Source organism: Ictidomys tridecemlineatus, chromosome 7 (assembly GCF_052094955.1).
Source record: "Ictidomys tridecemlineatus isolate mIctTri1 chromosome 7, mIctTri1.hap1, whole genome shotgun sequence".
Taxonomy (NCBI): domain Eukaryota; kingdom Metazoa; phylum Chordata; class Mammalia; order Rodentia; family Sciuridae; genus Ictidomys; species Ictidomys tridecemlineatus.
Window position 1 is genome coordinate 17,507,560 of NC_135483.1, and position 72,089 is coordinate 17,579,648.

Here is a 72,089-nt window from a genome sequence, read left to right on the forward strand (position 1 = left end):
GACCGCTGGCCTAGCACCTAGCACATCAATAGTACCAAAACCGAAGCTCAGGCCAGGCCATAAGTGGCTTGTGCCAGTGGTATATTTGGGAACACCTGTAAGGAGCTGGTTTTGCAGACATGTAGAATCCAAGAGTTATGCTTCCACTAAGGTTTCAGAAAAAAGCGTGAGAGGCTAGACAGAAATTTTGCCAGAGGGTTGAAACCCCTGTAGAGAGACTCCAGTGGTTTGGTGCCCAGTGGAATCGTAGGAGGATAACCGTAGCAAGGAATTCCCAAAAGTACAGCCACCAACAATATGAAATTCACACCCAGGAAAGCCACTGACTTCATGTGCAGCCCAAGAGAAGAGTTATGTGAATGGTGACCCGAAAGACATAAGGGCAGAGCTTCTTGAGACCCTGGGGCCCATCTGTTGCCATAGTGCACACAGGATGCTAGACTTGGAACTTCAGATTTTAATATCTGCCTTGCTGGATCTTGGTCTTGCTTTGGGCAAATTATCTCTTTTCATTTGCCTATGCCTTCCTCTTGGAATAGTAATGTTTACCCTGAGCCTGTCCCACCATTGTCAATTGGAAGCATGTAACCTGATTTTTTATTTCAAAGGGGCTCACAGCTGAAAGTGTTTGCCTTGAGTCTCTGATGAGACTTTATACTTTTGAGTGACGCTGGAATGGACTTTGGCATGGCAGGGATAGAATAAATGCGTTTTATATTGTGAGACACACATAACTTTGGAGGCCATGGGCAGAATGCCATTGTTTGGATGTGGTTTGTCTCCCCAGGGTTTATTTGTGGAAGGCTTGGTCCTCGGGGTTGCTACAACAAGGACGAAAAGCTGCTCCTAATAAATCAGCCTCTTTACTTGTGTCTGTAGATGTCAGATTGTTAGGTAGTAGGTAGGTCGGAGCAATGGGTCATGGGGTTTAAGAGCAAATCAGTCTATCAAAAGCCCTACCTCAGTGACACCACAGTGTCTGACAAGATACTTGCCTGATCTCAGCCCTACAAACTATCCCTCTTACAACAGGAGGAAGACAGCTAAATTCAGAGGAGGAGAAGTAAATGTTTGTTCAGAAGGGCCTAATTGCTAAGACCCTACACAAACAACAAGTTCTGAGATTCCCAGACCTAGGAAAACAGATTAAGGCCAGAGCCCACCATCCATAAACTCCATAAAACTGGTTCCAATTAGGACCTGTCAGCCAGGTGAAGATGACCAGGAGTTGACCTTACACTGCTAACCAACATAGTCCATGAATCCAGAGCTAAGAGAGGTGCTCTTTGGTAGGAACTTCTAATAATCTCCCTTCTACCCTAGTAAAAACTGGGACACAAAGAAGTGAGTCATTGCTTTCCTCTCCACTCTCCTCTCAGAGGAGCCCTCCCTCCCTCTTGAGAGTGCCTTCTAACCTTGCTATATTTTTACTACATTTCATGTCGTGCTTGAAATCTTCTCAGGTGAGAACACAGAGGTGAGAAACACAAGGCACCCAGACAGTTGTAACAACTAAAAGCAGACAGAAAACTTGGCATGTCTGCCTTCATTTGGTGTCTGTCTCCCTTTTACCTTAATCCCTGGGTCAGATTCCTGTTCAAGTTTGCATGTAGTCACGTTAATCATTTAGTGTATTAAGTCCCAACATTTCAGTTTTGAAAACACAATAAATATCCAACTATTGCTTCAAAGTCACCATAATTGGTATATTTATTTCTTAATGTAGGTTTTTATAAGTGTTTCACATATGGACAATGGGAGAAAATGAGTTTAGGAGGCATCCATTGAAAGCTTGTAATTTTCCCCCTTCAAGGCCAAAGATGCCAAGGTAGGAGTAGCTAAGGTATTTTCAAGATATTCAAGGGTATAATAATTGACAGATTTTCAACGGCCAGCTTTTCAAACATTTTGTTCCAGAACCTACAGTGTTATCTGGAATTCTCTAGCCATTGATGAAAATCTTTCGGGAAGAAAGAATCCTTGCAAATAGACTCATGATTGAGGCTCCTCCCAACAAATAGAATAAGTCATTTCACGGGAATTAAATTGTCTCCACAATCAATTAGACTTCTCTGAAGATATATTTCAGAACCAGAAATGAGTTAAAGATCAACCAGACCACAGTTTGACCAACTTTGCTGAATTATGCATTCCTCTTCACCTGTGTCCAATTCACTTTAATCCAACAGCTATATCAGTGCCCTGAAGACAGGTCCAAGGACACTGGATCCTCCTTGTCTTCCCAATATAACTATATTGAATATATTCTGCCTTGTATCATTACTCTTTCCATTTGGTTTTTTTGGTTTTTTTTTGGGGGGGGGGTGGGAGGGATACGTGTACTGGACTGGTTTGTTGGGACTCTGCAGTGTCAGATTTGCCCCTGGTCTGGGCATCTGGTGAGATAGTGATGTAAGAGATGCAGGTACCTTTGAGAGGTGGGGACTAATGGGAGGTTCTTATTTCAAAGGTAACACATTCTTGGAAAGGATGTGAAGGAAATCCTCATGGGACTCTGAGTTAGTCTTCATGGGAACAAGTTGTAAGTATGACCTTACTCTTGAATTGCTCTCTTGTCTGGCAATAAGATCTCTTGCTTCTGCACACCCTTTTGCCATTGTGATGTTTGTGATGTCATCTGCTCTGGGATCTTTACCAGAGCTGAGCCAATGCCAGTGCCATGCCCTTAAACCTACAGAACTATAAGCTAAATAAACTTTTTTTTTTTTTAAAAAAATCTAACCAGGTGTTTTATTATAGCAGTGTAAAACTAACTACTAGAGCTAGTTGAAACCACTAAATCCACCACTAAATCCACTAAATTAATCACTTCTTTGGGAGAAGAGAAATCCCTCACAGTATTCCATTAATATTTAAAAAGACTAAACATGGGGTTAAATCATTTAAATGGAAGTGAAGATTTATAAGCTAAAGTTAAATTTAGAAGAAAAGATAACAGAATTTTATTTACATTTAATAAATTAGTGTTAAATTGATTATTTGAATGGATTAAATACATCACCTGTCTCTATATTGTTTGCTCTATAACTTTTTCATTTGTCTTACTGAAGATGCACAGATTATATCCTTGCTTTTGAGCCTCACCGTGACACTCTGGTCAACAGAACCTTAGTAATGTGATCCCTACACAGATGGGGAAAAGTCTTGTTTACTTCTGCTGCTGCTCTCCCTACTCATCTCCATGGTCACGAGTTCATGCCTGAGCTACCTGGCTGGAGTATGATACCCTACTTTCTCCTAATGTTCACAGAATGAAAATGTTAATTTTTTTCCAACTTGAATATTGATCTAACATTAAATCAATTAAACAGTTTTTTCAGTATAATTGTGTAATTATGTAATTTCTGGTTGAGTGGTAACCGAATGCCAACTTTTCTAAAGCTTCATTATGTTGGACAAATGTTCTATTAAAAATTATAGTGTTTTTAGGTACAGTTGATAAAGCCTGGGTGATGGCAGCAGGGATGACAGACAAGTTTACGGTATGAGCTCTGTGTACATAGAAACACAGAAAATGAGCAAGGAAGCACTTGAGTTTGTTCTATTTCCCATTCCTTAGTGTTAGCTTCAAGCAGATAATAATAACTAGCCCTGTGAAATGAAACTCAGTTTCAGCAATTTGAACTTTTCTGTGAATGTACTCCGAGGCAAGAGGTAAAGTATTAACTTCTCATAACTTGTACTGGGCATTTATTGTTCAGCTCAGACTTAGGATGTTTCTCTGTGTGCTTCTGTGTTCAACAGAGACCACATGCAGGTAGGCACCTTCTTCTCTCTTATCATATCAGCATAAGGGTTGATGGTTACCATGAGAATATTGAGTCGAGTCCTCCAAGCAAAAAGAAGAGTTTAATATAGAGAAATATAGGAGGAGGTTGGATGTGACGCTTGGGTCCCTGGTATTTAATAAGAAGTAGTTAATGGGAATATGAAAACACTGGTTTAAGTACCTCATATTGTTAGCTTTCAGGCTGTTTGACCACATTCTGGTTGAATGTCAATGTCTTTTTTTTTTTTTGCATATCTGGATTTTTAAAATTTATTTTTAAAATTATAACACAACAAATTATAAATGTATATATTTATGGGGAACAAACATAATTTATGAAGATAATATGGAATAATTAAATCAATGTGATTAACATATCAGTCATCTCAAATACTTAGAAGTTTCAGCTACCTCAGTAGTCTGCATATATTCATATGGTACAGAAGAGAGAAAAATGCATATTTTAAGATCATCTGTTTTAGTCCTTGACAGCCTTTTAGGACTATCCCATTAGTCCCAGTACATGATCTTCAAGGTTCTTCTCAGCCACGATCCTGTTAAAGGTGGCCCTTGGCAGTGCTGTTAGGCTTCTCTCAGCCCAGTAGCTTCAAACCTGATGACTTCTTCATTAGAGTCCTGTCTTCCTACCTCATCACCAGTCAACCCTCTGCAACTCTGCAACGAAGGTTTACAAAGATAACTCCCCTGAGCAGGTGAACTAATTAGGCCCTCACTCTTCAGGAAACACTTTTGTTTCAGACATCAAATCAGAGCATGTACCTGTGTTTTTGTTTGCAAAATATGACTTTCTGTCATATGTATTTGCTTATCATTTGTGCCAGAGCAGGCAAGAGTAAACATTTTTCATCAAAATTATTTCCTGAGTAGTATTTCCTGCTCAGTAGTTCCATATCTTGACTATTTTGACTCATTCTGCAATGAACATGGGAGAACAGGTGTCTCTTTGACTTGCTGTTTCCTTTCCTTTGGATTTATTCTCAGGAGTGGGACTGCTGGATTGTATGGTGGTTCCATCTGTACCCTTTTGAGGAAACTCCATATTATTTTTTTTTTTTTTAGTAACTATAGTACTTTGAATGCCTGTCAACAGTGTTTGAGGGCTCTTCACCAATACTTTTGTCTTTTTATCAATAACCACCTTAAGAGGTGTGAAGTGATATACCATGTAGTTTTCATTTTAATTTCTCTGATGATTGGCAATATTAAACATTCTAAAATATACCTGTATGTATAAGTAAAGAATATGATACACACACATACACACACACACATACACAAGTATTATTCTTCAATACAATACAAATACCATCATTTAATATTATTATTGTATTTGATAATTCAAATGAAACTAAAGGACATTATTCTGTGTGAAATAAACCAGACATGGAAAGGTAAGTCCTGTATGATGTGACTTATATTTGCAAACTGTTTTAGTCAGCTTTTTTACTGTTGTGACTAAGAGACCTTAGAAGAGGAAAAGTTTATTTGGGGGCACACGGTTTCAGAGGTCTCAGTTGTTGGACAGCCAGCTTTATTCTTTGGGGCTTGAGGTAAGGCAGATCATCATGACAAAAGAGTGTGGTGGATGGAAGCAGCTCACCTGGTAATAAACAGCAGAAAGAGATTTCAGATATAGATACAAAATATATACCCCCAAAGCATGCCCCCAATAACTTCCTCCAGCCACACCCTACCTGTCATCAGTTATCACTCAATTAATCTCTACCAAAGGATTAATTCACTAACTGGGTTAAGATTTTTATAACCCAATCATCCCACCTGTGAATGTTCTTGTGTTGCCTCACATATGAGCTTTTTAGGGATACCACATACCTAAACCATAACAAACTAAACATGTTGAACTTATTGAACCAAAATGGAGCATAGAGTTCACCAAGTGCTGGGGTGTGGTGGGTAAATGGGAAGATATTGAAAGGATACAAATGCAGTTTTATGCTGAACAAATTCTGGAAATTTGAGGCTAGGCATTATATGCTGATGGATGTGTTAATTAATTTGGCCATGATAGTTGTTATGCAATCATTACATTGTGTACCCTGAATTTGTACAATCTTTGCCAATTAATATCTTTGTGTCCTGAGAGCTGTGCGGAATTCAATTCATTGTATTGTATGTTAACTATATATTCTAAAAATGGTATAAATTCAATGGAATTGCCCATTTAGGGGAATTTCTTCTTTGGAATCTCTGTCATTATGAAATAAAACATGTTGTTCTCAGTGCAGTGAAAATAGTACACCTTGTTCATGATACTTTTTTAAGGAGATAGGGAAAATAATCTGGTTGAAAATTAATTTCTGAATGCTTCAATTTTCTAATTTAGGAAAACATTCTCTTAATCATTTAACTCAAGATTTTTAAAAATTATCATTTCTAACCTGAAAAATTTATTATTCTTCAGCTAATACTCACAGGTTTAAAACATGGCCTTTGAGGAACTTCTACAACATGTAGGCGACAATGGGAAGTTTCAGGTTTTGACAATTATCTTTTTCATGCTTTCAAGTATCCTGACAAGTCCTCATGATTACATTGAGAACTTTACAGCAGCCATACCCGCTCACCACTGCCATATCCACCTCCTTGGCAATCCCAGATTTGAAGCTAATGTCACCATAAACCTGACAGCTGAAGCCCTTCTGAGGGTCTCCGTCCCTGTGGGCCCAAACCAGAAGCCTGAGCAATGTCATCGCTTTCGCCAGACCCAGTGGCAACTCTTAGATCCCAATGTGTCAGCTGTCAATTATACTGATCCTGAGACAGAGCCATGCCTGGATGGGTGGATATATGACCAAAGTGTTTTCACCTCTACCATCGTTACGGAGGTAATACATTAATAATGGGTGATAGGGAGTGAATTGAGTGTGGAGGAATGACAGTTTTCAATTTGCATAAATTATCCAAAGATAGGAAAGGGGATGAGAAGCTTACACAAAGGGGTGTGCATGTGCGCATGTGCATATGCATGTTCATATACACATGTGTATTTTCCCCAGACGGATGTGGTTTCAAAGTCAAGCGCAGTAGTGTTATGCCTTTGATATATGCCTTATTGATATCCATTTTTATATTTCTAAAAGCAACTTGGACCACCATTTTCGTATATTTAAAAGAGTGAATCTCAGAACTCAGATGGTCTAGGTAAAAATCTGAAATCTGTCACATACAGCTGCTTTCTGTGTTATTTCACTAATATTTAATAGAAGATGATTTTACCGCTTATTTTTTATTTTATTTTTTTAGAGAAATCCCAAGTTATTAGTGTTATCTTAGCATAATTATTAAAACACAGTTTTCTACATAATATGTTGACTATTTCACACTAGGAAGGATGATAGGAACAATATGTATAAAATACTTGAAGCCGGGCATGGTAGCACACACCTATAACCCTGCCAGCTCTGTCCGGAGGCTGAGGCAGGAGGATCTGAAGTTCAAAAGTGAGGTGCAAAGCAACTCAGTGAGATCTTGTCTCTAAATAAAATATAAAATAGGGCTGGTTGAGTGCCCCTGAGTTCAATCCCTGGTACCCTGCTCCTCTCCCCAAATATTTGAAATCTGGTGCATAGACAACTTCAACAAATTTAACTCTCAGTGTTCTAAATTGTTGTTTTATATATTTGAAATGGGCGTCTGAAACATGACAAATACTGTACATTATATGCAAAGCATAACCAAAGCCCTCTTCAATGAAAGCAGAAATGAGAGAAAATATGTTAAGAGAGGCTGTGTTCCCCTGCTATCATCACATGCCTGATTAATGATACATAAGGAAACCATTCATTTCTGGATCACTTCAAGCCTTGGCTTATTTCACCTACATAGCAAGATCCTTCTAGTGTGAACTCAATTATTATTAAATGCTAACTCAGAAAAATGTGAAGTTCCTAATGAGTCGAGTAGAAATGTTTAGTTAGGTACTTTGCAATTAAAGGAAATGTACTGAATTCATAACCCATTTTATCAGAAGAATAGTACTCTGTATGACTGGGGAACTTAATGAAAATCAGGAATACAAACTTCAGATATTTGTGCTTTGTTCATCTGGTTTTCATGGTCATCTACTATTCTTGGTCTGGCTTCTCCTTTTAGATATTGAGATGCTGAATTAAGGATAAGTCTCAAGTCTTAACTTAAACAATCTTGTATATTTTATACACTTTGAAACTATCAATTAGTAGGATAGCCATATATTTGACATATTCTATTAAAATGTTTACTCCCATTATGTTTTTAAGTAACAATTTAAAAATAAAACCATCTTCTTCTTTATGTTAATATGTTTTTTAATAAAAGTCTTGCATTGATTTATAGAAAGCTTAAAAATGTGATATTCTGGTAGACGATTATCATGGATAGAATAACTGCAGGTTTGGTATTCATCCATCAACATATTCTATGTTAGCTTTATATTTTTATGTAATATTATATTCACTTCAAAAATTTAGCTTGATGCTGTTTCCCATAATTAGTTTAATATTTCAGTAGAAAATGAACAAATAATGTTTCAATATAACTCCTGTAAGCAATTTATTCTGTAAAGAGATGAACTGTTGAGAAAGGTCAGTTATCCAAGGTTACAGAGTGAACCAGGGGACTGTGGTTCCAGTACTTTCTCTATCTCTGGTCTGTGCTTAGGTTTATTCACTCTCATAAGGTATGAGTTTGCATTTAATGAAAGCCTGAAGATCCTGGTTTAACCTTGGGATATTATTGATTAACTTAACAAACATTAAGTATTCTGGTGTGACAGGACTTTTGCACTGTTTTTTTTTTTAAATTTTTATTGTTGGTTGTTCAAAACATTACATAGTTCTTGATATATCATATTTCACATTTTGATTCAAGTGGGTTATGAACTCCCATTTTTACCCTGTATACAGATTGCAGAATCACATCGGTTACACATCCACTGATTTACATATTACCATACTAGTGTCTGTTGTATTCTGCTGCCTTTCCTATCTTCTACTATCCCCCCTTCCCTCCCCTCCCCTCCCCTCTTCTCTCTCTACCCCCTCTACTGTAATTCATTTCTCCCCCTTGTATTTTTTCCCTTTCCCCTCACTTCCTCTTGTATGTAATTTTGTATACCCCTGAGAGTCTCCTTCCATTTCCATGAAATTTCCCTTCTCTCTCCCTTTCCCTCCCACCTCTCATCCCTGTTTAATGTTAATCTTCTTCTCATGCTCTTCGGTCCTACTCTGTTCTTAGTTACTCTCCTTATATCAAAGAAGACATTTGGCATTTGTTTTATAGGGATTGGCTAGCTTCACTTAGCATAATCTGCTCTAATGCCATCCATTTCCCTGCAAATTCTATGATTTTGTCATTTTTTAATGCAGAGTAATACTCCATTGTGTATAAATGCCACATTTTTTTTTATCCATTCGTCTATTGAAGGGCATCTAGGTTGGTTCCACAGTCTTGCTATTGTGAATTGTGCTGCTATGAACATGGATGTAGCAGTGTCCCTGTAGTATGCTCTTTTTAGGTCTTTAGGGAATAGACTGAGAAGGGGAATAGCTGGGTCAAATGGTGGTTCCATTCCCAGCTTTCCAAGAAATCTTCATACTGCTTTCCAAATTGGCTGCACCAATTTGCAGTCCCACCAGCAATGTACTGTTTTAAGTATCAACAGACTAACGGGTCCTTCTACCCAATGGAGCATTCCATGTAACTTTGCTTCAAGATTCTTCATCTTATGGCCTCTTATTATATTCTAATTTTATGTAACTTCCACTCCTTATTATACTGCCTTTTGCTTACAGGAGACTTTATTGCATACTACACAACTTCACCACCAATGTTGTGGTCTTTCCTTCCAACTTTATATCTATTTGGCATGTATCCTCCTCTAAAATGCCCTCTCAATTTAGCTCCATGTATGCCTAACTCAGGTCTCTGTTTAAAGATTTCTCCTTCTTAGGGACATCTGTTGGTCTCTGACAAATCCTTTTTTGTGCTACACATTCTTTTCTAGCAGTTACCACATTTTGTGTCATTGCAGAATTTTCACGGTATGTTCAATTAAGTTGTAGCATCTGGAAATTACTATTATTTTACTCAGTTTGCTTAGCTTTGAGTTTCCATTTTTAAGCATAGGATCTGTAGTATTCTATGACATAATCACCTCTTTTTTTCTTTTTTTGCAATTCAGTTACTTTTATGTTTTTATTTTTCCTTCTTATAGGTATGTTCTCAGTGAATAACATAAATTCATCTTTTTAAGCTATTCTTATATTTCACTCATAAGACAAATTGGTTCAAGGAGTCCTGTGCAACACCAAGACCTTGGAGATGGAGAATGTGCAAAGCTATACCACTGTCCACATTGTGGGTGCTTCTGATTCTTGCTCTTTTTTGAGCAAGGTGTATCAACCCACATGGTTTCATCACTGGAGACACCTACACTGTCACTACAACATACTAGTTTTGAAGACATATTTTATTTGATTTCATTCCATTTTTTTCTATCCTTGATTTTTTATTCCCTTGACTTCTCCGTCAATGTATCATATTTATGCATATTCCATATAACTTTTATAGATTCTTCTTGTTGCTCTAGGATCTCATTACAGTCACAAAAGCTGTTCTGAACTTATCAGTACCTGTCCTGTGATGATACAATGCCCCAGCATGCATCATCTGTAAAAGAGTTTTTAAAGAAACTTTATGTCTCGTGTGAGTTGTACTCCTCTGAAGTTGTTGTCATAGGCTTCTATTGCATCCTCCACTGAGCGTGGAAAAAGTTGGATGGATGGATGGATAGATGGAAGAGATTGTAGAAGACTTGTTGGAAATGCAGTTGGTCTAAACTTTCTTCTTCTCTTGTGCTCTTCCCCATTCATCTTTCTATTTCCCTTGCCCTCCAGCTCATTAGTTGGTTGGTTGGTTGGTTTCTAATTGTGCAAAGTAGAAAAATCATACTTGAATCATCTTCTCTTTATAACCTTAACCTGACTATGCATTCTGCTAGAAAGAAAACTCATTTTCTTCCTGGTTGTACAAATAAAAATAATTTTATATTAAATATGGCTTTTGTCCTGCAGTCAAAATACTAAACTTAAATCCAATAGCTAAGAATTCAAAGGAGAAAACTGTTGCTACTTTCTAGATGGTGAGGGAAAGCTAACTTGTATTATGATTTTAAAGGATCATGAACTTAGCTTTCATTGAAAATTGTTATATTGATACACTTCTCATGTACATATTACATTCCTCTTTTGTCACCAAGATTTTAAACTTTATTGTAATACAAGTATTGTCTACAATATTGAGCAATTATAGGTTCCAGATTCTAGTCTACAGTCCAGAATATAGCTATTGTCAATATTAAAGTAATTTTTATAATTTTTCAAAAAAACAACAACCAATTTACTCAGTAGTTGTATTTATGCCATCCTCTTGACTGCCATTTTTAATTATTTACGGATACCATTTTCTATTCAATCTTTTCCAGTGGGACTTGGTGTGTGATTATAAGTCATTCAAATACTTTGCACAAGCCATCGCCCTGTCAGGGCACTTGGTGGGCTCTGCTCTATGTGGCCTCATTTCTGACAGGTGAGATTTCTCTTCTGAATAAGGTTCATTTTGAAAACCCAAATATGCATTTGAAAAGACTCTGTGCACATTTCTATTAATAATTATATACATTAAAATAATCTAAGTATGAAAAAAATGGAAACCAAATGATAGATGGATATGTCTCAAGGAAATATGAAATGTTGAAAGACTGAAGTCCCTGGCACAGGCCAATAGGAGTGGAGCTTGAACTGTCCATAAAGAATCGAAAGTTCCCAGGATGGAGGTAGGCGCAAACAAACAAAAACAGGGAGGCAAAAATGTTTAAGAAATGTAGAATAACAAGTATGATTGACAAATAAAGCTTGAAAAAGGTAACCTTGAGAGATAAAGTTAAGAAGCTAAGTTTTTTTTTTTTTTTTTTTTTTTGGTGAGCACTGAATCTTTGTTTTCTCCTTTAATTTGGAAGTGAGGACAACCAGAAACATGTGATAACTCAAAACACTCATTGCATGCATGTTGTATTTTTTAATATATGTAGTGTTCTTAATATAGTGATATAGGGAGATTCATTTGTGGGTAGACTTTAATAAATGTTATGAAAAGAAGGAAAAATTTTACTACTTTGATGATTGGTCAGAAAACCATGGATAAAATTTCTAGAAACAGACTAGAGAGAAAAGGATAAGGGAGGGATCCAGATTAATAATAAGGCAGATTGAAAACAAAAGATTAAGAATATTAATCTTAATAAGGAAGAAAATAATCCAGTTAATTCTCAAAATATCTATCAAAGGTGAGAATTAGAATATAGAGAGGCATTAAAACTTGGAGGGTACTTACTTTGATGGAAACAGGACCAGAAATGGACAAATTATCTAATCTGAGTTCTAGTATATCTGAAATAAACAAATATGCAAATCAATGACAACCTTCACATATACTGATATTATAAACAAGGTGGATAAAATAGATGATCTATAAATTATCAACTGCACATTGAGGTAAGTGTTGTAATATAAATTCAAAGAACTAGAATTTACTGTAAAGCATGAAAGAAGCCCACACTGTTTTCATATACTTCTGATATTTATCACTCTTGTCTATAAAATGGAAATGATAAATTCTAAATATTAGCTTTCTTATCCTTTCCATGAGCTACACGGGTAGCACTTCTAAAGAACTTACAGTGGAGATTGCACTTACAGTTCTCCAAAGAAAATATATCAGTCTTGCTTTTATCAATTATGAAGAGAACAGGGTAAATTTAGTTTGGGGGATTGAGATGAGAAGAGATCATAACTGAAAAGATTGACTTGCCTGTGTGGTAAAGTGTTCTGCTGCTCTATGGACAGATATAGTAAAATGTTATCTCACTAAGGGATAAAAATTTAAGATAAATTTTTATTATAGGGCTGGGGATGTAGCTCAGTGGTAGAGTGCTGGCCTAGCACGCACTGGATCTTGGATTTAATTTCTGCCACCATATGTACAAAGAAAATCATAATAAAGTTTTTATTTTGTGATCTTTTATCACAACTTATTAAATTCCTTTGTGAGTCATACTTTGGAAACAATCATTATTTTTTAAAGAGTACTAAACAGTCTTTTCTCCCAAAGTTGGTTTGCTGATTTTTGAGCAAAGAACTAGAAAAGATAGTTACCTGAAATTGCGTGCCTTGTTTTAAAAATATATGTAAAGCATGTTTGAAAGGTAGCATCTACACAGCTTACGAAGACACTCATAGAACTAAAGCTTTTTAGGCATAGATCAATGTGGATTGATATTTTAAATCTAGTGCTCATTCTATAACAGTGAGTAGAACAGAATGTCAGTCATATGGTACCATTTGCACCTTTACACCTTTTCTGTCTTTTTTGGGGGGTGGATTTGTGTGCTGGGGATTGAACTTCGGGGGCTCTTAGCCACAGAGCCATATTCCCAGCCCTGTTTTGTATTTTATTTAGAGACAGGGTCTCACTTAATTGCTCAGTGCCTCACTTTTGCTAAGGCTGGCTTTGAACTTACGATCCTCCTGCCTCAGCATCTGGAGCTGCTGAGATTACAGATGTGAACCACTGAGCATGGCACCTTTTTTTGTCTTAAAAAAAATCACTCTAATTATTTTGGTAAATGTATTGTGTAAACTCTGCTGTATTAATGGCGTGCAATTAGTGACTTGACTCTAATATTTAAGTAATACACTTCTCTCTTTCATCAACAGTTGAAAAAAATGAGTAAAATTATTGGTATACATAACCAAGAAATGATAGAAGTCAAGACAGACTTGAATTCAATCATTATTATTACTACTACCCTTTGTGTATACCAGTATTTGCAGATTTGCACAATTATTTTAATACATTATTGTGTAAATTCTGTTGTATTAATGGCATGCAATTAGTGACTTGACTCTAACATTTAAGTAAAAAACAAATCTCAGTTTACTGGTCATTTCTAGAGTGACCATTATGGGGGTGACATTATGGTTGTAGTTACTTAGAAAACTAGAAACTCAGTTTTGGACATTCTTTAGGAATGCCCTGACGACATGTCACCACTTGCTAGATTCTTCACTAACTACTGCTACTCTAGATTTGGACGGAAGCCAGTGATGGTCTCTTGTTGCCTGGCCTACGGAATCCTGAGCACCTGCTGTGCCTTCGCTCCGGTCTTCACCATTTACTGTATTCTGAGATTCGTGTCATCTGTCTGTCTGAGTGCAATTCTCAACAGCACTTGCGTATTTCGTAAGTTTGTCTTGATTTGTGCACATGTGCTATGACAGTTTTTCAGTCATCTTTCCCAAATGGTTTTAGATATCTTCTTTTGCTTTTTCTTTCCTTTAGTTTTTGAAGGAAACTCATCAAAATGGCAACTAGTGGCTACCATGCTTTTCTCCTTATCTGGGAGTATTGGCCAGGCATCATTTGCAGGCGTGGCTTACCTTTTCCGGGATTGGCACATGCTCCAGTTGGTCACTGCCTTGCCCTATCTCATTCTTTCTCTCTTTTCCTGGTACGTGAACTTTGGTAAATACAGAGCCATTTGCTTAAGTGATTATGACACATACAAGTTTATCTCTACTGAGGAATATATTGCCATTCATTGCTCTCAGGGCCATTTTTAGGTGTAATACCCCCCCCAAAAAAACTATTTAAAATTAAAAGAGAAAAGTCAATTATAAAAGAATGAGCCCTTTAGTAAATTTATTATAAAATTAGGTGAGCTTGTGGCTTAAAATTTTGCTTCCTCTATCCTGTTTTTGCTTGATTGCTGAGATCCTTCTCAGATCAGCCCACAGCAAAACATGGCTACATGAGAGACTGTGGCAGGGTGGGAAGATGGATCCTTTTCTGGTTTATGTTTAGGGGAGAAATAACATAGTCTTTTGTTTCCCAAGCACTTATTTTGGTGTTCATAAATTTTAATTAATCTTCTCAGAGATAAAATACTAGAGATCAATTAGTATAAGATAATATAAAATTTTGATAATATTCAAACTTCTAAGAACTTCAGAAGGTTCACACTCAAAAAATTGAGAAACTCAGAGTCACACATGGAAGGGGCAGTAATTTCTGAAGTAAAAATGTACAACAGAGAAAGGAAAGAACATTTATATTTTGAATCAGGGAATCTTTACAGCTTACTCATAAACCAACCAAACAAACAAACAAAAATGTAAGCATTCTTCTTCCTGTTGTGGAAGTATAGAGTGGCTGGAAACAGGGTTGAAGTGTAGGTAGGGAGTTGATTAACCCCACAGTTAACCCTTTCTAAACAATGTTCTGGAAAGATTAGCGCTGTCCATGAATGGACAAGCATCTCTGTGGACTGGAATGTGACATCACCCTGCAGAAATTCTACCTGTCTCCTTTTAAACAGTGGGATCTCAGAGTCAGTCCGATGGCTCATGGCAACCGGAAAAACAGAACAAGCATTAAAAGAGCTCCAGAGAATTGCTCGTATTAATGGAAAGAAAGAGGTGGCAGAAAGTCTGACTTCTGAGGTAAGGGAAACCTGGGTACAACTTCTTTCAATACACTTCTCTCTATCATCAACAAATGAAAAAAAAATGAGTAAGATTATTGGTATACATAGCCAAGAAATGACAGAAGTCAGGACAGACTTGAATTCAATTATTATTATTACTACCACCCTTTGTGTATACCCAGTATTTGTGGATTTGCACAATTATTTTGATATTATACTGGGAATTTTAAAAGAATTGACCAGAGGCAGGTGCACAGGTATTTCACAAGTATTCATCATACTAGGTATTGAAGTAAATGAAGAGTCACAGTTGTATCCATATTCTTTCTTTCTGATTCTCTGTAATAACATCTATTCTTATCATTCTCTGTCAGGACATTCCCTGCTCATGGGTTGCTCTAAAACATATTAAAATTGCTGTTTTTTTGATATCTTCAAGAGGAAGTAATATTTGAATTATCCAGGTCTCTCATGTACCTGAAGTGATTTAGGTCCCTTTAAAAGATATTGAATGAAATCTCAGCAAATTGATTCCAAAAACAGTATTTTAATTATTTACAGTTTATAGCTATCAACAATATTTTCTAGATGGAAAAGTCTAATCCAATAAAGCACATCATGGGTGTTTTTTGTTTGTTTTTTTTTTTTTAGTGTTGTCTACTCTCCCGTCTGCAATAAGTTAGGCTCTTATATGCATCTAATGAGTTTTGATTCTCTTGATAGATTTATGTGAATGGCTGATCAATTATAATCATTCTCCCCGTTTAGGAAAAGAAAACCACCAGGAGGATTAATAGGTTCCTGGGGGTAAATACAATGTATAACATTTGAATGGGAAACTGATCCAATATGATATATTGGACATATAAGACTTCAAATATGCTTGAGAGATGGTGGCTGAGACTACAGGGAGAGTAGATAAAAAGCCAGATATGAATATCCCAGTTTTTGATTACACTGTAATGTTTTAAATTTTAAAAGGGATACATATAATTACTTAACTAAAAATGTTTACAAAGTTTGAATCTATAAAACTGGTCTATTGCTATATATTTCTTGAATATATAAAATCAAATTATTGTACAAATAATTATCAAATCTAAAATATATCAAAATCTCCAGTAATACAATAAAGAAAGTTAATTGAAATGCTTCAAGTATTTCACCAGGGAGGAGATTCACCACCATGGGACTACAAATGACTTTATGTAATTAATGTAATGGGATTTTCTTAACGAGAATTTAGTGGTGGTTTTATGATAATTGTGGTTCAGTTGTGAACATGATTTAGCTAATTAGAGCTCTTTTAAAAGGGTACATCAATGATCCTAACAAGCAATAAATAATCTCACAATTGTTAGACCCTTCATAAAAGGTTTTCCACAACATTTTGTATCACTTGGAGAGAAGTTTTATAAATATATAAGTGATATGATTTTAAATGTTCATTTAAATATTGTTTTTTTCCAGTGATTTAAATCACCTTATCGATTGTTAGCTGCTTTAAATTTCATGCATGCTAATGTGGTTTTATAAGATAATCATTGTTTTCTTTGATTCCACAATAGAGTATTGGCAGCTCCAGGGAGCAGAAGGAACAATTTTGGAAATAAAAGACCTTTTTCCTGACTCTAAATATCTTGCTTTTGTGTGTGTGTGTGTGTGCGCGTGTGTGTGTGAAGATTTTGATATCCAAAATGAAGGAAGAATTGAATACCAAGAGAGAATCTTTCAGAATAAAAGAGATCATGTGTAAACCTGCAGTATTCAAGACAGTGCTTTTTTTGTCCGTTTTAGGGTAAGTGGTTTGCTTTTTCATCTTTGAACACACATTCACAGTTTGAGGATCATGCTGAGCAATTTGGGGAATACCTGCTTTAAGGGTGCAAATCCTCCACCTTTTAATCAAAATAACAGAAAAAGAAATGCAAAGAGGATTAGGAAATGATAAAGAAACCTATATGATGTCAAGTTTTGGAAATGGGCCTATGGAATAGTTATGATTTATAGAAACTGGAGAAATAGAAAGATCAAAATGAAAAGGCAAATGAGACCCCAACAAAGTTCTATTAAATGAGAGGAAAGAGAAAGCTGGTTTTCAGATGAATTGATCCATCTTATTTTACTACAAAGCACCATAGTCCTAAGGTTAATAACATAATATTTTGAATTATATAGATACAAATTCCATATCAAGTTTTGTCAAAGGCTGATCTAGAATCCTACCCCAATTGGTTTTCAATTGTTTTAAATGAACATTTTTAAAAAATACATTGTATAGTTACATGAGAAAACCTGGATAAAGTGATGCACTGGAAGTGATTGAAGCATTTTACAAAAATCAATAAAGGAAAAAATTGATAGCTTGATCATTTGATATGTATGATTAGCCCAAATCTGAAGATGAGCAAAATGAGAGCAAGAGAAGTTACATGTCTTCCCCAAAGACACATTGACTGTTATTGTGAACGCTTATGCTGAATCTGTCAGCTCACAGACTGAGCCCATGACTTAAAATATGGGGACCATCACTAAAAAGGGCTATGTGTTTTCCAACACTTATTATAAACATACAAATAAGTATGAACAAATACGCCTGTGTGGCTATTTGAGATCTTCTAGTATCTGAATAAAGTAAACAGGTCAGAATGGCCTGAATCAACATGATATTATTCAAAATATAAACTGAAATGTTAAAATTATTCTAAACTTTTAAAACAATTTACCATCATTTTCTAGTACTGTTTAAAAATAATTATGGTCTCCTAAAAACTATAGGCAATTGGAGAGAGAGTTACATCTTATCTTTGTAGTAGGTATTTTAAGAATTGACAAAAAGTATATACTAGATTTAAAAAAATTACAACAGAGATTTTTAAAAATTATCCTTTTGTCCTCATGTTCTGGGAAATAACTCCTCTCTCATTTTCTTGGTTGTTCATTTAGATGTATGGATGCATACTAGGTACAAGTCAATGTGTTAAGACTCAAATAATGAATCTATTTCTTACCTAGGAAAACTGTATAAATGAATTTAGAAAATCAAACTCTGAAAATATTATGATCATAAAATTCATATTCTTATAGAATATAAATTTAGTATGAAGCATAAAGTTATGTAGATATTCATGTATAGACATTGCTTATGTCTATTATTCTACTCTACTGATTTAATAAACTGTAGTGATTTGACATTTTTTGCTCTTATTGATAAATTATACATAATAGTTGGGTTCATTTTGACATATATGCATGGAATTTAATTTATTGCAATTTAACTAGTAATTTCAAATAAAAAAGTTACTAATATTTTCTTCCTAATTACAGAAAATTGATTTTTATGTCATGTTAGTTCTTTTCAAATTACAAAGATATTATAAGTCAACATTATTTTTTAAGAGATGTAAAAATCTAGATGAACATAATGACCTTCTATGAAATTATGAAATAAATCATCTTTTCTTTCTCTTTGTGACTAAATTATTTTCAGCTTTCATTTTGGATCTTGGAATACTCCTATCCAGAACTTAGACCAAATGCATTTTGTTTTTGATAAATTGAGTTATTTAACCCCTAGCTCAATTCACTGAGACTTTGTTTCATTGATCATTTTTTTCAAGTTTTACTAAATAAATTCCATTGCCTTATAAATCTTTCCATTTCATTGCATACATGAAATATTTTGATTTTAATCAAGTGTGAAGGAAATACAGATTTCAAACACACATGTGCTTGTATACACACAGACACACAGACACACACACACACACACACACACACACACAAGGATGTTTATTTCTGAGTATATTGAATACCTTTCTGCTTTCTCTCACAGGTTTTCAGTAACATTCAGCTTCTATGGTCTCCTGCTGGATATTGAGAATTTGGGGAAAAACATATTCCTGACCCAGTTTCTACTAGGAATAACAGACTTTCCCAGCAAATGTCTTTCCTATTTTATATTAAAGTATATCAACCGTCGCCCTTCAAGCGGCTTTTCATTAATTATTATTGGAGTTTCTATTCTAATCCCTATATTTGTGCCTAAAGGTGAGACTTTTCTGCGTTTAGAATCTCATTAAAATGCAAGTCTTTAAACAGGGCCAAATAAAAAACAGAATTCACACTCGACTACTGCCAAGAAGAACGCTGCAGTCTAGTTTCAAAATCTAGGTGCTTTGAGGGTCATATATTGCTTAATAAATAGAGGTCCATCTTTATGGTTTCCTTGAACAGAAGCTATTTCACCAGCTTTACCAGGCACTAAATATTACTGATAAAATAAAGTCATAACCAGGAAAACTGAAAGTAGCAATATGTGCTTGGCCCCACAGCATCATGTAATTTGTGCTAATTACAAGTTGTTAGTTCCAAAGTCTCTTTAGATGGCTTCCAAATTTAGTCACTACTCGAAAGTAGGAATTTACCTGATGAAGAAATACAGGACGAGATTACAGGTACAGGTAGTAGTAGAGAAATACAGAGAGCAGGAAGAGAAAATATGTGCAGAAGGTATTTTGGAAACATTCTGGTCATTGCATTATTAGATTATAAATTTTGAGGATGTAGGAGCTAGGTAATGAGTTGGTTCAAGAACATATCATTTGGGGCTGGGGTTGTGGCTCGGTGGTAGAGCACTTGCCTAGCATGTGTGAGGCACTGTTTTTGATCCTCAGCACCATATATAAATAAGCAAAATAAAGCTCCATTGACAACTAAAAAAATGTCTTAAAAAAGAAGAAATATATTTTAAAAAAGAATATATATCACTTATCTTTAGTTAATAATATGCTACTGAAGTTCTTTATCAATCAAAACTGCAGTTTTCTCTTTGGACAATGTCAATATGGCTGATTTCAGTGTATTTATAGAAAGAATGTAAAGCTAGAGTCACAGGCCGTGGTTAGTCTTATTATATGGGAGGCAATTAAGGACTGAAGAAGGGCAGTATCCTTAGGAATAGGAAACAGGGTATGCAGTCAAGACATATTGTGGAGGAAAAATCCCCAAATCTTGGGAATTCACTGAAAATAAAGAATGAGAAAAAAAATCAGTCAGTTAAAATGATTTTCATGTTTCTGACAAAGGTATTTAGTGAAACTGCATTTTAAAAATGTGGGAAGGGGAATAATTTGGCAAAAGTTAAGAAGGCTGTGGGGAATAGATTTGTGTTCTAAGGATGACACATTTATAAACTTAAGTAAATCCTGAGTATATTGTCTTATTTCTGTTCTTATTGCTATTTCTATACATTGACCTCTATTGACTATCATCCATGAAGAGCAAACTCTCACACCACCACTCCTAGCTCTAATTATTTTCTAACTAGTCCTGCCAGTGCCCTCTCTGCAGAGCAGCCTAGGTGTCTGAAATATCTCCGCATCCTGCTGTACCCCTTTTAACTTTTCCTTAGCCAGCCTCTTCTTTGTATGAGCATCTTTATAAATATGCTCTATGTAATATATGCTTTATAAACTATTCTCTTAATATAGTCCCTGGAAGCTAGTTTTTTAAACTTTAGTTCACACTTTAAAAAACTGTAGGTATGTGTGAATAATTCTCTTTCTCAGACAAGATCTTCCAGATGTCTTTCCACCTTAGCTTACAAAGTCCCTCTTATTATCTGGTCTCCACGTTCATGTCACTGCTTTAAGAAAGCCTTCCTCCCAGCCCCGTTTTAAGTTGAGTGTCTTTCTTGTGCTTCCACATGTTTCCAACCGTCTCACCTTTGACTATCATAGACCATCACCTCTGGACTTTTCTTTGTTTCCTCTACTTGAATATAAATTCCTTTGAGACTGAGCCTTTATTCTACCAAATAACATTACCAGAATCTACTGATTTTCTTGCATGCATTGTGAACAAATGATCCAGTTAAGGGTCTGTGTATGTGTACATGTATATAGTCCTGATAAATAGCCAGTTATTGTAGATGTCATCTGAGTTGAGTCACTACAGATAAGTGGGGGTTTACTTGGTGAAGAAAGACAGAAAGGGTGCACCAGAAAGAGTGTAAGAATAGTTCACATGAAGTCCACTCTCTTAACAAATTTTTACGTGCACAATAACTTATTGCAAACTTTGGAAACCATCCTGATCAGCAGGTCTCTGGGACTTACTTAGCTTGGGTAACTGCAACTTGATAACCATGGAGCAACTTCCTGTACCCACATCCCCATTCCCTAGCAGCCATCATTCTGTTGTTGACATTTGTACTTGGAAATTTTTGATTCCTAGTATATGAGGAATCAGACAGAACTTGTCTTTCTTTCTTGATTCATTTCACCTTGTATAATGTCTTCTAAGTCCATTCATAATGTCTCAAAAGAAAGAATTTCTTTCTTTTGTGTTAAGGCTGAATAACATTTCACTGTATTGTATGCCATATATATATATATTTTTTCATTTGTTCATCTGTATCTAGATATTTGGGCTGTTTCCATATTGTGGCTGTTGTAAATAAAGCTGCAGTGGACATGGGACTGTAGGTATCTCTTCATTGTTTTCATTTTGATTCTTTTGAATATATCCTCAGATATGAGATTATTGGATCTTGTGATAATTCTATTTTTCTTTTTATTATAGAACCTATGCATTGTCTTCCATAGCTGCAGTACCATTTTACATTCCTATCAACAGAGCACAGAGGATCCTTTTTCTCAATATCCTCACCAAAACTTATCTTTTGTGTTTTTAGAATTGCCATCTTAATCAGTAGGCAGGTAATATCTCACCGGGGTTTTGATTTGCAGTTTGCTCATGAACAGGAATATTAGTCATGTCTGCATATACCTGTTGATCATTTGCACATCTTCTTTAGAGAAATGTCTATTGAAGTCCTTTGCCCATTTTAAAAATAGGTTACTTAGAATTTCTTTCTTTCTTTTTATTTTTTATTTTTTGTAATTCAGTTTTAGGATTTCCCTATGTATTTTGAAAATTACCTCCTTCTCAGTTGTAGGATTTGATGATATTCTGTTCTGTAGGTTGACTTCTCACTCTGTTGAATTTTCCTTTGCTGTGCAGAAGTTATTCTTTTTAACATGAGAAGCTTTACCTCATGTTTTCTTCCAGCACTTTTACACTTTCAGGTTTAAGTCTTTAATCCAGTCTAGTTGGTTTTTGCATATAATGTGAGAGAGTATGAGCTTTGCAATTCCTCTTTTTTAAGCTGTCTTACTATCTGTTTCCCTGCTGATTTGTTCAATAAAAGCCCAAATCTTAAGCTTAGAGGGCAGAGGGTACATGAAGGCCAAAGTATTCTTCCCCAGTCTTTTAAAGCAAAATATGATTCCAGATAATCGCCTACTGGTAAATACTTATGAAATATTTGTAAAACAAATGAATGAAAAAGTAAATGTTGATACAACCCAATATTTTCCCCAAAATATTGTTCACAGAGATGTATGTTCTGCGCCTCACTGTTTACCTCTTGGGAAGATCATCTGTTTCTGTCCTAACATCCATACTTATAATCTTTTCCAACGAACTCTCAGCCACAGTACTGAGGTAAGAAAAGAAACTGCAAATATTCTATCTTGATAATTTTTGTTGAATACCAATGGAAGCCTCTAGAAGATTTAAATGAGTAAATAAAATTTATTTAAAAAGTTACTTCAGTGAATTTTGAGAATAGTTGACAGACGATGCCTGGCACATGTTTTACCAGATCAAATTATTCTGCAACATTTTCCTAACTCTCTCCACATTACCATGTATCCAAAACTCCTAGCCAGAATGTAGTCCATGATTGTCTTCCCACGCTACCCTCTTCAGACTTAGAATAATAACCTACCTGAGCCTATTTCATGACCTCTTTGGTGGCTCAAAGAACATCTTTGTGCAAATTAGAAAAAGGTCTTTCTATAGTTACTTTTATCTGTAAAAACAAAATATTGTGTAGTAATGAATGGACAAAAGTATACGGAACTCGTATTGCACAAAATCATAACTATGGAGCTGTGTCTGTCATGAGTAGAAATTCCCGTTCAAGACTGCCTTTCCCATACAGGGTCATAACCATTATGCTTATATGCCAAGCCTAATACAGAACTCAGTATTACTCACTAGTGTATCCTCAATCCTTGAAGGGAAATACATCCCAAATTATTTCCTTTTCTGGGTGGGGAGGGAAAGCGGGAATTGAACTCAGGGGCGCTTGGCCACTAAGCCACATCCCCTGTCCTATTTTGTATAGAGAAAGTGTCTAATTGAATTGCTTAGAACCTGGCTTTTGCTTAGGCTGGCTTTGAATTTTTAATCCTCCTGCTCAGCCTCCTGAGCTGCTGGGATTACAGGCATGCACCACCATGCATGCTTTCCTAAATTATTTCTATCTTTAATATAGAACCTTGAATAATTTTCATAATCTAAGATTTTAAAAATGCAATAGCAGAATTTCAGACAATATGGCAAAGAAAACATGGAAAATAGCTATTTCAATTATTTCTTTGCAAAGTGTATTTTAAAACTTTGCTTGTTCAATTATTTATTTTGCAGCAAATCTTTGGATTAATTTTTCTATTAATGCCACACTATTTCAGTTAACCATGGAAGACTCTTCTATTATAGTTACCAAATACTACATGCTATTTGAAAACACTTTACTATCAATTACCATTTCATGCTTTTCTATTCATCTAAAAAACTCATCTACAGAAATGTGTTCTTCTATATCTTAGGGGATTTTATTTCATACCATGTTTCTCCTTTCTTGTAGAGTACTTCATAAAATTCCTAGCATGATACATACTATCAATCAACAGACATAATATGTATAAATCAACAAGTATAAATAATTGGGTTTGCTCAAAAAGTTAATTTTTGAAGAAGCTTATTTTGGTATGATTTAACATACGAAATTCTGTATATATTTAATGTATTTGACTTCATGAATTTGAGGATAACTATACTTCCATACAATGATGATCATCATGAAGGCCACAAACATATCCATCACATCCCAAAATTTCCTCCTGCCTTTTGTTATCATTATTATGACATCTGGCGAGAATATGTGACATAAGTATGCAGTGCTTTTAGGTATAGGCACTCTGCTATAGGTATTATACCTACTAAAGTAAGTGTGTAGAACTGATTTATCTTGTGTGATTGAAACCTTGTACCCTTTAGGCATTGTCTCATCACCCACCTATGTGTGCTCCTGAGTGATCTGCTGTGCTTTTCCCATTTTCTTTATCTTTTCAAGACTCAATTTCAACCTTTATAAAATAAAGCACATAAAATATGACGCATATCAGAATAGGTATTTTTGTGGATATCATAAGAAAATATATGTGAAATGGCTACCCAGTTTCTGTAGAGAAATAAGATGTTGATATAACTTGAACTATCAGTTGTTGAAATCACTGAGAAAATTTCTTTATTTTTAAAAATTTTATTTCCTGCAATAAATTGTCCTTTAAAATGATCAATTTGTATAAGAAAAAACTCCCCATCAGTCAAATATTATAAAAGAAACCTAATGTTTCTTTCCAGGATTCATATAAAAATTTACAAGGAACATTCACATAGATTATTTAGGTTGGCTAGATTTAGTTGAGAAAGAAAAAAAAGAAAGAGAGAAAGAAAAAAGAAGGAAAGAAAGAGGAAAAGAGAAAGAAAGAAAGAGGAAAAGAAAGGAAGAAATAGGGAAAGAATACTGGGAAACAAATGAAATTGAAATTTCAGACTCCATATTCTTGTATACAAATGAACGCATCAGTAAGGAAATATTTTCTGATTCCTGCTTATAGTAGAATATTGTGGTTCTTTTCTGAAATTCAAATTTGTTATCTTGTGTTTTACCAGGTAACCCCAATTTTGCACTACATAACCTTTGAATTAGTGCATGCTTTCTTCATTTTATTGATGAGGGATCATCAAATCACATATAAGTTGTATTCTGTATAAAACATAGAAATGTACCTTTAAATTCCTTATAGGTGGCTGAAAAAATAAACCAGATATGTCTAAAATGGAAAAAAAAAGCTTTATAAGGGTCAGTTATCAACAACCAAGTAAATGCAAACCAAGCCCATGGCATGGACAGCAGGGAAACCTCACTTTGTCTCTGGGGTGGTCTCAGAAATGATGTGCATGAGCTAGAATTTGAAGAAAGGGCTGCACTCACAGATTCAAACTTTTCCAGAAAATGTTTTCTCTTTTGGAAGGTCAAGGATACAGGGCGTTCTCTTTTTCACCTCCAGAACAGCAGCAACATTGTCTGCTTTAGTACTTTCAACGAGGCTGTATTTTGTCCACCTTCCGGCCATCCTCTTTGGGACCTTTCCCTTAGTAGCGTCAGCATTTGCCTACTTTCTGCCAGAGTCCTTTAATCTTCCACCTATTGAAACCCTCAAGGACATGGAGAAAAGGTAAGGTCTATATTTATTATATATGGAGATGAGATATTATCTAATATTTTCACATAATTTTACTATTTACAAAGTGCTCTCATAAGCATCATGTCAAGTAATCTTTGATTAAAAAATGTATTGTTTCTATACTGCATGTGAGAAAATGGAAGGTTTAACATGGATAAGTAAAACTTCATGGGCAAAGCCTGTACACAGGTCAGTGGGAACACTTGACTGAGTCTACATGAACAACTTCATTCCAAAATGAACAATACATTTGGGGGTGAAGATTGATACTGGTATTACCACTTAAATAATTCATAACATTGAATTCACAAAAATACATAGTTTATTGCTTCTTAGCTCCCCAAATGGAAAATTTCAAGTTTCCAGTCTCAAACTTTGATCTTCCAGATCCATATATGTGGTGAGAAATGTGTATATGCAACAAATGTAAGCAGGATATGAATTTAGCTACAAGCTTTGCAAAAATTCGTGTTTTATCCATCCATTGCCAATGCAAGTATCCCATATTTTCCCTTAAGATAAAATACATTGCATCTGAAGGCAGTCCATGAGTGGCAAGTATGTGATCATCTTCACATCATCCATGTTTCCAGAAAACTTTATTTCTTGTTCTGTTTAGAACTCTGATAAAAGATACATATATTCTTTCCCGACCTCTGTTCTAACATTTAAAATCCTTTGGCTAACCCTAGACGGCTGTTGTAACTTCATCATTGGAAAGCAGTTTGGTTTTGTGTAATTAAAACTAGAAAGAATTACCAAAACGCTCTAAAGCTGGTGTCCCAAGCAGCACTTTAAGGAAATACTAAGATAATGGTTAAAGTTTGCTAAGGGGAGGATTGTCTGTAGCCCGAGTCACTGCAGCAGTGCCTGCTTTCAATCAAGTTTTACATGAAGGTGGAATCAATGATTCATGTTTTGTCATATCTAATTTCATAGAATAGGTGATCATTATTGAGTGGAAATAATATGATGAAGATAAAAATAGCATAGAATTAGAAATAAAAAGCTCTTGGATTTGAATTCCAAACCTGCTATTAAGTGTGCAAACTGGGTAGATTACACGAGGTTTCAGAGTCATGTATTGGCCATCTTTAAAACAATGGTGCTAATTTAGTGCTCCTTGCTCAAAAGGATGTTGAGAAGTAACAATGCATTTGTAAGAGAGGCATAAACTTCACTGCAGTACAAACCAAAACTTGTTTTTTTGTTTCCTCCAGATCCATTATGGCCACTCATCTGTTTTTATTTTGTTTCTTTGATTGCAGGTACGAGTTAAGAAACAAGAGCCCCCGAAAAAAACAAAGAAAAGACCTCTTGGCAACCACTGAGTGCTGAAGAGACCAAGCATATACACAGAGCGGAAGAGATTCACATATTTTCACATAATCCTAAGCAACATTGTGATTGTTTTCTTTCTTTCTGCAACTGTGGCCTTTGATGGACATACATTAACATAGTTAGTAATTAATGGAGTCACAAAAATAACCCTTCAGTGAACAACCCATAATATAGATTTGAAGTTTAAGGCATTACTGAATGTTGATGATCAGGTTCCTCACATTAAAAATGGAAAATAAATTGGTACAATAGAAAGTTTTTCTTAGAATTAAATGGAAAGGGATCTGCTTAAAATTGAACATTGAAGACAAACTGTCTAAGAAAACTTTTGATTTAAAATCCATGGTTTTCATTATATATATATATATATATATATATATATATATATATATATATATGTACGGATATGTACACATGCATGTGTATGTATATATAGAAAGACAGTTGAGCATACTAATGAGACTAACTATAGAAATGTTATTGAATGTGATGAATAACATAGTCATTTAGATGATTCAGATGCTGCTATGAGTAGTTAAAGCATAAGTCTCTTAAAAAGAACATATAATGAGTCCAGAATTTCAGTTTTTAGACACAAAATGAAAATATAATAAAACTGCAATTGAGCAACATCATAATCATCATAATTTGAGCTCTTCTTCACATTTTGGTAGTGAACAATGGATAAATAGATCAACGTGGGAGTCACATCAATGAGCAACTCAGATGGACAATCATGGGATGCATATTCATCTTTCCCATCCAATGTTTCTGAGTAGAGACTGGGTTGGAATAAAACATATCAAACCAGATTATAAGGCTTAGGTTTTTCCACATTCCAGAAAGGCCTGGGTATGTTACTTCCTTCATGAGTTGTGGTTGCCAGCCCATGTGGACCATAAACCCTCTTCATAACTTGCCTGAATTAGCTCCACCTGGCTCAAGACAGGAAACAAATAATGAACATGGACATTAGAAGCACAAGTGATGTCAAAGCAAATGTTCTGCTGAGTTCAGAAGGTATAATGAAAGATCAGAGGCTGGTTTTGCCCCTCAAGATGTAGAAAGTTTGCAACTATAAACCATTTCCTGTTGTTCACAAGTTCTGAGCCATCGGGCTAGTGATGCCTAATTCCTTTAAACTAATGAAAGAATTTGGGGAAAGAGCATACTATTCATTTGTTAATATGTGGGGGTAACTCTGTTTACAAAATCCATTCTCTAAACATACTATTTTTGAGATTCACTCATATTATTATGTATATTAATAGTTATTTTTAAAAATTGCTATATAGTAATTTATTGTGTGAATATAGCACATTTATTGTGTGAATATGATACATTTGAATTGTTTCCAGTGTTTAGCTCCTAAGAATAAAGATGACATAAACATAATTGTAAAATTAGTTTGGGTATCTACACATTCTTCTTTCTGGCATATATACTTAGCAATACATTTTTAAAGTTGTAATAAATTTGTTTTGTTTTATTAGAAACTATCAGTTTTTGCAAATGGTTTTAATAAATATACACACAATCTCATTAGATATTGCTGGCAAATTTATTGTGCTTTAGCCAAAGAATAGTACATTGAGATGGAAGAATTGATACTAGGAAAAGTAAGAAGTAGTGTGTCTATAGACTCTCTGAAGGTTTAGTATCAACAGGAGGACTTACGCCAGAAGGTTTCCTTTTGTGTTTTATTATGGTTTGAATGTTTGTGAAACCACAGTCGACCCGTGTTGACCCATGAGTTCTACTCTGTTGAAACTGAACCCAGATGGAAATTGAATTATCATTTTAAAAGTGATAGGACCTTTAAGAGATGGCACACACATGGGTGGGATTAATGGCATTATAAAAGGACGAGTTCTGCCTCCTTTTCTTTTGGACATTTTCTATTCTGCCATGTGATGATGCCTCAGGAAAGCCCTCACTAGAGGTTGGCAACTTGACATTGGATTTCTTAGTCTCCAGAATTTGGAGATAATAAATAAATTTCTTTGTATTCTATGATGGCAGAAGATTAAGACATGGTCCAGTTTCTATGTTTGCAAATTACCCAAGGAAAGATTTTGTACACAGTGTCATTACATACAATGTCCTGCTTCTGAACAAGGGTAGGCTCCAAAAAAAAAAAAAAAAAAAAGGTGGTGGTGGGGGAGAGGGTCAGTTGAATTGCTCTATTTAACTCTATAATAACTCAAAAGTACCATTGGACGGCTGGTCAGATCTGCCCTATCTATGATAGTCTGTATGACCCAGGGGAGCTACTTTTGGTTATGCTTACAGTAGGGCACTGTCACCTGGATCTTTTATTTGCTAAAATGATGAAATGGTTGAGGACATGAAGAGATTGTACTTTTAGATATTTAAAGGTGATGGTATCACTTTCTGTTGTTTCCTTGGTATTTAGTAATTGCTTTCAGTATTTTGATCATGGCAGATGTTACAAACTGAATTGTGTCTTCTTTCAACTTAAATGTTGAGGTCCTAATTCTCAGTATCTATAATACTACTGTGTTTGGAGACAGGGCCTTTGAGAAGTTAATTACGTTAAAATGAAAGCTGGGATGTAGCTTAGTGGTTGACTATGTGCTTAGCATATACAAGGTTCTGGATTTGATCCCTAGCACCATCAAAAAATACAAGTTAAAATAAAAATAAATAATTTTTAAAAAAATTGAATTAAAGTGAGAGAAGAACTGAAACTATTCCTATCGATGACGACGGGATTCTATATTTAGAAGGCCCAAAAACTCTATCAGAAAGCTTCTAGAACTCATAAACAAATTCAGCAAAATAGAAAAATGTAAAGTTAACACCAATAAATCAATTACATTCCTATACATCAGTGATGAATCAACCGAAAGAGAAATTATGAAGCCTATTTCATTCAAAATAACCTCAAAAACAAAACAAGAAAACAATAACAACAACAACAATTAAATCTTGGGAATCCATTTAACAAGGAGGTGAAAACCCTTTACAATGAAGACTCTAGAACACTAAAGGAGGATATTGAAGAAGACTTTAGAAGATGGAAAGTTTGCCCATGTTCTTGGATAGACAGATTTAATAATGTCAAAATGGCCATAATACTAAAAGTGCTATACAGATTTACTGCACTTCCTATTAAAATTCCAATGATATTCTTTATAGAAATAGAAAAATCAGTCATAAAAATCATTTGGACAAATAAGAGGCCTAGAATAGCCAAAGCAATCCTTAGCAAAAATGTGAAGCAGGAGATATCCCAATACCAAACCTTAAATTATACTCCATAGCTACTCAGCATGGTGTTGGTACCAAAACAGACATGAAGACCAATGGAACAAAATCGAGGACAGAGAGACAAACCCACATGCATAGAGTTTTCTTATAATAGACAAAGGCACCATAAACATACATTGGAGAAAAGATAGCCTTTTCAATAAATGGTGCTGAGAAAATTGGAAATCCATATGTAGCAAAATGAAATTAAACCTCTATCCCTCACCCAACACAAAACTTGTCTCAAAGTAGACCTAAACAATAGACCAGAGACCCCGTGCCTACGAGAAGAAAAAATAGGCCCGACTCTCTATCATGTGAGCTTAGTAACCAAATTCCCCAACAAGATTTCTAAAGTGCAAGACATAAAATCAAGAATCAATAAATGGGGTTGTATCAAACTAAAAAGCTTCTTCACAGCAAAGGGAACCATCGAGAATGTGAATAAAGATCCTATGAAATAGAAGAAAATCTTTGCCATGTGTACCTCAGATATAGCATTAATCCCTAGGATATACAAAGAACTCAAAAAACTTAATACCACAAGAACACAAACAACCCAATCAATAAGTGGAAAAGGAACAGAGCAGGCACTTCACGGAAGAAATGACTGGTCAAAAAATATACAACAAAGTGTTCAACATCTCTAGGAATTAGAGCAATGCAAATTAAAACTACACTGCGATTCCATCTCACTCCACTCAGAATGGAAATTATCAAGATTGCAAGTAACATTAAATGTTGGCAAGATGTAGGGGAAAAGATACACTCATACATTGCTGCTAAAAATGCAAATTGGTGCAACTACTCTGGAATAGAACCACCGTTTGACCCAGTTATCCCAGTCCTAGGTATATATATAGTCTTAAAATCAGCATACTACAGTGACACAATCAGATTAATGTTTACAGCAGCTTATAGCAAACTTTTGGACCATCCTAGGTGCCCTTCGACAGATGAATGGATAAAGAAAATGTGGTATGTATACACAGTGGAATATTACTCAGCCATAAAGAAGAATAAAATTATGGCATTTTCTGGAGACTATGATGCTAAGTGAAACAAGCTAGTACCAAAATAACAAAGGCTGAATGTGGTTTCTAATATGTGGATGCTAGCACACAATGAAGCAGGGGGCAAGAATTTCATTGGAATTCCATTCAAGGGAGGAATTAAGGAAGGTAGAGAGTGGGGGAATAGGAAAGGTATTAGAATGAATTGGACATTACTTTTCTATGCCCATATATGAATATATGACCAGTGAAAGTCCACATCATGTACAACCACCAGAATGGGATTCTAATCAGAATAAGTTATACTCCATGTACGAATAATATACTGTCATGTATATCTAAAAAGAAAAATAATAAATTTTAAAAAGTAAGACATTTAGCATGTGCCCTAATATCATGTCTTTGGAATATAAAATGACATTAGGATTTAAAAAGAGACACCAGGAATGTGCATACACAGAGGAAAAAGTCATGTGAGGACTCACCTAAAAGGCAGATCAAAATGAAAGGTTGTTAGGAGAAACCAAATCTGCGAACACTTTGATTAAAAATTCCAGCTATCAGAACTCTAAGAAAATAAATTTCTCTCATTTAAGCCACCCAGTGTGTGATATTGTGTTATGACAAATCTGACAAACTGATACTGTGGAGGAGATTTCAGTTCACTTTCCCTTCAAGCTGTGAACACTGTCATGGTCAAAATGGAGTTGCTTACATCAGCTTTAAAGACCAATAGTAAAGAAAGCCAGGAGGTTGTAAAAGAAGGGTCTTCACACTTAATTCCCTGATAACTGCTATCGAAAAGGACTGCCAGAGCCACCGCTTTCCACAGAGGACATCACAGTATTGCACAAAAAATACTCAGTGAGGATACCTGCCTGGGAACTGTTCAGCTTCACTGTGCTCCCCGCCGTTAGTCATTGTGGCTCAGGGCTATTGTTTCAAAATATTTGATATAATCCTCTTATTTTTGCCTTTCAAAACTTCCCCTTGCCTAAATCTCTTTGAACACCGTCATGGATTGCTATGGCTCCAATACTGTTATAATTCACTGTTATTCTCAAATGAAAGTGATTCTTTAGAGACTCTCTGTTATTTAGGAGGGCAGAACCTATGTAGGTGTAGTGCCAGTCCCCTCTGAGACCCTGGAAATTATAACTTTGAGTCTGGCATTAAATACAGTCGTGGATTAATGAGCTCACCGAGCCAGATTTAAACTAGCAATTCTAATCCCAAACATTAACCCATGAAAAATAAACATTTTTTTAAAAGAAAAGGTTTTTAGCAGTTTTATTCCTGATAGTCTTAGTTTTATCCCTGATAGTGTTTTTAGCACTTTATTTCTGATAGTCCAAACCCATAGGAAACCAATATCCATTGAATGGTGAATAGATAACTGTGAGGTACTTACAACATCACACTGGAAAGCAATATAAAAGATAAAAAGATAAAAACAATAGCACATAATACACAGTGACGTGAATGAATGGCAATATATCCAGGGTAGGAAAAGAAACCTAATGAAAAATAAGACCTACAGAGTGGCTTCATTTATATGAAGTTCAAGAACAACAAAAGTAAGCTTAAGGGTTAAAATTATGTCAGTGGTTGATGAAGGGGAAGAGAGTAATGGATTTATAGCAGATGCACAAGAAAAATTTGAGGCATTGATTACCTTTGTATATTTATTTCAGATATTGACCAGGATAATCACATTTTTCAGAACTTGTCAAATTTTTACTTAAAATCTGTCCATTTCCTTTATTTTTCCCCCCTAGAACCAACAAAGTTTATTTAAACCCTTTAAAACCTCACTTCTGCTGGAAATGAGAATTTGCACAGTTTACTTGGTTTCTTTGCCCCTTCCAAAAAATTAGGTATTAATATCCCAAAGAATTATTATGCAAATAACACATGTCATTATAATAGTGCTGAGCACAATATAAAATCTTTATGTTTCTAATTATTATTAATTTTACCTTTATATTAGCATAACTTTTATTTGGTGTAGTAAATGTAATGTTTAAAGCGCTAATCATGGATTGACCCTAGTTTCATATTATGTTCATACAGAGGATATTTTGATTGAAAAGGACTTAAATAATTATCTGTTCATAATCAGTAATTTTATACACATTTAAAACATCCTTGTTCTAGTTCAAATGGGTTAGGTAGGGTCTTAAAGAAGTAAAGTAGGTGGGTGTTCACCACGGGCCAAGCTGCCAGGGAAAGCTCTTCCTAACAGAATCAGATCAGATCAGAATCAGATCCCTCTATAAAGTGCCAGTCCTTGAAGAGGACTATTTGAATATGTGCATTGAATATTTGCATCTTGGGGATGAGCGTCGAGCTTCAAATCTGTGTTACTTTAATAAACCTTGGAAGGAAGGGTCTCCCAAATTCTTTTCCCCAAACCATGTAGCCACTCTTCTATTCCTAATTTGCAGAAGCACAAGGGAAATTTTCTACAAAAACAAGATTTTATTAAACCAGGCCCAGAAATGACACTTGTGTTGTTTCTCTCAAACTAAGGGATTTGAGTGAAATTTTGCATGTTGAAGTTTGAGTCCCTCCTTTGTCACACTCTGACTCTGCATGTATAAAAAAGTCCATATGGGCTCATACATCCTTGGGAAGGGCACACACACAACCTGCTGAACTATATTACTGAAGGTCCTTTTCCCAGAGTAGCAATTCCATGGCACACAAAGGGTGTCTCTATGAGGTTGAGGTCAATGACGAAACACCAGTTATGAATAATGTGTCTTCTCAAGATTATTTGTAATGAGTTCCTTGTTAAGAGTATGTATAGCATTACTATGGTTAAAAATTAGAAGGTGCCGAATACTTTCAATCAGTGTTCAAACATACACACTTCCTACAATTATGGAATTATTATTATTCAGTTTCTTTGACACTGGTTAAGAAAAGTTCATTTTTTGATATAATATTTCTTCAATTTCTCTACCAATCTCAGATAAATTGCTGCTATGAATTGATAAATTTTCATGCAGTTTCTTTGACACTGGTTAAGAAAAGTTCATTTTTTGATATAATATTTCTTCAGTTTCTCTACCAATCTCAGATAAATTGCTGCTATGAATTGCTAAATTTTCATGTGATTTGAAAATAATGGAAGGCCTGTATTTTGTAAGAAATAAAATTTCTCTCGGACTGTGAATCTCAGTTTAGTGTTAATGCTTCTAAAATTACTATCAGATATACCCTTCAATTTAACTTGGATTTGCAAAGAAAATGAGATGAAAAGAGTACACGATCCCTGTACCTATTGATAACATGGTCATGTTCTTAAATCATTGAGAAGATAGATGATACTTTTATTAGATTTTTACAAGCCTATTGACTGAATTATCCTGTAATATGCCAGAAATATAGCTGGTACTCCAATAAACCAAGATATAGTCTCTTCCAGTGGATTTAAATGTCTCCTCTTGATAGCACTGAGTCCCCAGTGCCCATTTACCTCAATCAAAATTTAAACACTTTCCCTATCCTTTAAATTCCAAAGGACATACCAGCCTCTGTTAACACACGTAGATACATTCAACTTTCTTTTTAATGGAAAAAATTGAGGAAAGAGTTCCCTTCACAGAATCCTTAATCTTCAACATCAATCCCTCCATTTGTATTCTTGATTTTAACGTGTCTTGAATTATTCATGGTTTCCATATTGTTTCCTATATCTCTTTGTCCCAATTGGTAAAATTTTCATTACACACACACACACACACACACACACACACCCTAAACCTGGATCCTTGTATACTGTTTTGAGTTTCTTGATAGTTTTCACTGATTGTTTTCTAGCCTTGAAAGGCACACTGAACATGCAGCCAAACCATCATGAGCTTGTATACCTGTGGCACTGCTGCAAGCAACTATGGCAGAGTCTTCTTGGTGCCTCGCAGATCACTTTGATCAGGACAGTTCCAAGTTATGTCAACTCAGCTAACATGATGACTGATTGTACTTCACTTTGCACTCTTGAAGGTGCTTCACTCTACATGATGAATTCAATGTCAGCTAACCCAAAGACATCTTGAATTCAATCTGTTCCCAAACGGAATTTCCCTCTTGTCCTCCGAGCCTGCTTCTTTTGTCTTCCCAGCACAGTGAATGGGGTCTTCATCCACCACCCGCCAGGTGGCCATGGGGTCCTCTCTGACTTCCTCATGCTTCCTCGTGGAGCTGATGACCCAGTTTTGCTGATTTTATCTTCCTTGTTTTATCTGAGATCTCTCTAATGTTCTGTTGATGGGAAACAAGACCACTCTATGTATTCTCAGAAAGAACCTAGGCTAAATCTTCTTTTAGCATTTAGCAATTACGCTTAATATTGTTTTTCTGTATTTCCTATCCACAATGATCCATCTTTCAATGCAGAAAACACATTTTCTTCATCAAGTTTTTTAGAGCACCACCCTGTCAAAAATTTGTGGTTTTATTAATAATGAGTAAATGTTTCCTAAAGGAAAATAAATAGATTTCTTTTTATGTTTCAATACCATGTATATATTACATAAGTACATTAAATAAATTCATCATTATTATATATCAATTTCATGTATCCATTATATTTTTTAATATATCAAATATGGAATATAACAATCAACTATATAATTCATTATATGATATAATCCATTACATTCTATAATATAGTTAACAAATTTTTAATGTATAGAATTGATTATTTAAATTAAATATATATGAAACTACTATTTTATTGGCAATTGGTATTAAAATGCTAAATCATGTTGCCAAGATACAGTGAATTTGATCTGTACATGCAACCCTAAACAATTTTTTTTCTATAACATTATAAACATCTTTTACCTTTCTTTCCCCAAACTGTCATTTTTAAAATAGGGAATAAAGATGGTGACTAAAGTGAGCATTAAATGCACAAAGGGTTTCAAAGGCTGGTATCTAAGCAATCTCACTGTGGAAGAAAGATGATTGGCTGGGAAGCCTACAACTCTGAGTAGAGCCCAGGAAATAAACATGCCACTCCCTAAATTTTGTAAGTGAAATATCAGACCCAAAGAGGAAGAAAATTGTAGTAAATCTGTAAAGAGAGAAAGGACATTTTGAGAATACATTATCGTTGCCTTTTAAAATATCTTGAATATCATTTTTTCCACTTATGAACCATATTGTAGAATAAAATAGGTATCACAAAATGCAAAGATGGAAAGATTTCATACTCTCTTTACACGAAAACATACAGTCCAAAGTAAATGAGAGAGACAGTTATTTGTAGCAAAAAACATGTTTTTTTTTTTTCTTGTGGAGAACAGAAATTATCTCTTATTTTCAGTTCCCAAATAAAAATCTCCTGTGCTTCACCTTGTCTTCAAACCCCTGGAATCACTGATCTATAGGTCTGTCATGATTCATATTTAACTGTAACATTTTTAACACCTTATCATATTAGTATCTATTTGGTTATTAATTTCTTCCCCTTCTAGAAGCCGTGTGTAATGGCAGCAGGAGTTTTATCTGTGTTGTGCACTTCTGTCTTTCAAGTTGTCTAGAAGAATAACAAAGAGTTGCCAAATAAATACTTGTAGAAGGCTGCAAAGTCAAACCATAAGAAACATATTAAAGTTTTATCATAATTTCATAATTAAATAAATAAACAGATTACCTAATATCACATAGCTATTGAGTATTGTAGCAAAGTTTAACATGATCCTGTGACTAAAAACAGAACACCATTATCTGTTATGAAATTTTGCTCTCTAATGTAAATGGAGTTGATTTTCTTACCTGAAATGTGCTACCAGCTACCTTTTCTGTAGCTGGTATTATTATAATCTTTCCATCAGCCTGCTAGGAAACCCTCAAATCCCTATAAAACATATATTCTTTAAAAAACTATAGATTTTATTCTTATTTTTAAAATTATACATATTTCCCCTTCACTTCTACATGAAACATAAGCACATTAAAGTGGCATGCTCTATATAGTTGGTGTGGTTCTGATAATGTTATCAGAAAGTTTTAGAATAAAGAGAGAAGACAATCTGTAGGAAACACAGGGAAAAGATTATCCCGTGCATGATGGGATTGGAAGTGATCTTTATTTTCTTGGAACTTCATTTGAGAGAATGAGTTCTTTCATTATAGATTGCAAAACCTTCAAAGTGAAGATAATTTGAAACATATTTATTGAAAGACACTAATGGAGAAAAAAAACCCCAAACTGTAACAAGCATTCATTGACCTACATTGCCCCTGGTTAATTTCATATTTTCTTCCACAGCATTTTCCAATCCTATTTGCAAACAAGATAAGTATAATTTCTTGGTTGAAATAGGCATGGTTCTCCTTTTATATATTATAAATTATTTTCAACTTTTCTTTTCACTTGGGTTATGTGCAAATTTAGTGTGAAAGTTAGGCCATTATTTAATATGACTCTAACTTTACGGTAGTGGTGGGGGGAATGTAAGACTAAGGGAGGTTAAATAGTTAGCAAAATCTAAACCTTATATAATAAAAGTTACTTCCAACCACTAACTTCCAAAACAAAATAGTTTTTTATAAACCCACATAGCTCCTTGCTTATGCCTTCATTGTATCACTGCACATTGTATTTTTTTCACATGTATGTGAAAGAAAACTATAGATTCTTCAAACTTTTACTTATTCAACTGGGATAATTTTTAGGAGGGAACCAAGTCCAACTGTGATGTGAAAGTAACAGAAGAAATATTATGAGGTTGCCTCTGGCTTGCACTTTTGAATTATGCTATACATTTAATAGACTAACTATGGGTTACCTTGAAATTTAAGCTATTTCTTGGTATGATGTTTCACAGTAATCATCTTGTAATTAAAGTTATTCTGTCATCAAACTGGTCAAAAATGCTTACTGGATCTTTTCCTGCAGTAGCTACTCCTCTCTTGATATCTTTGTCTTCTAGGAGTATAGTCTGAGTTTTTCTAATCAGTCTTTCTATTATTAAAGCCTCTAGAATAAAAAGATATTTGCAAGGAAAATAAGTATAAAATTTAAAAAGAAATCATGGGAGATATTGGGGTCAATAACACCGGCACCATAATCTCTAAGACATCCCTATTTTTATTCCTTGGCTAAAAATGCAGATTCTCACCAACATCTTTTCTTCCACTTAAATAGGGCTGCTCCAATCCCAAAGGCTGAATGTTTTCTCTGATATGAGGATGCTAATTCACAATAAAGTGGGTAGCTAGGGAAGAATAGAGATACTTTGGATTAGACAGAGAGGAGGGGATACGGGGCTGAAAAGTCAGTGGAATGAACCAGACATTATTACCCTATGTGCATACAAAATTAAATGACTGGTGTAGGTGTAATTCTACATCATGTACAACCAGAAGAATAAGAAGTTATAATCCATTTATGTATGATTTGTCAAAATGCATTCTACTGTCGTGTATAACTAATTAGAACAAAAAATAAAATAAATAGGGCTGCTTTCTTCCTCTCCTTTAATGATTGGTCCAACTTGTCAGACAAAATCAGCCAAAGGTGACTCTGATGCTCTTCTTTACGAGGAGAGGCAGAGCTGTGGAGACGGGGTGGGATGCCCATCCTATGCAAGGTAAGCATTCGGAGATGCCAGTTTCTATGGGGTGGGACATCTCCAGAACACTGTCTTTTGCAATTGACAAGGAGAGATTCAAGAGGTGACTTGGCTCCTTTGTGTCCTTCAGTAGTTGACTTGTGGATATTTGGCTTGAAAATTTTTTCTGAAAGTTTAGTTTTCATTCCTTTTATTTTTTAGATATGGAAGCAGCATTTCTGAAATTTGAATTTTCTAGTATTTTAGAGAGAGAAAAAAAAAGTTAAGTTACTATAGTGAATGTGTTAAATTTATAGCATAATTTAGGCAGACTCCACAATGTCTCCATTCTGTTTTCACATCACGTTTGGTTGAAGTCTTAGTGGATGGGATTATAATTACTTTTATATGATGGAACCAACCTACTGTCCCTGCATTTATAATCTTTACTATATCTGTTCATTTTGTTCCTTTATATACATTCTTTCCAGGCATTTACAACATTTTGGAATCTTTCCACATACAAAATGATTAGCCATCCGGTGGCTATGATCTGAGAATTGGAGTCCCCACTCACCAAATTCCTGTGTTGCAAATCTCCCCACCAAGGTGACAGTATTAAGAGATGGAAATTTGGGAAGTGATTATTCCTCATGAATGAGATTAGTAACTGTATAAAAGAGACCCCAGAGAGCTACTTGCCTCTTCTGACATGTGACAATTCATACCCACTGAATTTTAGACCTTCAGCCTCCCAAACTTTGAGAAATAAATTCCTGCAGTTGATAAGCCACCAGTTTATAGTATTACGTTATAGCAGCACAAAGTTCCTAAGATACAAGCCGCACCCTGCTATTACACATTTCTTCAGTCTCCTTTTTTAACACGTTGATAGATTATTTTTCCTAAGTGGAGATTTTCATCATGCCTCACAAAATATTAATAACTCGGTTATGTCCTGGTATGCACATACTATCCAAATTCCTGAACCTGGAATTTAAGTCCTTTCAGAAACCTATGATTTTATGTGAAATTTTTCTCTATGTACAGAATCCAACTTATTCTTCTCCCACTTGGCTTTCACTGTTATTTTGACCACCTTGAGAAACATATTACACTATTTACTTTACTTCTTGAATTATGAGCCAATATAAAGCCATCATATCACCTGGGATTTTGTAGCAGATGCTATTGGTGCCATGTTACTCCACGTTTTCATACCTTCTGGTGGCTTCCAAAGCCAAGAACCTATGTGTTCTCTCAGAGGGCTACCTCCAATCACAATAGCAAAGATGGAGTGCACTGGGGAGACTGGGAGTGCCAGGAAGCTATCAGCCTTCAGCACAGCCAGATATATCTGTTTCACTATTTAGATGGCACAATTCTAAGGTCTGCTCACGTGGTCTCCAGAAGATCCCAGAAGGAAGGAAACTCAGGTTCCTTCAGTGGTATTCTGCTTATTTATACACCCTGTATGGGTTTTCTCCCCGCTACCCATTTCCCTCTTCATGCTCTTTTTGATTGTCTTCAAATAAAAACCATGCACAGAGGTCATTGTCCTACATCGTCTCAAAGGCAATCCAGACTGAATCAGATTTCCTTTTTAAGTGGTGTAGCTCCATTCAATCTGCACTATTTGGCCTGGACTCTATATTCAGGGGTGCAACTATGTAGAATATCTCTCTGCTCTCTCAATAAGGCTACTTTTATCTCTTTCTATGTCTTTGGGGCCAGAGGCTGTGCTCTTAGTTATAAGTACCATGCCAGGTTCTTGTGATATATTAATGATTAATGCACTCTCCTGTAAGGATCTGAGAAACCATGGAGGAAAGAGAGATATAGACCAAATCTTTCAGTAGTAGAGGAGATAAGAACGTGTATAAAATGTTAAGGAGATACATTAATGAAAGAAGCAAAATAGAAGAGACTGAGACTAATTTGTGGAAAAGTATAATTAATCTGAAACCTGAATGATGATATAAAAGGGACAAACGATTTTGAGAGAATAATGAGCATGCTAAATATTAATTAGGCTGAAAGGATTTGATTCTACTCAATTCTACTGAATTTCTGACAGTTGCCAGAAAATCATATGGAAAATGCCTTCAGATAAAAGAACCCAGAGATGAATGAATTGACATTAAACCTGGGAGATCTTCTATGTCAGATCATCCAATTCATGATTGGAATGCAGACAACGACCTGAGATGAAAAGCAGCGATGGAAGCTTTTTAAGGACTGAAGCAGGATTGGATTTCTGTTTTAGGAACGTAAACATCACCACAGTGTGCAAAAATAGATCAGAAAAGAGTCTAAATGGAGAGGACATTAATTAGGAGTCTACTGAAATAATAGAGGGAGGAATAGTTTGTGGCTTGGCTAGTTTAATAGCAAAAGGGTGGAGATGTCAATTGAGACACCCATGTAAGTTCTACGATTTATATAAGACTTGGCTGGAAATTATACAAAAAGATTAAGAAAAAAGAAAAAAAATAATTTAAACTCCCAGATATAGAATCCAAAGATATAGTCAATGAAATACGCATGCATTTTCATAGCAATAGCATTGAGTAGTAAATTGTATTGTATTTTTCTCTGTACATAGAGAAAAATTTCACATTTGATCAGGGTGTTTTTGAGGCATCCAGAGGAGTATTTCTGACAGGAAATACCATATTTTAATTTCACTTACTTCTTATACTAGACTTCTGAATATTTGAATAAAGAAATGGTGACAAAAATTGTGAAAAGAAGCAAAATTTTAATAAAGAATGCCTTATAAATTGGAGCTGCCTTAAATCAACAAAATTTCCCAAGTAATGGAGGTAGATTATAGATACATAGTAATGTTCATGGATAAAGTTTAATTTGGCAGGACACTTTGATAAGTATTATCAAACTGAATTAAGGGCAAAAAAAATTCACAAGTTAAAAGAATTTCTCACTTGGGAGCTTTTAATAAATTTCAGTTACTAACATAAAAAGTTTTTATATGTTCTTAATAACTTTAGCATCTCTGATAGGTAATATCTTCCTTTGTCTTTCTTTCTTCTTCTTCTTCTTCTTCTTCTTCTTCTTCTTCTTCTTCTTCTTCTTCTTCTTTGCTTCAGAAATTTTACTATGTCTGTACAATCACAAGCAGATATTTGCTAAAATGAGATTTAAACTTTAGTTTACCTCCCTGCCAAGATGACCATTCACCATGAAGGTAGACTAAAAACTAGCATATTTCCTGGATCACAATTGTTCAGTAAAAGCTATTTCTCTTCCTCGTTCTCTCACAAAAAATGTAGATGATAAACCTGACTCCAAATGCATCTCAAAGTAGATTCAGAGTCTTGTACATAAAAAATGACTGACCACCAGTTTTTCACATAATGTTGCCACTGTATTAAAAAAAATTTTTTTCTTTTTTTGCTTCAATTGACAGACATGGTGCTGCCAAGGAGCATGGGTAACAATGGGAAAGCTCTCCACTAAGTTGGGAACTGTCATAGAGGTGATCACTGTTTGATTGAAACACTCACTATAATTTGAAATCGTCCCAACTCTCCCACCTATTATAGAAGTTATGAGAAGGCTATGGTGTTGGTATGAGAACAGTGTGGGGAATGCATATTTTCTGAAAATGTCTTGATGCTCATAAGCATTTCTAATTTATTGACGACAAATTTATCCATCTGACTATTTATTTTTAAAAGCAGAATTAGATACAGCTGTAATAGAAGAAGTGGTGTTAGCTTCTTACTTTCTTATTAACTTTTTTGGGAGGGTACCAGGAGTTGAACTCAGGGACACTCGACCACTGAGCCACATCTCCAGCCCTATTTTGTATTTTATTTAGCAACAGGGTCTCACTGAGTTCTTAGGGCCTCACTAAGCTGCTGAGGCTGGCTTTGAACTCGCCATCCTCCTGCCTCAGTCTCCCAAGCTGCTGGGACTATAGGTGTGTGCCACTGTACCCGGATTCTTTTAAAATTCTGTATTGGCCTTCTGTATTTAGTAATGGCTAACTGGGTTATTTATATCAACCATCATATTGGAAAACATAAAACACTTATACACACAGAAACTATAGATATATAAATGGATCTAAGTATACATTTAATAGCTTTGAGGGAGAAACTGTCATTTTAGTAATTATTAGAACAAAGGTAAAGGCAAAGTGGGATTTAATATAATAAGAATGAAGAAAATTTTAAAAGTCATATCATGCAGACTTTCACAATCTGGTTATCACTTTATAAGAAAAAAACAGTGGGAAGTCATTCAAAGGTTTTAAGAGAAGATGATAGCAAACTAATAGTAAATTAAGCAAAAATTAAAGACATCATTGTACAATAGGTTCCCAATTTAAATAAAATGTTTCAATAAGAAAAGTTAAAGAATAGCCTCATGATGCTGTTTCAGTCAATCAAATTTGTATTGAAAATAATCTGTTGCATTAATCTTGAAAAAATACATTTCTAACTGGATATCAAGTAACCATCATGTGCCCACGTAAGGAAAATAATGGCAAACAAAATCTTCCCATTTGGAGGAATAAGAGTTACATATTTTGCTTATGTGTGTTTATTCTTTTATTTGTATTCAAACATTCATTTATGGGATGGTTTGTTTATTTCCCTTTATAACATTAAAAAAACTAGAAGACTTACATCTCCCAATTTATCAATAGATATTGCTTAATCTGTAAAGTCACACTCTTTTCAATGCATCAGAGAGCAAAGGTCATAGTAAATTCAACTAATCCAAAAGCTTGAGAAAGATCAGGACCCCCTGGAGAGGAACCCATCAGGAGCACTTGCGTATCTGGAGCAGCTGCCTGGTTTGGGATGACATTTCAGATCCTGGGAAGAACTGGCCTAACTTTTAAAACAGAGTGGCAATGGCTGATGGTGAACTAGGGTGAGAGTATAGAAAATCGGAGTGTCAGTTCTGAGGGGATCTCAGAGACCAGAGGAGAGATCTGGGGTGAGATATGGTGGGACCTGAGGTAGTTCAGAGATGCTACATATTTGAAGACCCTTTTTCAATAACATTGATGAATATCTATAGGACAAATTGCAGGAAAGGCCAGAGCCAGAGAAGCTTCCCTTTGAGACAGGCCTGGAAGAGGGAACACAGCTGCTGCCCGAGGCCCAAAGGTGACGCATTTCCTGTATTGCCCCGTCTTAAATTGATGAGGAAAGAGTGGCTGACCTGGCCAGCCTAGGACTCGGGTCTTCACCTTCACATCCAGGGCCCATTCAGTTAACGGAAAGGATCACCCCCAATTCACTGCTTCTCAGCTCCAAGGTCCCCTTCCTCACCCTGAGTGAAACTGGAAACTCTTGCTATGATTTTCCCGCACAGGAAGACTTGGGGAAAAGGGGGCCTCCCTTTCTGTTTCTGGGAGGCTTTGCTTCTTTTCCTTGTGGTGCTGAGGGGCTGGTGTGTGGGATTCCCTGTGTAGCTTACCTGGGTGAGTTCCAGTGTTGCCAAGTGGCTTCCTCCCAGGGCAGGCAGTGAGTGCAATGTCACCCCTACAGGCAGCTGCTGCTTCTGCAGAAGCCCCAGCCACCTTCCCAGTGAGCCTGATGGTGCCCTCCCTTCTGCTGCTTCCTTCCAGGCACTTCCTGGTGCACTCTGCTGGTGTCCCAGCCAGGGTCTCTGCAGGTTCAACAACACACCCTCTGGCTGATGGCTTGACAGATTTTTCTGGCCCACCAGCTTCAGCTAAGAAGAGAAGGGAAGGGAGAGGAAGAGAAGTGGGGTTCTCTTCATACCACGATTGTCTGCCACCTTTCTCAAGTCACCAGTTTTCACTTTGCCTGTCCTGACTGTCATTTTCCACCCAAATGCTTCTGTCCACCAACTGCAGATCAGCTGTGACCAAGTAAAGTCAGCAGACGTATGCTAGAAACCTGCCCACTCCAATAAAATCTCAGTCCCAGCTTTAGGAAACGTTATCTCTCCTCCCCCACAAAAATTTTCACATCTTTCTGGAGTGTTCTCTCTCAGGAGTACACTATTCTTTAGTGTTCCCTGTGAATAATTCATGATTTGCTCATATTTTTGTTTGTTTCCATCTCTTAACTGGATCTTAACTGATACAGAATTTGGTACAGAAGTGGTCCTAAGAGACAGACTCACAAAAATGAGATTTGAGATTGACTTCAGGCCGCACTTAGAATTGTGCTCAAGGAAAAAACTAGGTCATTTGTTAATTTCCTACCACTTAGCTCCCAAATCACCAAATTGCTCCTACCCTGGGACTGAAACTTTTTTTTTACATTTGACAGCAGAGGGCGCTGGAGAGATACCATGAGAGGATGGGGCTTTTGTCCAGGTTCTGATGTGCTTGCTCCCTTTCTGCTGCTGGGAGCAGGACTAGGTTGCATGACACCAAGGAAGCTGCCAGTTCATTCCAGCAGCATTCTCTCAGTGTCACAGCTCAGCTGGTTTCCTGGGTGCTCAGCAGTACCACTCTCAGACAGTTTTCCAGCAAGATCCGCTGCCCCAGCTGACTTCCTAGTGGAGTGTTAGCCTGTCCTCTCCCACCCAGTGGGATTCCACAGATGCCCCACCTAACTTCTTTGATGCAAGTCCAATGGCTTTTCCCCAAAGCAACATGACAGTAAATTCCATGGGATTCCCCCATCCAGTTCCCTGGGAAGTTTAACAGCAAATGATGGATTCCTGTTGAGTTCCACAGGCAACCAGCTGCCTTCCCCATGGTGAGCAAGGCCTATGTAATCAGCCTCCTGCTCCTAAGAGCTCCCCAGTCAGATTCCAGAGAAGGTAATGCATCCACTCTCTTCTCAGTCCACTGGTTCCCAGTGGCTTTCTGTCAGGTCCTGTTTGTGTAGTTATCTTCCCCAAAAGTTCAAAGCAACCACCACAGGCAGATTCACAGCAAATTTCTTCAGCAGTCTAGGAAGTGGTTTTCTGCCCTTGAAATGTGGCCTTCTTGTATTCTACTGGGGGAATTCCTTCATGCCATTACTAACTCACATTTCCTTAACCACCAGCCTCACCTCACAAGCACCCCAGCACAAACTGTAGAGAATCTCTAGCCTGGGAATAACTTGGGCACTTCTCCCTATGCAGTGGGCTGTAATGACACCTTCTTGAACAGGGACAGAATCCTAGCCTTGGGATAAGCCTGTGCCTCCATGTTTGTTTGTCCGACGGGGAGACCTCTTTAACCCAAGGCTATTCTTTAGCTGTCTATTTCATCTTTTATCTCTAAATATCCACACACTTACTTAATCATTTTGTAATTAAAAATCCCTTGTATGTGTTAATGTGAGGGCTCTGTCTACACTGGACTTGACTTATGCCTTCAAAAAAGGGCAATAGCTATGATGAATATTGAACTAGAGAAACACAGAATGCTTCCCCACCCTATCCCTGAACCAGCAGGTATGAAAGAAGAGATTCCAGTGGTCCATGGCTGGAGGAACATAGAAAGCGCAGGTGGAGACAGTGTAAGGCACAATCCCAAAGACAAGAGCTACTGCTGAAGATAAAGCCAACACTGAGAAGAGTCACGGGTCTTCCTCAACACTGTGCAATGTGACAGGAGTCACAGAGAATTTCACCAAATTAATGAGATACCACAACATCAACCTAGCAAGCTCAGAGAATGCCAAGAAGCATAAATACCCAAATCTAAACAAACCTTCAAAACTCCAAAAAATAGCAAGAAAGAAAGCAGGGGATTATGAACTAAGACAAAAGAGCAGATTCAATCCTTAAAATTCTGGGCACAAAAACATCCGTTGAACCAGCCGACCTGCCTCCCTGTTTCCCTCCTTCCCTCCAACCCTACCTCCCTTCCTCCCTTCCTCCCTCCCTCTTTCTTTCTAATTAACAAATAAAAATTGTGTATATTTAGGGTCTACATGATGTTTTCATGTATGTTTACACTGTAGAATGGTTAATCTGGGAAATTAACATATTAATCACCTTCTATATTTACTATTTTTTTGTGTTGAGAATATTTAAAATCCATTTTCATAGCATTTTTTAAGTATGCCATACATTATTATCATCTACATGCACCCTTGTAAATAGGTCTCCTAATCTACTTATTCCTGGCATCTACCTGGAATTTTGTATGCTCTGAATAAAATCTTCCTAACATACCCATTACATCATCCCTGGTAAACACAGGTATACTCTCTGTTTCTATGAATTTAGCTTTTTTAGATTCCATACCTAAGAGAGATCATGCAGTATTTGCCTTTCTGTGTCTGGTTTATTTCACTTAGCATACTATCCTCCAGACTCAGCTGTCACAATGATAGGAAATTTTTTTTTTTTTTAAGGCTGAGAGTATTCCATTGTGTGTATATACCACAATGGCATTATCCATTCATCAACTAATGGACACTTCGGCTGATTTTATATCCTGGCTATTGTGAATAATGTCATCATGAATGCAAGAGTGTTTATCTGTCTTCCACATGATAATTCATTACCTTTGGATACATATTATATTATTGTGTTGAAGTTCTAATTTTAATTTTCTGAAGAACTTCTGTGCTCTTTTCCATATGGCTGTAGTTTACATTCTCGCAAAATGTATAAGAGTTCCCTTTTCTCTCTATCCTCACCAATACTTATCATTTTTTTGTCTTTTTTATAATAGCTATCCTAACAGGAGTGAGGTGGAAGAGTTTTTTATTTTTGTTTTGTGGTGCTGGGTATCAAACACAGGAGTTTGTGACCACTAAGCAAACACTCTACCACTAAGTTAGGTATCTGCCATCATAATGGTTTTGATTTGCATTTTGCTGATAATAATTGATGTTGAACATTTTGTTTTATGGCCATTTGTATGTCTTCTTAAAAAGCATTTCTTCGGTTCCTTTGTCTTTTTAGATTGTGTTATTTGTTTTCTTACTGTTAAGTTGTTTGAGCTGCTTATGCATTTGGGATATTAACCCTGGTCAAATTTATGGTTCACAAATGTTTTCTCCAGTGTTTTGTTGTCTTTTTACTGTTGGTCCCTTGGTTGTACAGAAGCTTTTAAGTTTGATACAACCCCACTTGTCTATTTTTATTTTTGTTTTACTTGTGTTTTAAGGGTCATATTCAAGAAGTCATTTTCTATATGGATATTGAGAAGATTTTTCTATTTTACTCTAGTAGTTTTATACTTTTAGGTCTTATAGTTAAGTCTTTAGTACAATTTGGGTTGATTTTTGTGCATGAGTGAGATAAGGATCTAATTTCATTCTTCTGCATATGAATATCTCATTGTCCCAACACCATTTATCGAAGAGACTGCCTTTTCATCATTGAGTGGTCTTGGCACCTTTGTCAAAGTTCAGTTGGATGTCAGTGAGTGGGTTTCTTTCTGAGTTTTCCATTCTGTTCCATTGGTCCATGCACCTGTTCGGTCAGAACCATGCTGGTTAGATTACCTTTGTAGTAGCTAGCATGATGACTTTGCTTTGTTATTTTTGCCTAAAATTTCTTTAACTAGTTTCTGCATATGACAGAAAACATTCTTCCCTTGATTTTCTAAGTCTGGCTTATTTCACTTGACATGATGTTCTCTTTCCAGTTCTGTTCATTTACTAACAAATGTTATTATTTAATCTTTTTCATAGCTGAGTAAAATTCCATTGTGTACATTTATCACATTGTTTTCATCCATTCATCTCTTGATAGGCACCTGGTCTGCTTGCATAATTTAGCTATTGTGGTATATACTGCTATAAACATCAATGTGACTGCATCACTATAGTATACTGATTCTAGTTCTTTTGGATAAACACCAAAGAGTGGGATAGCTGGGTCATACAGTGGTAATCCATTCCTAGTGTTTTGAGGAATTTCCATATTGTTTTCCAGAATGGTTGCACTAATTCTGACTCCCACCAACAATTTATCAGTGTATCATTTATTATTATTTGTATACTTTATACTTGCCATTCTGATTGGAATGAGATGAAATCTCAAAGTAGTTTTAATTTGAATTTCCCCAGTTGCTAAGAATTTTGGACATTTTTTCATATATTTGTTGTCCATTTGTATTTTTCTTTGAGAAGTGTCTGTTTAGCTCTTTTGCCCATTTATTAATTGGGTTATTTGTATTTTTAGAGTTAAGTTTTTTGAGTTTTCTATATATTCTGAATATTTATCCACTGTGGAAGAAGGAGCTGGCAAAGAACTCTCACTCTGAAGGCTTTCTTTTCATGCTCTTAATCGTCTCCTTTGCTTTCCAGAAGCTTTTTAATTTGATGCCTTCCACTTATTGATTCTTAGTCTTATTCCTTGAGCTTTAGAAATCCTGTTAAGGAAGTTGGTGCCAAGTCAATATGTTAGAGTGTTGAGCTTAAGTTTTCTTCTAGAAGCTGCAAAGTTTCTGGTCTAATCCCTAGGTCTTTAATCTACTTTGAGTAGATTTGGGTGCAACATGAAAATATAGATCTAGTTCCATTTTTCCACATATGGACCAAAATATGGAAAAAAAAGGGGGTAGGGAGTCCATGAAAATAGAAGGGATTTCAGTGAATCAGAGGAAGGAGATTGAGCAGGAGAAAGGAAGCACAGGGAAAGGGAGGAACAGTGGAACAAAATTGATATAAAATTAAAATTTGAAACTGATATAAAATTAAATTCATATATGTACATATATGAATATATATGTGAATTTCACCTCTAAAGAACTAATTTAAGAAAACTAATAATAAATAAAAGTAAAGCCGGTAGAGTAGATGAAGGGTAACAGGAGAAGAGGAGAGGGAAAGAGGAAGCATTGGGCACTGAAATGGAGAAAAGTATATCAATGCTTGTGTGGTTGTATCAAAAGGAACCCAAATATTATGTATAACTATAATGCATTAACTAAAACATAAAGAAATTCTTTAGCTATTCAGGATTTGTTGTGCTTCCATTGGGGATTTTAGAAAATTGTTTTTTCTATTTAATTCCGTGAAAATTATCCTTGAAACTTTAGTAGGGATTTCATTGAATCTGTAGATCCTTTTAGGTGCTATGGACATTTTAACATGATGAATTCTTCCAGTTAAAGAACAAAGGATTTCTTTTTATTTATTTATGTTTTCTTCCATCTTTTAATCAATATTTTAGAGTCTCAGTGTTCACAACTTTCACCTCTTCTGGGCCAGACTCTGTGAACAAAAGTATTTTACAAAAATAAATAAGCATGAGTAATTTTCCAAATTTCAAAAACAAAGTTGATTGAAATCATTAACAGCAGATACACAGTATAATAAATGTTAAAGCAGATTATTATTATGGAATAATACACTACCTGACATCTGCATCTACATATATAAATGAAAAATGTTTCCAAAGGCATAAATGTAATAGGAAATATCTTTCCTTATTTAATTGCTATTACATATGACTATTTATGAAAATACCATCATTTGTCTATTATAGCCTGTATAAAAGTAATCTGTGGTTTCTGCCCCTGAGTGCTAATGCCCATCAGAACCTAGGCTTTTCTGGCCTAACTTTGCTGCCTTGAGGATTCATAAAAGGTAGATAGAAATTTTTGATTAAACCATAGGCAGAAGGGCATGAGTTACTAGCACACATAACAAGAGACCCTTGCCTACAATATTGAATGAGGGCATGAAGAAGGGTTAGCTTGAGAGAACAAACCCAAACCTACCAAAATATAAACAACTTGAAGTCAATAGGCTGGCCCTTACAAATGTTACAACCAAAACAAAATGCAAAAGGATAAAAAAGAAAGCAAAGATGTGAGTGAATTCACAGAATACCTCAAATAGAACTTACTGATTTTCCAAATGGGGACAGTGTAGCAATAATCAACAGTAAGAAAAGAAATTACAGGGTTTTTTTTTTAAGGCAGTGGACATGAAGAAAGAAAATTTAAAAAGATAATCTATAATGAGAAATGCAATGTTTCCAATGTAGAAAACCTGGCTGTGGGGTTATAAACTACCTGTCTTTCAAAATAAAGATGAAGGGACTGAAAAATATTATGAGTGTAGGTCCATCAAGGGGGGAAAAATGTCTAAGGCTCAAGTAGATCCAGTTCTTGAATTTTCTTTTGAAAAATATTTTGTCTGGGGAATGGGCCACTTGTCTTGCTCTTTCCTGATAGTCCTAAAGGATTCCATCCTAATGATGGTTGCTGCAAGTTTTGTGATTCTGTGAAACATTTTTAATCAGATTGCCCTGAAAGTCAGAGTTCAGATTGAATGGTCACACTTGGTTGCTGGGCAAAGTGAACAAGTACAGACTTATAAAGAAATTTTGGATGTGCTTAAGCCACAGAAATCCAAAACAAAGATAGTTATAGTTGTGAATTTTAATACAATTAAATTAAAATGATTTCATTACTGAGCTGCAAATGTGATTAAAATTACTGCTAGTTAATCACTTCCTTACTGCATTCTAAACTGGAGCTACTTCATAAGCTGGGGCCATGATCTCTTGGAGCAAAGCCTGTATTGTAGTTATTAGCATGATCAGGATCTGGTCAAAAACATTGCTTGAGTTTTCCATCAAGTGGTGTTTGTACTCAGTTTAGAGAAAATCACTGAAGAGAAGAATGACATGCTTCAGTAAAAGAAGATATTTTCAATAGTTAGACCTTAAGTATAGCTGAGTGGTTTAAATACTTAATTGTAACAGTAATCTTTGTTAAAGGCAAAATTTATGCATGAATGTGAACCACCCCTAAACAAAGGGCATTGCTTTGCATATGGAAAAGGATTTTTTGCTATGTTGTTTTCTTGGTTCAAAATATCAATTTATTATCATTATAGAAATGTATTTACAATTTACCATAAAATTGTATTTTTAAAATGTTGAATAAAAACACATTTGCTATTTTTCAAAAAAAGTAAAATATACTACTAAATTAGAGCATTGGAAAAGAGGAATGCATTGGGAATATATTATTTGAGGTCCTTGCACTCCAGCTACAGTGACATAATGTTTAAATGTATACCACAATTAATCAAGAGCATATATTATAAATGCAAGGTTATCTAGGAGAAGAGAGAAACCAATTAATCCTAAAAAAATGAGCTAAGGGTAAAGATAACATGAAACCAAAAAGAATTGTCAATACAAAAGGAGCAGAAAAAAATGTAAGAAATAAACAAAAAACAGATGAAATGAATAGAAAGCAAGAAAACAACTAGGAAGATTTTAATTCAACCATATCAATAACATGAAGTCTCAATAATCTAAGCCAGGGGTCAGCAAACTGCAGTCCAAGAACTAATCCAGTCCTGTCCATTTGTTTGGTATTGATTATGCATGTTTTGCACTACCCCGAAAGAACTGACTGGTGGTAACGGAGACATAAAGGCTTGGAAATGTGAAAATGCTGATGATCTGACTTACAGAAAAATTGACAAATCTCTGTTCTAATGAAAAAACAGAGATCATTAGATTGGATGAGAAAATAGGAACTTGTACAGTGAAATATAGGTAGTCTATGAGAAATCCAGTTAAATATACTAAAGTTAAAGGTAAAAAAAAATTGAAAGGTAGAACAAAATGGGGCTGGGGGCCTCGGAGGAGGCAACAGATCCAACAAAGATAGAAGGCAGATCAGTGGAGTACAGGAAGGGGGTTGGGAGAATGAAATATACAACTCAAACTTACTCTGAAACAAAATTTACTATCAAGTCAGACTGAATGAGAGGAAAAGAGCACAGGCACACATTACCAGCCGTAATAACATAAGAGGGGACATCCTGCAGATCACAGAGACGTGGAGGCAAGAGAATGCATTGCTCAACTTTGTGCTCACCAAGTTGACCGCTGGTATGAAATGGAACACTTCCTTCAAAGACAGTGGTAATTCTTCTGATCCATGAACACGAGCTGTCTTCTTGGATATTTTTTTTTTCTATTGTTATTGTTTCTTTCAACTATGACTTGTAATTTCACTGTACAAGTCTGGATTCATTCTGTTAAATTTAATTCTATTTTTTGATACTATTATAAATGGGACTAATTCCTCAATATTATTTTTGAACTGTTCATTTTCTAGTGCTTACGAAACTTGCTAACGTCCATTATTAGTTTTACTAGATTTCATTTCAGAGTTTACTATCGACAAGACCAGGCCATCTGCAAGGAGTGGTGCCTCTTTTCTTTAGAAAATGATTTTCTCCCCTCTTTTTCTTGCCAAATTGTGTGGGCTAGAACACTCCGTGCCATGTTTGATAAAAGTGACAACTTTGTTCTTTTTCTGAGATCACAGGGAAAAGTATTTAGTCTTTACTTGTAAATGAAATACCTATGGGATTTTCTTCTCAGATTTAGGACATTCCTGTCCATTCCTTGACTTGTTGAGGTTTTTTTTCTTTTTTATCATGAAAGGATGGAGGATGTTGTCAATGTCTTTTCTGTGTCTATTAAGATAATTGTGTGGTTTAATCCTATGTTATTAATAAAAGGAATTAGATAATTTGTTGGTGTTAATCTTTGGTTGGTTCAAGATATGTTTCACTTATCATAATTTCTTCAAGATGTCTTCATTTGTAGAGTGTTTCAGAATTTCATTCCTTCCTAAAGATAAATAATACTTCATGTGATGTTTATACTGCCTTGTTTATCTATTTATCTTTTGAACTCAGGTCACTTCCTCCTTTTGATTATTGTGAATAATGCTACTATGAAAAGCATCGTACACCTATGTTTGAGTCCCTGCTGTCAATTTTTTGGGGGGGGCACATATGCAGAGGTGAAATTTCTAGATCACATGGTAATTCCATATATAATATTTTGAGAAACTGTGAGGCTGTTAATATTCTGGACATAAATCACTGATTAGATACAGGATCACACATAAGTCTTTGATGCATTTCAGGTTTTGGAAGTGAACTAAGGTAAAAGAGTCCAAAATTCAGCATCTTTCTTTCACTTGTGGAAACATTTGCTTCAATTTTATAATGTTTTTCTTTCTTTGAACCCATATATTTGGTAAGGAATTTACATCTACTTTCTTTTAATTCTTTAAACACGGTTCTTTGAACTTTTCAGAATAATTGCTTTGAAGTTTTTTCTGCTCTCTCCAACATCCAAACACTCTCAAAGATACTGCTGTTGCCTGATGATTCCCCATGTATGTTTCACAATGTTCTGTTTCTGTTTGTTGTTGTTGTTTTTTTCAAGTCTTATAATTATTTTAGAAAATTGGACATTGAAGATAGTATGTTGTAGCAGTATTGGATAACAAATCCCTTTGTCTTAGAGCTGTCTTTGAGTTTTGCTTATGGCTTGTCTTCTTGCTTATTGACTTGGCTGAATGAATTCACTGAAATTTATTTCTTCTGTTTTGCATATCCTGTGATGTCCGTGATCAACTTTGTTCTTTGTTTCTATCTTTAATGTCAGTTTTCTGGGTGTTGCCTTGGGTCAGTAATTTTAAATGGAAAGCCACTGATTAGTCAGTGGTTGTGGTCACATCCTCTGAACATGTGTGAAGTTTTTATCTTTCAGCATTGAATCGGTGGGTGGCTTGGTGACTGCTTTCCCTGTTCAGAGAGTTTACAAGTTTGAGGACTGTTCAGCCCCACATTTGCAGCTCAGAACTTCTCTCCAGTTGCTTCTTAGAGGGTGTCTCCTTGTGAAGAGTGAAGCCTTTCATAACACCATGAGTGATTTGTGGTTTCAGCCTGGCTTTCTGTGTCTTTCCCTCATTTTCTCTATTAATTTTCGGATTAATATTCCTCTCTTACAGTTATATCCAGCCGTTAGGCTCAACTAATTTGTACTTAATTACTCTTAATTTCTACAATTCTCTGGGGCATATACTGCTCTATGGTCTAATCCCCTGAGGAAGGCCCAGGTGCTGCCAATCTTTGAGGCTGGCTATGATCCTTCTCTGTGCAGACCCTCTTCACTGTGGACTAAGAGCCTGGTGAGATGGGGACTTGATCTTCATCATTGCTGCACCTGGATCCTTCCTACAGAGCCATCACTGTAGGTTTGTCTGTGTTTAGGAACATCTGGTGCCATCACCTGGCTGCCACTACCACCTCGTGCAGATTTTCAATACTCCCAAACCAGGGGAGGTGTTATTTTGTCAACTTTGCTAACAGCTGAATCCACTCAGCCTAACTCTGCTACTCCAAGAAGGCAGGAGTGACTGGACCTGCCTCTCAGCTGCTGTGTTCACTAAAGGAACTCTTCAGCCACACAGAGATGTCCTCCCCGGATCCTTCCTTCATGGCAGGGTTGACCTCTACCACCTGGCTAAGGTCACCCACTTGGTGTAGTTTCTCATCAACCTGGAGCTGTGGGAAATGGATTATGCCAATTTCACTAGATGTCAAATACCTTCAGAACAACAGTTCTACCCAGGTGGGAGATAGGGGCTCTCATAAGTTGCATAGTGTGTTAGAATAGCTCCTCCACTACCCAGAGCTGTTGGTAGGATGGGTGCAGTTCTTAGGTTGAAAGGCAGGACATGAAATTAAAATTGAATTGGATTAGAATTCCCTTTCTTTCAGCACTATGAGATCTCTAAAATCTCTATTTTTTTCTCAACACCATAAAAGCTCATCTCTGCTAGAAATCCTTGAGTCTCATTGCACAATGCACAGGAATTGGCAAAGAAACCAAAAGGAAATTTGAGTCTCCTCCTCTCACTCTTCTTATTTTTTTGATATCAAATGTAAACTGACTTAGCAGCACAGAACCCAAATCTGTTCCCTCTGCTGGTGATCTATTTACCTTTATCAAAATGTAGACTTTTCTAAGAAAAAAGTAAGAGTACATATTAGGTTTACCTCTTGCTTATCCCTGTAACCTCTATGCTGTAATGTTCAGTATCATAACAGTCGTTTAATTTTTTAACTTCAAATGTTCGTGAGAGTGGATCTAATATATACCAAGCAGTTTTTGAAAAGTTTAGGGTCTTTTTCTATTTCCTTTCCTTAAACACTTGAGATGTTTTTCCCTTTATGATTTAGAAATTTGATGTGATACAACAAAAGTTTTGTTTGCTTGGTTAGTTTTGTATTTCAAAAAAATGGTTATATATTTTTGTGTATAATGAGAATCATGCTCTTGGAAAATTTTGGTTTCTCTAAATATCTAGGAATTCTGTGCCCAATGATATTCTCTTTTGTTTTTAATGACAAACATAATTACCATCTAGAAGTGGCAATTTGTATATAGTACACATGCATATTAATGTGCTTATGTAAACATAAATGTATTGTTTTTGCCAACCTAGCAGAACTAACAGAAGAAATGGTAGTCCTTTTAATCAAAAAGTATTCTCAAATTTCAGAATGAGGTTAGCTTCATTTTTGTTTTGGTTTTCTTCTTTGATTCTCTTTGTAAGTGCAAGTCTAATATTATTTAAATTAATTTTACCAACCTCCATATTTGACATCATGGACTTATTGAGCTTTGAGTCAGTATTTCTTTAACTCTTTTTCTGTTATGAATTTATTTATGTATCTCTGTATTAGGTTAGTTAATTAGTTATCTAGCAGACATCAGAAGTCTAAATGGGTGGTCCCTGAACTTTCAAATCTTGGGTTCCATAGAGAAACAAAATGGAAAAGAGTGAATTTTGACTTACAACAAGAAAACAGAAAATATACAAAGAAGGACAGAAAGATGGACAGCTGTAGTGTTTTCTTGTCATAGAAGACCTGAGTCTTGCCAGTAATACCTGGCCGGTGCTCAAAGACAATGGCAGCTGTTAGGATAGTAGGCTCGAGGTGAGCTGGACTCTTTTCCATACCTCAAAACAAAGTGAAAAATTTTAACAACCAACCCACAAAATGAGTGGTGGAATCCTGGAAGGGCAAAGAACTACACAAACTTATGAAGTGCAAAGATATTGCTGAAAATTGTCACAAATAACACATTCAACATTAGAGCCCAGAGAAGCCAGAAGGGCTGAAGTAAGAGAAGGGAGCCCAGTAGAACAGAGGAAGGGGACCAGGGTAGGGAGGAGATGAGCCCCGCAGGAGGTATGAGGGCATAAAATCAATCAAACTGTGTTATGTTTATTTACAGATATGCCACAATGAATTTCTACACCAATAAACATAATTTTAAAAAAGACTGAAAAGTACCCTTTGCTGCAATGACCAGAAAGAGACTCAGAATCAGACGCTTGGCAACCAAATCTATGGAACAGTCAGTTGCATCTCAACCTATGTTCAAAAGTTGTTTTACTTTGACTAACCTTAAAAAGTTGTCTTAGGAGCCCACACTTTAATTTGGCTACTTTTTTGTGCAACCATTGCACATTATAATTTCCTATAGCATTGAGATTTTTCACTTAAGTAGAAATAAAATATTCTACAAACTGTCTTTTTACCCAAACAAGAATAAGAAATAACTATGATTATGGTAATTTCTTATTATTTTACATGTAGGCATTTACTCCAGTATATAGTGCATGATAGACAACGAACCCATATTGGTTATTAAGATAATTTATGCTTAGATCTTTGAAAACCTGTCTTAAGGATGCAAAAACTTTCACTTCTTTCCTGGCTTTCCCGAATCAAGTCATGGTCTTTATTGCACCATACACAATGACTTTCATCTTGGTCTTAATATTCCCCCTCTGTAACTTAATTCAGGCCTATTACTTTGAGTATGTTTGTCTTTTTACCTTGACAAAGTAACAAGATGACTTTTGTTCCACCCTCATTCCATCAAATTTGCTAGCAATTGCCAAGGCATTCTCCTAAGCCACCACAGTATTTCTTTAACTCTTTTTCCTTCTTACAATAATTTAAATATCATTAAGTTTTTAGGAGTTGGATGGTATAAAAATTTAAAACTGCCTTAGTATTAAAGGCACTTGAAGGGCTGGGTGTACAGCTCAGTGGTAGAGTGTTTGCTGAGCTTGCAGCAGATCCTGAGTTCAACTCTCAGCACCCGCCCCCCAAATACTTTAAAATATGTTTTCAAGTTATCTCCCTTTTGATGACTCTTCCATAAAGCATTGTCTGAATGCATTGCCACTTGCACTCTTTTCTTGAGTAACTGTTGGTTCTGTGCTTTTACAGATGTCCATCTTGCCAAGAGAACTGACTCCGCTCAATATGGAAACTCAATTTTCTAAATCTCAACATATATCTGATGTGCCTCAGAAACCTCTTCACCATGGTTGCGGCCATTGTTTCTTTCTGTAACGTGGGTTCTCTAGAGGGATAGATGGAAACCAAATCATACATGATCTTATAGGCTTGAGAATAATATGAGAAGTTTTAGAGAAGCATTAAGTTCTCACTGTGGGAATGGATCAGAGCAGAGAAAGAATAGATGGAAGAGCCACTTGGGATGACTGGGTGGAATCTAGGTGAGGTAAGTGGTAGTCTGGACCATATGAGTCATGGTAACAAAATTGAGAGGAATTATAACTGGGTTTTAGAAGGCAGAAAGGGAAAAGAAACAGACTATATTGGGGATGCCCTGTTTGGAACAGGACTCCATCCAGTCTCTTTTCAGGTCAATAATAATGTAGTCTTTTTAAAATTAGATACACACTTCCCAGATTTCTAAGAGTAAATAGGAAGTCTTTATAGCTGTAAAGCGTTTTGACTTGTCTAAACTCTTCTTTCTAGTGTTTCATCTTTCTGGCAATCTTTATGTAAATATATTTAATAATTTCTCCTGTACTTAAGTCTATTTAAATCTATTTTATGAGTGTTTCCTAGAATTTGTCTTATGAGGAATGGAGTAAACAGATATAAACCATCTAATTAGTTATGTGAATTGATATGCATGAAAAATTTTTATCGACAGATGAATTTCTGTGTGTGTCTTACAGGGTCTGTGGTAGGCAAATTAGAGAGAAGGAGAATGGAGGCATGATGTGCCAAATATTCTTTCATTGTCTTCCAGACAGACACCAAGTTTTTAATGAAAGAGGAGGGTCTATAAGATTCACAAGCGCAAGCAGAAGGGAGCTACACAATTGATAACGCTGTTCTTCTCCACTCCACTATAACCTCATATGCATCTTCAGTTTACAGATGGAGGGTAGGAGAGGCAGTGGCAATAGCTGGGAACTGTTCTTTCCAATGCAGCAGCAGGAGCATCTGTGGTCCCCAGGAAGACAGAGCTGCAAGAAGAACAGTGACCAGTTGTCACCCTAAATGAATTTCAAGTAATGAGTATCTAAAAACAGTAATGAAGAGTTCATCCAGGTGATCCTAAAAAAAAAAAAAAAAAATGCAGATGATCATGGAAGGCTCTGATTTTAATTATGCAATATTTTCCAAAATAGTAGTGATTGAAATGCTATGAACTTGTACTGTGATTTGTTTTACTAGAATGAGTGTCCCATATGGATAGACAACGTGATGTCATGTCTACTGTATTATCCCCAGAATCCAGCACATTGGTAGGATAGATGAATGAATGCTGTTCTTATATTGGGAATTTCCAGAGAGGTAGTGCATATATGTACTTTCTATATGAAGATATTGGCTTACAGCAGTGGAAAAGACTGACTTTATGTAGAAAATGTCAAAGGTGTGAAAAGGGAGAAAATCTGAATATACACTGATGAGTTTCTCATGCCAAACCTGGAGGTTTTGGAATGGCTTGTTTGGCTACAACTTGCATTTCCACATGGTCTGGCTTGCAGAGACTGGCCATTAGTTCACCTGCCCTAGGAGATTTCTAAAGTAGATTTTTTCAACTTCTGTTGGTGCACAGGACTTCCCAGGCTTCCTTCTGCGCGTCCCACTATTGAGTACTTCAGTTCCGGAAACTTCTTTATAGAAACATTATGGCTGTCTTTCAGCAAGTCTACTGATAAGATAACCTTGGATTTTACTCTTTATTTCTATGTTTCTTGACATTTATCTTCTCTCTGTTGGTGCTCTCAACCCCTGCTGTCTTCCTCACATGGCTGTTAATCTTTTCTGATAGCTGCCGTCCTGACAGACACCACATCTCTCCACAGTCTTATCTGCTCCGGCCCTTCCTCCATCATATCTCTTGCTACTGAATGTTTTGAGAAACCATATGTCTCAGAGTGTGAGGAAGTTCAGTCAAATGCTATGAAACATAGATAACATAATTGAATCCTCCTTGCTCCCATCTCTTTCTTCAATTTCCATGTATACTTATGGGCTGGCTTTTCTGTGATTTATGGACTCTTTCTAAAAGAAATAGTTTAAAGAATTTAAAGAGTAAATTAGACAAATAATTGTAGTTATAACCTAAAAGACCCATTATACAGCAAACACTATTCTGTGCCCTTGGCAGATATTGTCTATAATTTCAGAAACATAAGTGAAACTGAACTCTCCGTGCATGTCACACGTGGAGAGGGCCAAGAATCCGACATGATAACTTTTAGGCATTTTAGGAAATACAAGAAGAAAATAGCCAGTTTTATCTATTGATCTGTTTAGTAGATGTGTCCTTAAACTTCCCTAGTTTAACTTCAAAAAAAGTTTTTGGTAATGACTGAGTGCACAGTTGGGCTTTGTTTGGAGGTTGTTGCTCAGAACAACAGCATTAAGTTTATGTTTAAACTGGTGTTGAGCCTGTGAAACTATAGTACAGTTATACCTATGTCCCAGCTTTGCATGGCCTTCTCAAGAGATTCTCTACACTACCACCTGATAGAAATTTCTGAATCAAAATATCACATTGTCTTGGTGTCAAATTCCTTCCATGTTTCTCATTTACCCTTTAATCATAGACTCTTTACTATCACTTATGAGATGCTTCGTAAGTGATACGTGTGCTCCAGTGGGTCTCCATATAATTAACAACCCTTTCTTCCTCTCCTGCCTTTTGTATCCCAGTCATTTGAGTAATTTTATCTCTTTATGTGTATGCATGTGCATGTTGGCATGCCCTGTTCTCCCTATGCCACCCTCCCCATTGTTGCCCTAAAAAGTACCTGTAACTGATGTATTTGTCTAATCCTTCATGCAGGTAAGGGAGAGAGAACAGTGAAGACCCTCTGCATATGGCTTTCTACACAATAATGGTACTATTAACATGTGTTTGTAAGACCAACCTTCTCTTTGCTAGTTAAAGCATCCTGTATAATTACATATTTTTATCTCAGTGCCTGGCATATAGTTGATTATAAATAGTTAGAAATTGAATATCTGAGTGTTGGAATGTTTTCCAGAAAGATGGCTTACATAATATTCTTCTTTATTTCTCTCTTAATATATTCATCTTCAAGATGAATGAATGCCCCAGTATTTGAGTTTTTGGTTTCTGAAAGAAACAACACAGTAAAAATACAAAATTATCTTTATTAATATGATACTGCCAACCAAGGTTTGCTGCTCTTAGCTTGATCAATTTTAAAATAGTTTAACATGGCAAACAGCAACAAAATTACCATAGCATAAAAGAACCAAACCTGTGTGACTATGTTCAGAAAATTCAGAAATGGCAAACCCAAGGAATTTTGAGAGATGAATGAATTAGATGGCATTAAGAACTTGATGTGTGCACCAGTAGGAAAGAAATTTCTATGATCTCTTCAATTATTAAAATTCTTTTTTTCCAGCAATTAATAGCATTGAGCTCCAAAAAAGAACCTCAAAGAATGCATTCTCAGCAAAGATTTGCAAATTGCACTGTCTTCTTCAAAGACTCCTTTTTAGTTGAGAGGGGAACACTTCGCCACAGTGATTCCTGTTCCCAGTAATGAGCTCACAACCTCAGCTGTTGCATCTTTATGTGGATGCCAAGTCTACTGGATGATGACTGACATTCTGTCTCTTTCAAATTGCAGGCAGGTCACGAAGAAGGGTATTGCTTAAAACAACAGACTTTCTAAAGCCACAGATGGGTCTGTGGTATCCACAATCCTGCCCCTGTCTCACAAACAATACTTGGCATTTGCATGAGCAGCCTGCATGAGTTAAAAATTGCAAAGTGTCGGGGAATCTTGGAGGGTCTCTATGGGCACCAATGAAAACAGTCAACCTTGTCATCTGGTTGTCTCTGTGGAGGGAAGGGATAGCCCACAAGTTTTGCATGCAATATTGGAACAAATTAAGGAATGAATAGAAAATGTTACAGTGAGACCTATTCCATTTCCAAATTATCCATAAGGAGTTCTCATTTCCTAGAAACAGAATTTGTATTATGTTCTTGAATATGAGTCTTAATTAAAACAGTAATTAAACCTTAATGGAGTGCAGTTTGGATTTTTTTATTTATTAATATTTATTTTTCAGTTTTCGGTGGACACAACATCTTTGTTTGTATGTGGTGCTGAGGATCGAACCTGGGCCGCACACATGCCAGGTGAGCGTGCTACCGCTTGAGCCACATCCCCAGCCCCCAGTTTGGAATTTTTTTTTTTAATAAGTATATATTTTAACTATGTGAATTTGGAATTTTAGAAATTTGATCATGCATCCAATATTCAATAAAAGCCTACACAGGCCTGGTAAAGTGCTCTGGACAGAGAAGGAAAATGTATTGCTTTTTTACTACCTTTACATAACACAAAGCTAGAGAAAGTGAAATGTGGATATGAGCATTTATAAACCAATAATTATAATTTGAAAAGCACAGAACCAGATCTGTATTTTAGGAGGATGAAGAGATTAACATTTAATTCTTCCCAAAGAAATCTGTAAATGTGTCGGGTTGTTACATTTTAAAATGCCAACTAGTAGGAAAATTAGAACCTACTTTTAAAGCCCCATAGCTTGATTATATGCCAGCTGTCTGACACAGTTTCCTCATATATAACATAAGAATACTTTCCTTTAACATTTTTTAGATTATGCAAAGTGTTTGAAAAACACTTTTAAAAAATAGCATTAAGTTCAGGTGTGGTGGCACATGCCTGTAATCCCAGCAGATTGGTAGGCTGATGCAGGAGGATGGCAAGTTCAAAGCCAGCCTTAGCAAAAGCACAGCACTAAGCAACTCAGTGAGACCCTATCACTAAATAAAATACAAAATAGAGCTGGGGATGTGGCTCTGTGGTCAAATGCCCCTGAGTTCAATCCCTAATACCCTCTCCTCCCAAAAAGCATTAAATGTCATACAGAAAATTATCATTAATCTCTCAAAGTGCAAGTGTCCACTGGCAAAGGTAACAGCTGTGTCACATTTTGTATAATGCTTACTGTGTTTCCAAGAATTTTAAAAGTGCCTTATTTCAAATTAATCAGCAGGTCTCTTTCAGGTGTAATGGCAGAATTGGATTTCAAGCTAGTTCACATAAAAAAAAAATTAATGCATACCTGAACACCATTTGTAAATTTATCAGCACGTGTCATGGCAGAAAAGACTGACTCAGGAAGCTCAAAGGAGTTTTACAAAATTCTATTCCACTAAAATTCAATTCTGCTCTAAAGTGCTTAGAGATATGCCTGACAAATAGTTGTCACCATGTGACTGTTAAACAAAAATAAATGAGAAAACAAGTAATATATTCCACTGTGGGATAGTCTTATTAGAGTTTATTGAAGACATTCTTCTTCCATTGAGTTACATAAGAGCCATACTAGAAATCCCAAATTCATTTTTCCATCTTAGAAAACACAGTAGAAAGAGATGAGTTGGCCACTCTCCATAAATCAATTGTATGAAAATTGGTCTGATTTTTCACTCACATGTCATGTGCCCATGCTTGAACAAATCTTTGCATCCAGTAAATTAATTTTACAATTGAAATGTAAGCTCTATGGAACAGGAACTGATGGCTCATTGCTGCAATTACACATAAAATACATGTACCCTATACTCCATTATTCCAATGCCCAGGCTCTCCAGCATCCTTTTAAGAAATTCCAAAAATGATCTCAAAGGAAAACCTCTGCTTTCAACCAAGATAAGTAATCAAAACAAAAGTGATTTTTTCACCAAATAAACGATATCTACAAACAAATAAAAACAAATAAGCAAAACCCAAAACAGTGAACATCTTGTTTATTGTGCAAGAGTAAATCTTCCCCCCTAAGATCAGAAATGGGACAAGATTGTACTCCTTAACTATTCTATTCCACGTCACTCGAAGCTCTTGTTGATATAGAAAGACAAGAAAAAAAAACGAGATAATAGGATTACAAATTCTTTTAAAAATAAATAAAACTGTCTTGATTTACAGGAGATATGATATTCCATACAGAAAAATCTGATAGAATCTCCAAAAAAGTCACTAGAATCTACAAGTAAAAGTTGCTAAAGTGAGTTTATCAAGTTGGCAGAATACAAGTACAATGTATAGTAGATAACTGCATTTCTGTATGGTACTGCTAAATAATAAGAAATTAAAATTTTAAAATGATATTATTTACAAAAAATATCAAAATGTAGAAAATTCTTGTGACTAATTTTTGAAAGTAGCTAGCATACACATACTTTGAAAGCTAGAAGATATTACTCAGAAAAACAAAAAAGAAGTAAAGAATTGGAGAGATATACAATATTCTTAGATTGTAAAATTCAATATTGCTAAGATAATTGCTCTCCCAGAACTGTCTGTAGATTCATTGAAAACCCTAATCAAAATCCTAAAAGGCATTTGTTGTTAGGAATAAAATCTAAAATGTGCTTATAGAAAATGAACATATCAAGAGTAGTCAAAATAACTCTGCAAAAGAAGAAATTTGAAGTACATTACTTGATTTTGAGAATTATTATAAAGTCACAGTTTATCAAGACCAAATAAGACTGATAGGTCAGTGGAAAAGAACAAAAAGGCAATAAATTATCCCAACCATATGTGGACAATTGATTTTCAACAAAGACACAAAGGCAAATTGCTAGAGAAAGGATGGTCTTTATAAGGAATGGTGTTGGGACAGCTGAATACCCAAGCCAAAATAAATAAATAAACAGCTTTGACCCACACTTCCCACAAGGAAGAAGGATCAACTCAAAATAAGACATGAAATGAAACATGAAGTCAAAATTAATAAAACATCTGAAAGTAAACATTAGAGAGAAACAAGTGACTTTGGGTTTTGCAAAAATTTCTTACATTTGACACAAATCATGATCTTTTAAAAAACAAAGTGATGAGTTGGACTTCATCAAGAAGAGAACAAACATTTGCTCTTTGAAATGCATAGTTAAAGAATGAAAAGGCACACTGCAGATTGTAACAAAATATTTAAAAAGCATATATCTAATGAAGGATTTTGGTCTAGAATTTATGAAGAACTCATACACTTAACACTAGGAAAACAACAAATTCAACACAAATGAATACAAAATTTTAACAAACATTCCAACCATGATGACATATGGAACACAAATAAGCAAAGGAAAAGATGTTTAACACAATTAGTTACTGTGGAGGTACAAATTAACACCACCATTAGCTGAGGCTGCTTCTCAGTGGTAGAGTGCATAAGGCCCTGGTTTCAGCCCCCAGCACTGCAAGCAAAACAAAACAAGTATTATGGTTTGGGATGTGAGTTGTCTCCTAAAAACTCATGTAGAAGACAATGCAAAAAGGTTTAGAGGGAAAATTATTGGATTATCAGAGCCTTAATTCAATTATTGAATCAATCTCCTGATGGGATCAACTGAGTGGTAATTGAAGGCAGGTAGGGTGTATCTGGAGGAGGTGGGCAATGGGGATATATTTTGTATCTGATAAGTGGAGTTTCTGTGTTTCCCAATCATCATGGGAGCTGGTCCCCTCGGCCACACTCTTCTACTATGACATTCTGCCTCACCTCAAGTCCCAAGATGGAGCCGGCTATCTATGGACGGAGAACTCTGAAACTGTGGGCCTTCAAATAAACTTTTCCTCCTCTCAATTATTTTTGTTGGTTCACTTAGTCCCAGCAACAAAACAAACAAACAAAAAAACCAAAATAACAACAAAAACGGAATAAATCAACAAGCAAATTGAAAACCCAATGACAACAATGACAAAACCCATAAGAGGATTCTCCATACACAAATTATAATGTCTATACTTGAAAAGATTGTCTACACGAAGTGTTGATGAGAATGTGGCTTCACTAGAACTCTCCATACTGCAGGGCTGGAGTGTCCAGTGGAAGGGTACAACCACTTTGTAATACATTTTGGTAGTTTCTTGAAAGTTAAATGTACCCCTACCGCATAATACAGCTACTCTACTCCTAGGCATTTTCTGAAGAAAAAGGAGTGAATTTCTCTACAAATATATGTACACAAATGTGTACATGTATATCCCCAAACAAAGCAATCCAAATGTTCTTTGAGAATTGAATGGATAAATGAACTATGGTAAAAATTCAATAGGACATACTCAGAAAAAAAAAAAAAAAGGAGAGGGGGAGGAACTATCAATATAAGGTGCTGATGGGTGGACCACAGTAATCTCTCATAAGACACAAAGAGGTGCAAATTGTATGTTATCACTTATATGCAAATCTAGGAAATGCAAACTATTGTGAAATGGACAGAAAATTCAGTGTTTGCCTAGAGACACAGGAAGTGTCAGGAGGGGATTGAAAGTGAGAGGTTAGAGATCACAAGGAAACTCATGCGGATGGTAGACATGTTCATGACCTTGATTGTGCTGATGATCTCAGAGCAAATACACACGTCAGTGCTTACCAAACTGTTCACGTGAATATGTTCATTCAACATTTACTAACTGGTATCTCAATAAAATGGTTTCTAAAAACCAAAAAGGTCATCTTAACATATTATCTACTAGTTAGGATTCTTCAAAGACCACAGACCACAGACATACACACATGGAGAGAGAGAGGGAAAGAGAGAGAGAGAGAGAGAGAGAGAGAGAGAGAGAGAGAGAGAGAGAGAGAGAGAGAGAGAACACAAGGGCTCAGGCTAGAAACTCAGGCTAGACTTCAAGGTGGCCGTTTTGAGGCAGAAATCCTTCTTCTCTGGGAAACCTCAATTTGCTCTTACAGTCTTCCGTGGATTGTGTGAGGCCACCCATGTTATGTAAGCAGGGTAATCTGAATGTTTGTGCCCCAGAAATTCATATGTTGAAATTTTAACCCCCAAGATGATGCTATGAGGAGGTGAAACTTTTGGAAAGTCATTGGGTCAGGAGGGCAGGAGCCTTATCCATGGGATTAGTGCTTACATAAAAGAGGTTTCAGAAAGACCCTCACCCTCTGCCATGTGAAGACACAGGAGAAGGTATCCGATATGAACCAGAAGGCGGGCCTTTACCAGACACAGAACCTGCTAGATGAGAAATATTAATCACATCTAAAAAATACTTTCATTGTGACGTTGGGACTAGAGTTTGGCCCAGTCAAATCATTAGGCACCATAAACTAGACAAATTGACACATATGAATAACTATTGTATAGCAGAGTCATTCAACACACACACACACACACACACACACACACACACACACCATGAGTTTTACTTCTTCTATTAGGAGATCACTTGGAGTCACATTTAGTATCTGTGTTCAGCTGTAAGTAATGAATTTTGAAGTGTTCCCATGCCTCTTAATTAGGTCAAACATGGCTAATGATTATCCAGCAGCATATGGTTAAATAAAACACAGTCACTGAAAAATCTTCCAAACTATAGAAATGCATGGAGAACATCATGAAAACCACAATTTAAACTAAATGGGCACAGGCAAAGCAAGTGCATTGAACATCTGTGTATGGAAGACACCTCATGCTTTGAGGAACGGATCACCCTTCTGATCTGGCAATCCGGCAGCACAGTTGACTCTTGGAGAGAATTGTGTTTGTCATTGTTCTTCCAGTGACATAAGAGGCATTTGAAGTGAACATCGTAGGGGTCAGACAGCCATCCATTTCAACAGGCAAAATTATACAGGCCCAGAAGTTAAAAGTCAGATCCAGTTAAAAACTTAAGACTTAAAAAAAAAAAAAAAACTGTTTGGAGTTTCTAAGGTATAATTGTCATACCCCATCAGCAGTTAGTCAATTTGGATACAATTAACACCACAGATTAGAAACAATTTGTACAAATGTTGTAAATTCACAACTGTTCAATTATACTCTTTTTTCTAAGTGATAACCTCCTGTCCTTTTAATCCTTCCTGCACCCCTCAGAGTAATGACATCCATTCTGGTCTCTACCTAGGGGCTATGTGAAGTAATTGGCCTGGGTGATAAGCACAGTTCCCAGTTCCCTGTCACAAGGGTGTATCCCATAAAATGGAAACAATTATTATGTTTGCCTTGTGGATTTAAGAGCGGGAGATGTTGGAGAGGTGGGGTAGAGAATCAACATTACTCATTTTCTAAATACTCTTGGATCCAAAAATCAATCCCTGCTGCATTCATTGCCTAATACTCTGTTTGCATTTCACCTTAGAGCAAGATGTTTTATTTTGCTGTGTTAACTTCTGAGAGACCAAAGACTTATTAGCTGATTGTCCAGAAGCTGAGGTGGTTGGCTTCAGGCAGAAAAAAAGGTTGCTTTATAAAAAGGAAAAGAACTGTATGTCTTACTCTTTTCAATGTCAGACATAATGCCTAAGGCTGAAGATAGTCTTTTCCTATCAGGATTCTGCTAAAGTCTAAAAGAGTCTAAAAGTCCTTTTAGGTTTGCTGTGAACATGGACTGAATTTCAGACACAGGTTTAGTCATCCTTTTTTAATATTTTATTTTTCAGTTGGGCACAATACCTTTATTTTATGTATTTATTTTTATGTGGTACTGAGGATCGAACCCAGGGCCTCACATGTGCTAGGCAAGCACTTTACCGCTGAGCCACAACCCCAGCCCTAGACAGGTCTTTCTTCAATGTTAAAGTACTGACGAATTTCTAATCAGAGATACAGTTTTACAGCTTTCTCCTTTCATCTATCTATCTATCTATCTATCTATCTATCTATCTATCTATTTACCTATATAGATAAATAGATGATAAAGTCTCAAGCCACATCTTTAAGAATTCCCTTGGAGTAGATTCCTAAGGGTTTACTGGATTAAGTAATATAGAAATATTTTAGAGCTGAAACAGTAAAATTGATAGAGACTAGACAAAATCTACACATACACATGAATACACACATACATAAATATATGATATTGTATGCACATATTATGTATATAGCATTATATATATAATATTACATTAATCAATATACAATGGGTTTTATTTGCATTTCATTGACAGGGTAAGTAGATATCTGTATAATATGCTTTTTATGAATTTTGTTTGTGTTTATATATAGCATAAATTTTAAAAATACAAAATGAAAAACACATGTAACATTTTAAAGTATATTATTGAAAGCACTTTGCCAATATGGATCAAAAAGCTTTAAAATAATAGGCTTTTTAATTTGGATTTGTAAACTTGATTAATAAGTAAACTGCATCATTCCTTTGGTATACTCTTTTGTTATGTTTTAGGAAAGCAGAAGATTTAAAATATATGATACCTACCTACTCCCCATGCCCTCAAATTCCTGTCACATCACAGGCCCGCCATGTGCGCTTTTTGTAACATACCACACTCTCTCTCATATCAAGTAAAACATAGAGAGAAGACGTGCACTAAAAGAGAGACATGCACTAAAATTTTTAAAATATTTATTTCTGGGTAATTGAATTTGGAGTAATTATAATTACTTTATACTTTGTTTTTAAAAAATGTTTTTGGCTCAACTTTAGAATCAGCAAAAGTTGGTAAACAGAAAAAAAAAAAAGAATAGAGAAAAGGTTGAAGATTGGACTCAGTGGCTGTGTTTGGTCAAGCAGGGACCCTTCCCTGGCAGACAGGCAGAGCAGAGCGGTGCTGTGTTGACATGACTCTGGGGTACTGGAGGAAAGATTGTGCACTTCCCTGGGCCATGGGTTGAAGTTCTGAGATGGGCCTCTTATTGCTTAGAACTGCTTATTGTAGAAGCCATGTCCGAATGCCCAGGAAAACCAGTCTAATTTGATTGCACACAGACCAGCCCCACCCCATGGCTGAGAGTCAAGAGCCAAGCTTGGAAAGATGCTCAGTGCTGATTGAAACAGGGTAGATTTTTTTCTCCTGGTGATAATATGGTGGCTTTGGATGATATAGTGGCTAGAACAGTACATTTTGTGGTCAAGATTGTTTCCTTTTATGATTTGTTTTACCTTTATTTGTTAAGAAAAGTGTGGCAGGGCTCAGTTCTTTGTGACACTCATATTTTTATAGGCAGAGATCTGGAAAAGCAGAGTCTGGGTTGGGCCCAACAGCTGCCTTCTGCTGCTGCCTGACATTTTCCAAAGAGTCCCTTGGGATGGAGGAACGGGTGAATGTTTCGGATGGTGGTGAAGGAGGAACAACAGAAAACTGATGAGCAAACTTGTAAAAATCTCAGTCACTGGGATGGGAGTCAATAAAGTAGGGCTAAAATGTTATCTTTGGAAGAGGAGAAAATGATCTTCCATTGGATTTAAACCATGGAAAGAACATTTTTATTCCCTTCTCTATTTTGATTAGAGTAATAATACCTGGAGGATCTATCTTGATCCTATATGGGCACCACCTGCAGTTCTCAGTCTCAGCACTATCTAAATAGGATCTGATCACATGGCAAGATTTGGAGACTTAGAGATTAAGTCATGCCAAATTTTCATATGTAATAGTTATGGACGGGCATCCATCACACTCTGGACACAATTTAAGTAGGGCAGGGAGGATCTGGAACAAAGTCAAGGAAAGTTGACAAAGATTCTTTAAAATGTGGAAAACATTTACAAAGCGGAAAAGGATCCAGCTCAGATGCTTTGGGCCTTTGTGGCACGAGGATCCATCTCATTCTGAGACCATTTCCCCTTTAAATCATACCTTTCCTCTCTTGTAGCCTTCTCATCTAAATACTGCTAACTCACGCTGGACTTGATTCCTTCCAGTCACTCTGCCTCTTTCCCTTCTCTCTCTTTCTATCTTTCCCACAGTATTTCTCTCTTATATTTTATTTATTTATTATAAATTGTAAGCATGTATGTTTTTACTTTTTGTGGTGCTGGGGATTGAACCCAGGGCCTTGTGCATGTGAGTCAAGTACTCTACCAACTGAGCTATCTCCCCAGGCCCTCTATCTTATATTCTAATTCTGTTCACTACTGGCTCTTTTCCCTCAGGTGTGAACTTACTGGCTTCCTAGAGGAATGGTAATAATCACATAACTCCCTTGAAACTTTATGCCCTTCCTCTTCTATCATATCACCCTTTCCTGACATTCAAGCAAATTTGGCCCTGTATTGACTGTGTTCACTCACTATTCACAGTAGAGGAACAATTTCAAAAAAGGCCAAATAGCTGTGACATGTTCTAGGTACGATCACTTCAAACTCAGGTAGGCATGAGGAAAAGGCTCACGGTCATCACCAAAGTTCTCCGAATCCCTGTCTAGTAAAAAACTTCAACTACATCAGAAAAAGTCTATGTCATAGCGTAGTAAAACCCCGCAAGATAAATCCAACATGGTTCAGAAGCTACAGATTAAATATAAAGTCACCAAATATTGGTATATTACATTAGCTTTTTCATGTCATTCAATCTCCAGTTCCTTCTACCTGCTCTGTCTGCATTATTATCTTATATGTACTCTTTTAGACTGTGTAACTATGGTCCCATACTCCACTGACTCAATTTTTGCTAAGCTATCTAATAACCCTCCTAATGGATCCATTCAACAGATCCTCTTCTGTCTTCAGTTTGGCTTTACTGTGGCATCTGAAACTTCTCACAACCTGTCCTCATTCCATTTCCTTGAACAGAATTTTTTTCTCCTATTTATCCCTTCTTAGTATCTTGTGTTATCTTTTTTAAGAGCTAAATGATTTTTTTCCCCAAGTGTTCTCTACTTGATAATTCTTCCCTTCTTTCACTACAAGAAAGCTTCTCAGCTCTTTTCAGTTATGTTTATAAATATGATAGCATGTTTTTATACTTATACATTTTTACATATATTAATTCCTATGGTTATATATATGATCATATATGCATATGTGTGTATATATGATATTTCTGTGTTTATTGCACATCACACACTTCTGGATCAGATTTCTTTTTGACATAAGTATGCTATATACTGTGTACTGGTATAATTATTATAATTTACTTATAATGTTTAGGTAAAAGTAGGATACAGTATATTAAAATCTCAGGATAAGGTGATCTTTGAAAGTACATTAGTACCTTCCTATTATTTTTTTCACTTTGTCTAACCAAAGTAATTTATTTGGGAGTAAATAATGGTGCACAAGGATATCAAGGTGTGGATTTGGATCACTCTACT

The 72,089-nt window shown here is 35.8% G+C and overlaps 1 protein-coding gene and 1 long non-coding RNA gene across 7 annotated transcripts; both read left to right on the plus strand.

The window, feature by feature from the left end:
• The first annotated feature begins 2,485 nt into the window (after nucleotides 1-2,485).
• LOC101968476 (solute carrier family 22 member 22) lies at nucleotides 2,486-28,578 on the plus strand. 6 transcript variants are annotated; one of them, XM_078016738.1, is made up of 12 exons: nucleotides 3,657-3,778; nucleotides 4,283-4,566; nucleotides 6,234-6,657; nucleotides 11,295-11,398; nucleotides 13,956-14,110; nucleotides 14,210-14,378; nucleotides 15,246-15,369; nucleotides 17,036-17,151; nucleotides 19,189-19,403; nucleotides 22,754-22,862; nucleotides 25,526-25,729; nucleotides 27,007-28,578. In XM_078016738.1, exons 3-12 carry the CDS (start codon nucleotides 6,256-6,258, stop codon nucleotides 27,074-27,076), a joined length of 1,668 nt encoding a protein of 555 aa, XP_077872864.1. In that variant the 5' UTR covers nucleotides 3,657-3,778; nucleotides 4,283-4,566; nucleotides 6,234-6,255; the 3' UTR covers nucleotides 27,077-28,578. The 6 variants fall into 6 exon arrangements, with proteins under 6 accessions (XP_077872865.1, XP_040149320.2, XP_077872866.1 ...); XM_078016737.1 differs by having other exon boundaries at nucleotides 4,283-4,503; XM_078016739.1 differs by lacking the exons at nucleotides 3,657-3,778; nucleotides 4,283-4,566 and adding an exon at nucleotides 2,486-2,542.
• On the plus strand, nucleotides 19,410-22,639 carry LOC144365426 (uncharacterized). Its single transcript, XR_013423834.1, has 2 exons — nucleotides 19,410-21,837; nucleotides 21,939-22,639. It is a non-coding gene; the product is annotated as an uncharacterized LOC144365426 (long non-coding RNA).
• Nucleotides 28,579-72,089: the final 43,511 nt, after the last annotated feature.

Excerpts from the sequence above, each read along its gene's own strand:
- LOC101968476 (XM_078016739.1), top strand. The coding sequence starts at position 6,256 with ATGGCCTTTGAGGAACTTCTACAACATGTAGGCGACAATGGGAAGTTT. Across the intron at positions 14,379-15,245 it reads ATTCTTTCTCTCTTTTCCTG|TGGGATCTCAGAGTCAGTCC; the intron begins GTACGTGAACTT and ends CCTTTTAAACAG. Across the intron at positions 22,863-25,525 it reads CTCTCAGCCACAGTACTGAG|GTCAAGGATACAGGGCGTTC; the intron begins GTAAGAAAAGAA and ends CTCTTTTGGAAG.